We start from the raw sequence: 70123 nt of genomic DNA on the forward strand, positions 1-70123 counted from the left end.
CACCCCTGCTCCCAGCTGCCAACATCCGCTCTGGGGTGTAAGCACCGATCTAGCTCAGTCTTTTTTTTTTCCTGGTCCTGTGTAGTATCAGCTGTCCCCGTTGTTAGACACACTCCCTGCCAGCATCGTGTCACACCCTCCTGGACTGGCATACCTCCCCAGACAGTCACGGCGCGCAGCCCCACCCCCTTTGATATCACCCTGAGTCAGCCCTTTCTCCTTCCTTCCCTCCCTCCCCCAGGTTTCCTCTCCTTTCCTTTCCCTTTCCTCTCTTTCCTCCTTTCTGCCTTCCTTTTTTCCTTCCTTCCTTCCAAAGCAGAGCACAAAATAAAAAAGACACTGCCTGGCCATGTGGAGGGCCTGCAGGTGACAGGGCTGGCTGTGATCACATCTGTTAGACATGATCTCCCCAGGTCCCTTCTCCTCCCATGCTCATGTAATAGACTCCGTATAACATAATATTTGGTACCTTGTATCTATCATGATCTTCTCTCTCTCTCTCTCTCTCTCTCTCTCTCTCTCTCTCTCTCTCTCTCTTTTTTTCCGAGACAGGGTCTCTCTGTATTATTAGCCTTGGCTGTCCTGGACTCACTTTGTAGACCAGGCTGGCCTCAAAGCCACACTACCTTTTCTTTCTCATTCATCCCCAAGATCACACATTAATATAAACATCACAATAGTAAACATTTTATACATTTTGAAAACGTCTCACAATCTTAGGCCAGGCGCGGTGACACACTCCTTTAAAGCCCAGCCAACAACAACAAAAAAATAAACGCCGGGCAGTGGTGGCACACGCCTTTAATCCCAGCACTCAGGAGGCAGAGGCAGGCGGATCACTGTGAGTTCGAGGTCAGCCTGGTCTACAGAGTGGGTCTGGGACAGCCAAGGCTACACAGAGAGACCCTGTCTCGAGCACACCCCCACCCCACTCCCCACCCCCCCCAAAAGCAAAAAACAAACAAATAAACAAAACAGTCCACAAGTCAAGAGTGAGCTCTATTGAGCAGCTTATGGTTGTGCGTCCCCCGTGAGCAGTGTATGTAGCTTGGAGATCCCATGTGTCCCCAGCACCTGGCATAGGACCAGGCCTTCTGGAGACACAGGAAGCCTAGACAGCTGGGCCAGGCCAGTTCACCATCAGACAGCTCCAGTTCCTGGCTAGCCCAGAAACAGGCTGAGATTTCTGGCTGAGAAAGACCTAGTTACAAGGTGACCTGCCTGCGGCTGATAGAGTTTCCAAAGTTGGGCCAGGCCCAGGCCCTGTGGCTGCAGGAGCCAGTGTCTGCTGAACCTCTGTATGCTCATTGAATTGGGCCGCAAAAACAGTAGCACCCCAAAAATCCAGGAATCTGTGAAAGATCCAAAGGCTTGCTATAGTATCATGATAAGCCCCAGATAATTAAGTTCTGGTACATTCTGGTAATAGCAAGACTGGAGTGTATTTTATTTTATTGCTTTTTTTTTTTTTCCTTTTTCAAGACAGATTTTTTTGGCCAGGCACGGTGGCACACATCTGTAATTCAAGTACTCTGGAGGCAGAGGCAGGGGCACCTTCATGAGTTTGAGGCCAGCCTGCTCTACAAAATGAGACCAGGACAGGCAAGGCTACACACAGAGAAATCCTGTCTTGAAAAACAAAAACAAACAAAAATAGCGCACGCTCTTAACCCCAGCACTTGGGAGGCTGAGGCAGGTGGATCTTTGTGAGTTCGAGACCAGCCTGGTCTACAAAGCTAGTCCAGGACAGCCAAGGCTACACAGAGACACCCCGTCTTGAAACACCACCCCCCCACCACAAGAAGAAGAAGAAGAAGAAGAAGAAGAAGAAGAAGAAGAAGAAGAAGAAGAAGAAGAAGAAGAAGAAGAAAACCAAAAATAAACAAATAAACAAACACAGAGTCTTTATATGCTAGGTGAGCACTCTACCCCTGGACAACATCTTCACCACCTTAATTTTTTCTTTCTTTCTCTCTCTCTCTCTCTGGTTTTTCGAGAAAGGGTTTCTCTGTGTAGCCTTGGCTGTCCTGGACTCACTTTGTAGACCAGGCTGGCCTCAAACTCACAGCGATGCACCTGCCTCTGCCTCTCGAGTGCTGGGATTATAGGCGTGCACTACCACGCCCGGCTCTTTTTTTTTTTTTTTTTTTTTTTTTTGAGACAGGGTTTCTCTGTGTAGCTTTGGCTGTCCTGGACTCGATGTCTAGACCAGGCTGGTCTCAAACTCACAGAGACCCGCCTGCCTCTGCCTCCCCAGTGCTGGGATCAAAGGTGTGCACCACCACTCCCGGCCTCCCATGGCACTTTCTGTTACTAACATATTACTTTATTTGAAACAGGACTTCTTGGAACCCAGACTGGCCTGGAACTCTCTATGTAGCTGAAGATGATTTTGTTCCGATCCTCCTGCCTCTGCCTCCTGAGGGCTGAGGTCATAGGCGTGTGCCGCCGCCATGCCTGTTTTACACGAAGTTGAGGAAGGAACCCAGAGCTTGGCGGATATTAGGCAAGCACTCTACCACCTGAGCCACATCCCAGCCCTTGGTTTTTTTTTTTTTTTTTTTGAGAGGTGTCTGCATCTGTAGCCTAGCTTGGCCTGCAACTCACAACACAGCCCCATTGGTCTTTGGGTAATCTGGCCACATCATTCTTCCAAGTGATTGATTTACAGGAAGGAACCAACAGGACTGGTTTACCAGCCCTTTATTTATTTATTTACTTACTTACTTACTTAAGAGTTTTTAGATTTATTGATTTTATTTTATGCGTAGGAGTACTTTGCATGCATATATATTTATGTGTGCCATGCATATGCCTGGTGCACACTGGGTGTGAGGCCCCTGGAACGGAGTTGCAGATGGTTGTGGATTCTGGGAACTGAGCTCTGCTCCTCTCTACGAGATTATCAAATGCTTTTAAACACTGCCCTTCTCTCTGGCGCTTTATTGATTGATTGGTGGGTGGGTTGATTGATTGGCTTTTCAAGACAGGGTTTCTCTGTGTAGCCTTGGCTGTCGTGGACTCGATTTGTAGACCAGGCTGGCCTCCTACTCAACAGAGATCCACCTGCCTCTGCCTCCTTGAATGTTGGGATTACAGGCGTGCGCCACTGCGTCCAGCTAGGTTTTGTTTTGTTGTTGGTTTTTTTTGAGACAAGGTTTCTCTGTGTTAGCCTTGGCTGTCCTGGACTTGCTTTGTAGACCAGGCTGGCCTCGAACTCACGGTGAGCCACCTGCCTCAGCCTCCAAAATGATGGGATTAAAGGCGTGCGCCACCACCACACCCCCCCCCGTCTTGTTATTTGTTTTAATAGAATATATTTTATGCTCCCATGTCCTGCTATGTGCAAGCAACAATGTATTTTGATCATATGTACCCCAACTTCTCCCTCCAAACCTCCTCAGGAGCTCCTTGCTTTTCCCTATCATTTTCCTCAGGTGGCTGAGACATTTACCACCCCGCTCTCTGCCTCGCCTTCCTCCAGCCTCACTCTTGTTTCGGTTCTTGAGACAGAGTCTCATGCAATCCTGGCTGCCTTGCAGCTCACTATTAAGACCACCAGGCTGGCCTGGGATTTACAGAGATCTGCCTGCCTAGGATTCAGGTGCGTGCCACTAAGCAGTGCAGCAGCCTCTTGGAGCAGCTTGTTGGCTGGTCCTGGCCACGTCCCTATCAAGTGAACACAGTCTCCAAGTTGTTTTGTTTTTTTTTTTTTTGCTTTTTCGAGACAGGGTCTCTCTGTGTAGCCTTGGCTGTCCTGGACTCGCTTTGTAGACCAGGCTGGCCTCGAACTCACAGCGATCCGCCTGCCTCTGCCTCCCGAGTGCTGGGATTAAAGGCGTGCGCCACCACGCCCGGCAGTCTCCAAGTTTTAAGAAGGTGGGGAAGGGCGGGGCGTGGTGGAGCACACCTTGAAGCCCAGCACTGGAGGCAGAGGCAGGCGGATCTCTGTGAGTTCGAGGCCAACCTGGTCTACAAATCCAGTCCAGGACAGCCAAGGGCTACACAGAGACGCCCTGTCTCGGAAAAATAAAAAATCAACAAACAAATAAGTAAATAATAGAAATTTGCAGAAGGAAGCTTGATAGTACATCGTTTAGTAAAACAACAGTAGTAGATTTCTCCCTAGGCCTGTGATCTCCAGAGCTTTTGAGGAAGTTTATACTCTAGGCCTAAATTCCTTTCTGGTGTCAAATCCAATCAGAAAGCAGTGGTTACCACAATAGCCTTCAGGCCACTATTGTACCAATATCTTTTTTTGGTCACTGTTGTTGCAGCATCCTGGGTAATACCTTTGTCCCTCACCCCTACGCCGCCCTTGTGGCCTGCTGAGCAACTTCCAGCCCTGTGAAAGCTAAAGCAACAGAAAGGAATTTTTCAGGTCTGTTGCAGCTGAATTTTTCTATGCTCTGCAACCAAAGAAAGGGTTGTGTGTCTTCAGTAATAAGATTTTATTTACCATTCAGTTCTGGCAGACAACCAAGAACAACACCAGCCCTTTTGAAATGTCACTTTGTTTATTTCTTTATTTTGTTTTTTGTTTGTTTTTTTTTTTTGAAACAGGATTTCTCTGTGTGTATCCCTTGCTGTCCTGGACTCACTCTGTAGACCAAGCTGGCCTCAAACTCACAGTGCTGGGATTAAAGGCGTCTGCCACCACACTGGGCATGTTTGTTTTTTTCCTAAGAATTTTTTTTTTTTCTGAGACAGGGTTTCTCTGTGTAGCCTTGGCTGTCCTAGATCACTTTGTAGACCAGGCTAGCCTGGAACTTGAAGCAATCTGCCTGCCTCTGCCTCCAAGGCATGTGCCACGATGCCTGGCATTTATTTATTTTTTAGACAGGGTCTTACTAGGTAACCTTGTCTAGCCTGGAATTCCTTATGTAGGTCAGGCTGGCCTTAACCTCATTGAATCTTGTTGCCTCTGAATGCTGGGACTATAGAAGTGCACCACCATGGCCAGTTAATTTTTTTTTTTTTAAAGATAGTCTAGCCTCAGCGGGCAGTGGTGGCCTTTAATCCCAGCACTCAGGAGGCAGAGGCAGGCGGATCACTGTGAGTTCGAGGCCAGCCTGGTCTACAAAGGGAGTCCAGGACAGCAAAGGCTACACAGAGCAATCCTGTCTCAAAAAAAGAAAAAAAAAGAAAAAGAAAAAGATAGTCTAACCTCCAATTTTCCCAATCATTCTGCCTCAGGCCGTGGAATAGCTGGAGTGATAAAGCTATGGCACCATATTTGGTTTTACACTGTCTCATTTGCTCATCGAAGGATGGGGAGATTCCCTCTGACTGGGTACGGGTGTGGCAGGTGAGGGGTAGTATCCTGGAGGCCCTCTGCAGCCTGGGTTGGTCAGGAGGGAGGCACAGGCTGAGAGCCCCAGGGGTCAGCCTATGAGTCAGCTGTGGCTAGACACACCTACATCTACCCAACTCAGGCTCCCAGTTACACTTCCTCCAAGGCTGGCATCCCCTTCTGTAACTGCGACCTCCCCAACGATGAGGGGCATTTTCAAAACCTGAAATAAAATTTTATTTTATTTTCATGGGTTTTAGAGACAGGAGTCTCACTGTATAGCTCTGGCTCTCCTGGAACAGGCTGGCCTTGAACTCATGGAGATCCTCTTGCCTTTGCCTCCTGAGTGCTGGGATTAAAGGCACAAGGCACCACACTGGTTAGGCAGAATGTTAAAGCTAAGCCCTCTCTACCAGGAAGGGGGCAAGCCCCTCATATTACATGACTCAGCATTGGCATGCCCCTTAGACCTTGGCTTCCTAAACATCCAGTCTGCCTACCTGTTTTAATGTTTATTTGTTTATTGTACTATGGATGGAATCCAGAGTTTTACATGAATTACAGACCACTCTTTTTTGTTTTTGTTTTGTTTTTTTGAGACAGGGTTTCTCTGTGTTAGCCTTGGCTGCCCTGGACTCCCTTTGTAGACCAGGCTGGCCTCGAACTTACAGTGATACACTGGCCTCTGCCTCCCTAGTGCTGGGATTAAAGGCGTGCAACACCATGCCCGGCCTCTTTTTTCTTTCTTACTTTCTTTTCTTTCTTCTTCTCCTTCTTCTTCTTTTACTTTTTTGACAAAGGGTTTCTCTGTATAGTTCTAGCTGTCCAGGAACTCACTTTGTTGGCCAGGCTGGCTTCAAACTCAGATAGTGCTGAGATTAAACAAGTGCACCACAATATCTAATGTGAGTTAGGGACTATGCTTTGCTCAGTCACACTTCTAGCCCCTCACTGGGGGACTCTAGAAAGGTGCTCTACCACTGAACCACACCCCAGCTCCTCACTGGGGGATTCTAGGCAGGGGCTCTACCACTGAGCTGCTCCTCAGTCCCTCACTGGGGAATTCTAGGCAGGTGCTCTACCACTGAACCACACCCCAGCTCCTCACTGGGGGATTCTAGGCAGGGGCTCTACCACTGAGCCACACCCCAGCCCCTCACTGGGGGGATTCTAGGCAGGGGCTCTACCACTGAGCCACACCCCAGCCCCTCACTGGGGGATTCTAGGCAGGGGCTCTACCACTGAGCCACACCCCAGCCCCTCACTGGGGGATTCTAGGCAGGTGCTCTACCACTGAGCCACACCCCAGCCCCTCACTGAGGGATTCTAGGCAGATACTCTACCACTGAGCCACACCTCAGACCCTCACTGGGGGGTTCTAGGCAGGGGCTCTACCACTGAGCCACAACACAGCCCCTCACTGGGGGATTCTAGGCAGGGGTTCTACCACTGAGCCACACCCCAGCCCCTCACTGGGGGATTCTAGGCAGGGGTTCTACCACTGAGCCACACCCCAGCCCCTCACTGGGGGATTCTAGGCAGGGGTTCTACCACTGAGCCACACCCCAGCCCCTCACTGGGGGATTCTAGGCAGGGGCTCTACCACTGAGCCACACCCCAGCCCCTCACTGGGGGATTCTAGGCAGGGGCTCTACCACTGAGCCACACCCCAGCCCCTCACTGGGGGATTCTAGGCAGGGGCTCTACCACTGAGCCACACTCCAGCCCCTCACTGAGGGATTCTAGGCAGGGGCTCTACCACTGAGCCACACCCAAGCCCCTCACTGGGGGATTCTAGGCAGGGGTTCTACCACTGAGCCACACTCCAGCCCCTCACTGGGGGATTCTAGGCAGGGGCTCTACCACTGAGCCACACCCCAGCCCCTCACTGGGGGATTCTAGGCAGGGGCTCTACCACTGAGCCACACCCCAGCCCCTCACTGGGGGATTCTAGGCAGGGGCTCTACCACTGAGCCACACTCCAGCCCCTCACTGAGGGATTCTAGGCAGGGGCTCTACCACTGAGCCACACCCAAGCCCCTCACTGGGGGATTCTAGGCAGGGGTTCTACCACTGAGCCACACTCCAGCCCCTCACTGGGGGATTCTAGGCAGGGGTTCTACCACTGAGCCACACTCCAGCCCCTCACTGGGGGATTCTAGGCAGGGGCTCTACCACTGAGCCACACCCCAGCCCCTCACTGGGGGATTCTAGGCAGGTGTTCTACCACTGAGCTATTCCTCCTCTCTTTGACACAGGTTCTCTATATACCCTTGGCAGGCTTTGAACTGGTGATCATCCTGATTGAGCATCCTTAATAGCTTGCACAATGAGCCAGTGTCACCCCACAGTGCTGCTGGTCTATCTGGATAACCAGAAGAGCCCAAAGTCCCCTAGCCTCTGGCTGACATAGACCTGGCGGGCACCCCCCAGCATGCTTGGATAAGTGGATACTCCAGCCTCCCTCTGTCCCTCTCCACTGATCACTGGGTCGCATTTCTATCCAGAAGCAAGGAACAGGCACCCTGCCTGTCCTAGCACAAGCAGAAAGAGCTCGACTGGTGGGTGCAGGGAAAGACCTGGAAGTTTTTTTTCTGTTTCTGAATAAATCGCTTTGAATTTGCAAGTCTCGGAACTCCCCAGAAGGGCGTGGCGATTTTTCCTGGTGCCCTAGGGGACGAAGACAGAAGGTAGTTTTGAAAAGGATTTTTCAAAACTCTCCCAAGGACTCTAATTAGTTCCCCAATTCCAGGCTGGGGTCAGGGAACCTTCGCCTCATCTCAGAACTGAGTCTGAGGCCCGGCTGGGCTGTGGCACAAGAATTTGCCTTAAAGAAAAACAAACAAGAGGGCTGGAGAGATGGCTCAGAGGTTAAGCACACTGCCTGCTCTTCCAGAGGTCCTGAGTTCAATTCCCAGTAACCACATGGTGGCTCACGACCATCTATAATGAGATCTGGTGCCCCTTTCTGTATACATACAGGCAGAACACTGTATACTTAAGAAATAAATACATCTTTAAAACAAACAAACAAAAGCCGAGTGTGGTGGCGCAAGCCTTTAATCCCAGCACTGGGGAGGCAGAGGCAGGCAGATCTCTGTGAGTTCAAGGCCTACTTGGTCTACAAAGTGAGTCGAGGACATCCAGGGCTACACTGAGGAACCCTGTCTCGAAAAACCAAAATAAAATAAACAACAAAGACTAAAAGGCACCCTCCCCATGTGTGCTTCCCAAGGGAACCTTATTTGGTTGATGGGTCGATTGAGACGGGGTTTCTCTACAAAGCCCTAGCTAGCCTGGAACTCACTCCGGAGACCAAGGCTACCTTGAACTTACAAAGATCCACCTGCTTCCGGCTCCCAAGTGCTGGGATTCAAGGCGTGCGCCACCACTGCCTTGCTTGACGTAGTTTTAATGCGGAGATGGGAGGACAACTTGAGGGAATTGGTTTTCTCCTTCCACTTTGTGGTTTCCGGAGAAGGACCTCAGGTGAGCCTTGGAGGCGAGCACCTTTATCCGCTGAGCTACGTAACCAGTCAGTAAATCTTTAGCTTTTTTTCCTGGTACCAGCAAGTGTGTTTTGGTTTTTTTTTTTTTTTTAAAGAGGGTTGTGTCAAGGCGCCTGCTTGCTTTGTCCCCATTGCTCCACACAGGGCCTGATAAACCACGTCCGTGCCTTTTGCTCCGGGAGCTTCGGAGTAGGCAGCATGTACGTGACCGCGTAAGTCTGCAGCTGCTGCGGAGGAAAGGGCCATCTGCTTTGGCCCCAGGCTGTTCCTTTTCTGGGTCATCTTACCTGGATCACTGGCTCTCTCTGGGCCTGGGGGGGGGGGGTGGTGGTGGTGGTGGGGGACGGGATAGCCTGAAGCTGGCCCCAAAGGCTGAGAAGTTAGACAGCCGGACGAACCCCACATTATTGCACATTCCTCCTGTGTTCTACAAAGCCCCAAGGGTGTCAGGAGCATCCGAGTATGGATGAGGAAGGCGTGCCGCAAGCAGGCGTCTGGTGGATTTTTTTTCCCCAGTGGTACCCTGTGACCGGGGGCCTTTGACTTGCCCTCCCTGAACCTCAGGAGATAGAAATACGTACTAAGGAGGGGGTGGGGCCAGGAATTCCAACTTTGGAGCAGTCCTTGGACCCAATTCCCGGGGACATTCCAGAGGCCACTTTACCCAGGGAGAGGCCCTGTGAGGCAGAGGGCAGGCTGTTAGCTCAGGGGGCCCCTGAGTACAGAAGTCCTATGACTGGATTTTAAGGTCCTGGACACTCTTGTCACGCCCGTCTTCGTTTCCTAACCTGTAAAAGTGAGGGTATGAGTGGGGAGTGGGATGGGCAAAAAAAAAAAAAAAAAAAAAAAAAAGTGAGGGTGTGATTTCTGGAATGTTCCAGGCCCTCCCTCATTCATTCAGTTAGTGCCTTACTGACAACTGACATCCTGCTGTCTGTAGGGACCCACCCTCTTGGACAGAGTCCTTGCCAGTGTAACAGGAAGTTCCCTTCTTCCTCAATTTCTTCCCTAAAAAAATGCACAGCTTAGGGTCTTCCTGGACAGCTGGACTTCAATAACCCCAGTAGAAGGGACATGTGGCTTGGAAGAGAAGGATCAAGGAGTGAGGCCTTGAATTAGGTTGTAAATACTCTCTTGTCCCAAGGCCTTGCAGGGCAGGGGACACTTGGGGGGAAAAATGTGCTAAAGCTACAGGTGTCACCCATCCGCTGTGGCTGCCAGCTGGGTGTCTGACAGTGACAGTGACAGCAACAGCTCTTTGTGAGGGCAAAGTTCTCCAGAGAAGCCCAGCTTCACTTCCTCTGCCTTCCACTTCCTCTTTTCCCCCAACCCCCACCCTGTTTTCTGTACTTACTGCCTCCCCCAAACTCAACAGCTCAGGCCTCCACCTCTGCCGTCCCCCAGGGTCCTCTCCTCCTTCCGGGCTGAGGACACCCAAAGAGGTCTCTTATTCATCTGACAGAACAGAGCCCCTCAGTGTGTGTGTGTGTCTATAGAGGGAGGAAGTCGGGGCGACGGAGCCCCTCAAAGGGCTGGCTTGTTATATGTTGTGGGGGGCTGGAGGGGGCGGTGCTGACTTATTAAGACTGGCCTGAATAGGCGCCATGACTGTCTTCCAAAGCCACTCAGGAAGCTGAGGCAGGAAGATCAGGAGTTTGAAGCCAGCAGCCTGGGCTACATGGGAAGACACTTTCGTGTAAACCAACACAGGCCTGTAATCACAGCACTCAGCAGGGTTGGCTACTTTGTGGCTTCCTTCCTCTCTTCCATCCTGTACTTCTTCCCTTTCAACCCCCTCATACTAAAGAGGACAGAAGAGGATGGAGGGGGGAGGGGGCGTGGCTTTCCTTAGACTACTTCCTGCTGATTAGGGGCTTCGAGTTTGATCTTCAGCTAGCAGGGTATCTTTTTTTTTTTTTTTTTTTTTTTTGGTTTTTCAAGACAAGGTCTCTCTGTGTTAGCCCCGGCTGTCCTAGAGTCACTTTGTAGACCAGGCTGGCCTCGAACTCACAGCAATCTGCTTGCCGCTGCCTCCCGAGTGCTGGGATTACAGGCGTGTGCCACCACGCCCGGCTTTAATTTCTTTCCGTTTCTCTACCCACAACTACTTGACACAGCTCAACAGCACAAACCGACAGCATCCAACTACCAACCAGCCACACACCTGTGGGGGCCCTAGCATTTATAAACCCCCTAAAAAGTCCCCAGAATTCCTAACATTACACACTCTTCAGAAACCATCTGCGCCTGTCAGAACCACATCCCTGCCAGAGCAAGAGACAAATCATCGTCAGCTGCTGTGACGCAGGTCCATATCCCAGTACCTGGGATTAAAACAAAAACATACACTCTGACATTTATGTGTTTTGTTTTTGTTTTTGTTTTTGATCTTTTTTTTTTTTTTCAAGACAGGGTTTCTCTGTGTACCCCTGGCTGTCCTGGACTCACTTTGTAGAACACACAGAGATTCAGTGGCCTCTGCCTCCCAAGTGCTGGGATTACAGGCGTGCGCCACCACGCCCGGCTATTTTTTTTTTTAAAGAAACCAGAATTAACAACACAGAAGCCTAAGCCAATGCGCTAGACTAGAATTGTTTCAGAGGTCGGGTGGAGCCGGAGTGCCTGCCCCTTCATTGGCCCCAGGACCGAGAGGTGACAAAGTGGCAACACAGGTCCTGCCTGGGAATCTGGTCTGCTCCTACCTAGTAAAGCTGTCTAGTGCCACACAAGAGGCTCCCTCCCTCATCTTGCACCCCTGGTGGTAGGTGGCATCTTCTCTCTTGCACCCTACCAGGGTTCCCTTGGGAACACTCCAGGCAGTCCTATTGACAGACAGCATTCACCCTGCCCCACCCCCACCCCCCACCAGTGACTTGCAGGGCTGGCAGGTCCTCAGGCAGCTGGCAAACTGCCTGGCAAACTGCCGGAACAACTGAGAGATACAAGGCCAGGGCCAGGGCAGTCCCGTCCCCCGGAGGCAAGGAGGGGACAGGCTGGGAAAGTTTTCTCAGGGCTAGTAGCTACTACGGAAGACTCTTGTCAAAAATCTCTTTCGTGGGACCGATAAAAAGTAGCTCAGAACCTGGGGGTGGGGGTGGGGGTGGGGGTGGGGAGGTGTGTTTCCAGTATATGCTGGGGTGGTTGGTGGCCACCCTTTCCAGACCGGAGGCCTCTGCAACTTCAAAACACCCAGCCACCAGCTTAGAACAAGGAAGCCTGTCCAGCCTCCCTGTGCAGGGCCACTGCTACAGTCCATATATGGACTCAGCCTTCCTTAGTTTCAACACCTACACTCAGAGAGTGGCTACTATGCCTGGTGCAAAGCCGTGACAGGCCCAGAGCATCTCACCTGAAGGGCCCTTCTTGCCTAAATCCAGCTTTCTGTCACCCTGTCCCAGGAGGTGTTGTGTCCCCTCTAAACTAAGCTGAGAGATCAGGCCTCTCAGTCCTATTTCCTTGTGTCTTGCTTTCTGAGCAGGACTCTTAGGTGCTTAGGTCTTGCCTGAAGTTTGACAAATAGACTCATGTTGAGGAGAGTAGGCGTGGTGGGGGTAGGGGTGAGACTGTCTTCTCAGGAGGATTTGGACCTCTGGTGACCACCAACTCTTTCCTGAGCAGTTTGTCACTCTCGGAGTCCCCACAGCCTGCACAGCACATGGAGTAGAGTACAGTTCAGCTGTGTCTGCTGCACATAACAGCATAGACGGTGGGCCCCAGCCCAACAGTGACTGGCAGTCACCCAGAGCCACTAGCTAACGGCTCAGGCTTAGTCTTGACTGGGTGTGATCAGGCAGCCCTCCAAATGTGCCCGTCTCCATGACAAGTTTTGCTTGTTCTATAGAGCACAGTTCTTTTCTAGGTCTGGGGCAGGGGATAGCTGGGGACGGCTTCCTGCCACACCTCCTGTCACTGGACCACTGGGGCTTGCCCTGTCCTTAGGAGTGTGGCCTTGAGTCCGTAACTGGCCAAGATCCAAGATCCGTTAAGTCCCCTTCGACCACAGTTCTGCTAAGTTGTACCCCAACCCGCCTAGCATACTGGAACCCCACCAGAAGGCCCCCAGATCGGACTCTCTGGCTATTGCTAGCAAGGGGGAGGGACACCTTGCTCATTCAATCCCGGCCCCGCGTGTCCCTCAAACAAGAGGCCACGTCAACAGACCCCGAGTCTCCAAGCTGACCCTTGCCCACCTAGGTGCTCAAAGTTCACGCGACATCCACACCCAGAGGGTCTTGGGGTGGGTAGGTGACCCCAGAATGAAGGCCTGGTAACCGTGACACTGAATCGGGCAGTGTCCACAAGGGCGGAGGCTATTCGTGCATGTCCCGGCCTATGGGGCCAGCACCCAGCACCCATCGCCAAAACTCTTCATCCTTTTCCTCAATCTTGCTTTCTCTCTCTCTCTCTCTCTCTCTCCTTTTTTTTTTTTTTTCAAAAGGATAAAAAGGGTAAAAGCAGCGCTGTGCGGCGAGGCCGGTGAGTGAGCGGCGCGCGGCCAATCAGCATCCGCCGTTCCGAAAGTTGCCTTTTATGGCTCGAGTGGCCGCTGTGGCGTCCTATAAAACCCGGCGGCGCAACGCGCAGCCACTGTCGAGTCCTCCTCCACCCGCGAGTGATCTTCTCGCAGTTTCTCTGTCGCCGGTCCACACCCGCCACTAGGTAAGCAGGGACATCGGGCCCAGCGGGTCTCAAACTCTTTCCCATGGGCGGTCACCTCGCTGCAGGGGCGCGAGGGGCACTCGGGACGGACACCGGGGGAAGGGAGAAGGGTGGCGCCGGGTCGCGGAGAGCACACTTGCAGCGCCAACTTGGCGCCCAGGGTGTAGACCCTCTGCAGCCGCATTGTCGCGGTGTAGACTACTCGTGAACCGGCTCGGGCGGCTTGTTGGACCCGCTAGGGTCCGCGGTGTGGACGCATGGGAGAGCCGATGCGGCTTGCGGGTGTTGAACCTTATCTGCCCACTTTGAAGGGGTCGGGGAGTAACAACAGTGTTGGGAGCCAGACGCTACAGTCAACGCCTTGATGGCCGATGGGTCTTTTGTCCAAACCGGTTTGCCCATTCGGGCTTGCCGGGTTGGCGGGCGCGGCAGGGCCGGCTCGGCCGGGTGGGGGCTGGGAGGCCATCTGCGCGTGCGCGCTCTAACGCTGGGTATTGGGGCGCGTGCGCGCTGGGGAGGGAGCCCTTCCTCTCCTCCCCGCCCCCCCCCCACCGAGTTAAGAGTTGCGCGTGCGCATTGGGGCCGGGCGAGGGCGGGGCCGTTGTACGGAAGGGGCGGGTTCGCGGCGGCTTGGGGCGCCTGCTCGCGCGCTTCCTGCTGGGTGTGGTCGCCTCCCGCGCGCACCACCCGCGGCCCGCCGGCGGGGCGAAGGCGGGGCTTGCCTGCGCCCGTTTGGGGAGGGGGCGGAGGCCTGGCTTCCTGCCGCGGGGCCGCCTCCGGACCAGCGTTTGCCTTTTATGGTAATAACGCGGCCGGCCTGGGCTTCCTTTGTCCCCCGAGCTTGGGCGCGCGCCCCCTAGCGGCCCGCGGCCGCGGCTTGCCGGAAGTGGGCAGGGCGGCAGCGGCTGCGCCTGGCGGCTCCGCGGTGACCACAGCCCTCTTTTGTGCCTTGATAGTTCGACATGGATGACGATATCGCTGCGCTCGTTGTTGACAACGGCTCCGGCATGTGCAAGGCCGGCTTCGCGGGCGACGATGCTCCCCGGGCCGTCTTCCCCTCCATCGTGGGCCGCCCTAGGCACCAGGTAAGGTGACCCTTCACTTTGCGGGGGGTCGGTCCTCGGGTACTCCTGAGTCCGGGGGGCCGTGCCGGTGCTGAGAAACGCCGCCGTTTCCCTCTGCAGGGCGTGATGGTGGGTATGGGTCAGAAGGACTCCTACGTGGGCGACGAGGCCCAGAGCAAGAGAGGCATCCTGACCCTGAAGTACCCCATTGAACACGGCATCGTCACTAACTGGGACGATATGGAGAAGATCTGGCACCACACCTTCTACAACGAGCTGCGTGTGGCTCCCGAGGAGCACCCTGTGCTGCTCACCGAGGCCCCCCTGAACCCCAAGGCCAACCGTGAAAAGATGACCCAGGTCAGCACCCCGGGTGGCCATCTCCATCTTTGGCCAACTTCTCAGCCACGCCCTTTTCTCAATTGTCTTTCTTCTGCCATTCTCCCATAGGATTCTCTTCTTCTATGAGCTGAGTCTCCTTTGGAACTTTGCAGTTTCTGCTTTTTCCCAGATGAGGTCTTTTTTTTCTCTCGATTGCCTTTCTGACTAGGTGTTTAAAACCCTACAGTGCTGTGGGTGTAGGTACTAACAATGGCTCGTGTGACAAAGCTAATGAGGCTGGTGATAAGTGGCCTTGGAGTGTGTATTCAGTAGATGCACAGTAGGTCTTAAATGGAGCCCCTGCCCTGAGACTCCCAGCACACTTAACTTAGCTGTGTTCTTGCACTCTTTGCATGTCCCAAATCTGTCCTTACAGTCTCACCTGCCCTTGGCTATGCCTTGTGGCTTTAGGGGTTTGACCACGCCCCATTTTTCTCTACAGATCATGTTTGAGACCTTCAACACCCCAGCCATGTACGTAGCCATCCAGGCTGTGCTGTCCCTGTATGCCTCTGGTCGTACCACTGGCATTGTGATGGACTCCGGAGACGGGGTCACCCACACTGTGCCCATCTATGAGGGCTACGCTCTCCCTCACGCCATCCTGCGTCTGGACCTGGCTGGCCGGGACCTGACAGACTACCTCATGAAGATCCTGACCGAGCGTGGCTACAGCTTCACCACCACAGCTGAGAGGGAAATCGTGCGTGACATCAAAGAGAAGCTGTGCTATGTTGCCCTGGACTTCGAGCAAGAGATGGCCACTGCCGCATCCTCTTCCTCCCTGGAGAAGAGCTATGAGCTGCCTGACGGCCAGGTCATCACAATTGGCAATGAGCGGTTCCGCTGCCCCGAGGCTCTTTTCCAGCCTTCCTTCCTGGGTGAGTTGAAGTGATCTAGTCAGTCACCTTCTGCATCTAAAGGTGACCAACGCTTGACACCACACTATAAGTTAAGTCTGATCTCTCCCACCTTCCTCTCAGGTATGGAATCCTGTGGCATCCATGAAACTACATTCAATTCCATCATGAAGTGTGACGTTGACATCCGCAAAGACCTCTATGCCAACACGGTGCTGTCTGGTGGCACCACCATGTACCCAGGCATTGCTGACCGGATGCAGAAGGAGATCACTGCTCTGGCTCCTAGCACCATGAAGATCAAGGTGAGCTAAGCATCTCTAGGTGTGGACTCATGGTGGGGGTTGGGCCCTGTGGTTGCCACAGCAACCATCTTGGCATCCTGAATGCTCACGTTCCTGTCTTGCTTCCTTCAGATCATTGCTCCTCCTGAGCGCAAGTACTCTGTGTGGATCGGTGGCTCCATCTTGGCCTCACTGTCCACCTTCCAGCAGATGTGGATCAGCAAGCAGGAATACGATGAGTCCGGCCCCTCCATCGTTCACCGCAAATGCTTCTAGGCGGACTGTTACTAAGCTGCGTTTTACACCCTTTCTTTTGACAAAACCTAACTTGCGCAGAAAAAAAAAAACGAAACAACATTGGCATGGCTTTATTTTTTTTGTTTTGGTTTTTTTTTTAATTTTTAATTTTTTTTCTAAAGTTTTTGTTTTTTGTTTTTTTGTTTTGGCGCTTTTGACTCAGGATTTAAAAACTGGAACGGTGAAGGCGACAGCAGTCGGTTGGAGCAAGCATCCCCCAAAGTTCTACAATGTGGCTGAGGACTTTGATTGTACATTTTTTGTTTTTTGTTTCGTTTTAAATAGTCATTCCAAGTATCCATGAGATGGCTACAGGAAGTCCCTCACCCTCCCAAAAGCCACCCCTACTCCTGAGAGGAGGATGGCCAAGTCCACGCCCTGAGTCCACACTGGGGAGGTGACAGCATTGCTTCTATGTAAATTATGTACTGCAAAAATTTTTTAAAATCTTCCGCCTTAATACTACTTTACTTTTTTTTATTTTTGAATGGTCAGCCATCTGTGGCACACCCCGCCCTTTTTTTTTTTTTTTTTTTTTTGTCCCCTCAACTTGATGTATGAAGGCTTTGGTCTCCCTGGGAGTGGGCTGAGGTGTTGAGGCAGCCAGGGCTTGCCTGTACACTGACTTGAGACCATTTAATAAAAGTGCACACCTTACAAACAGTGCTTGTGGCTCCATGGCTCTGCTGGGTGTGGGTAGTGGGTGGGGTGGGGTGGGGGAGGGAATCTAGGGTGGGCTGGGGTTTGCCTGGTAGTTTTCAGTGGGAGAGCATAAGATAAGGATCATGACCTTTTGGGGCTGAAGAGATGGCTCAGAGGTTTAAGAGCACTGACTGCTCTTCCAAAGGTCATGAGTTCAATTCCTAGCAACCACATGTTGGCTCACAACCATCTATAACGAGATTTGTATACATAATAAGTAAATCTTTTTTAAAAAAGAGATCATGACCTTTAGTCAGACCCCCCCCCCACACACACACACCCATCTTGAGTTACTGAGTTAAGCCTTACAGTTCTTGAGGGTGGGGAGTTCCAAAGGTGACTTCTGAATTTGGAGTGCTAACACCCAGGGACAAGTTGGGCTCCTGTAGTATCGACCCTGCTCTCTGGCTGCATCTACAGTGTTCTTAGGGAGAGAATCCCTGGGAGGAGGTTGGGGAGGGACAGTGGGGGCAGGGCAACCCCTGGGAAGTGGAATTGTCTACTGACTGGAGGGGAGCTGTGCTATTTGCAGCCTCTCCTGGATAGCCCTGAATGCTGTCAGCCTTCTGGGTTCTGCAAGACAGAAGTGAAAGCAATCTTAGCAGCCCCTCCCTTTTCCAGGGCTGTGATAGAAAGTTGAAGGGTTAAGGCTCTGCAGGATGGAGATCATTTTCCCTCATGCTTGGCTTAAGGATCGCCTAGGACAAGCTGCTGCTAAAGATGGAGGAGGTGGCTTCTCTGAAAACAGGTTCCTTTGGAATAGGGAGTCTTAAGGAAGTGACCTGGTACACGGTTCCAGCTCCTGAAAGTGTGATCTATGGGGCTTGAATGCTACAAGTCACTTGTACATGGACCACTTGTTAACTACTGTAGTTGGTCAAGAGTCCTATCGATCTGCCCACCTATTTACCCACTCAGCTGTACACCTGCCAGCCCATCCATCCATCACCCACACAGCTAGGCCATTCACCCACCCCACCCATCATTCACCAAGCAACCAAACCAGATGTGCACCCTGCCTTTAGGAGGTATCTGGTACAGTGAACATCATAAGCTCATTAAGTGAAGGCAGATGTACGCACAAGGTTCTGGACTGGGGAGATGGCTTAGCTGCTAAAGGGTAAATTGGTGACCTTAGCATAATAAGGGGAGCAGGGACCACACTAAAAAACACTAGGTCATAGTCAGATGTGATCTCATTAGTGGAGATTACAAAATTCAGATGGCCAGGTGTGGCTACCTGTCGTCCAGTCTGGTATCGCAAGAGGATGAGTGCAAGGCCATTCCTCATCTACATAGCAAGTTTGGGACCAGCCTGCGATACATGAGACACTGCCTCAAACGACAGCTCTTATATCAACCCTAAGACAATAATAAACAAATAAATGTAATAGGTGAGTAAGTAATTTTGTTCTCGGGAATAAAACCTAAGATTTGATTCTTTGTTTTTGGTTGCTTTTTTTTGTTTTGTTTTTTGAGACAGGATTTCTCTGTGTAGCCTTGGATGTCCTGGATTTGCATTTGTAGACCAGGCTGGCCTGGAACTCACAGCGATCCACCTGCTGGGATCAAAAGACAGCCTCGCACCCCACTGCCCAGCTTTAAGTTTGTTTTTGTTGTTGTTTGGTTTTGTTTTTCAGCCAGGCTGGGCATGATGCACACCTTTAATTCCAGTACTCTGGAATCAGAGGCAGGCGGATGTATGAGTTCAAGGTCAGCCTGGTTACACAGCGAGTTCCAGGACAGCCAGGGGCACATAGTGAGACCTTGACACAAAAGGGACAAAAGGAAAGGTAATAGAGGCCCATACACAGACCAGGGCAGACAGAGTGTAGCCTCGGCTGGAATGTAGGGTTGACTGGGGACAAAGCTGGGAGACAAAACACTACCTACCCTCAGGACAGAACAGGACACAGGTTGGTTGCCAAGTCACCATTTGAGAAATGGGCACACCGGGGAGCAGCAGGTGCTCCTTGAATCTTTGTCATTGAAGGATCCCATGTGTAGCCTCTGGCCCCGCCCCCTTTCCTCCTGGCTCCAGCAGGCAAACTGGCTATTCAAGACGGGGCTCCAACAAAGCCAGTCACTGTGCAGGGTTTTTGTTTTGTTTTTTCTTTCTCCCCAGGACTAGAGGTCGTACCAGGGCCGTACACAGCCCAGAGAAGTCTACCTCCAACCCTTTTCTGATCCTCCTGCTTCCAGCCCCTGAATGCTTTGCCCAAGCCCTCAGGACTGTAGCAACAATAGTGTTTGCCTAGCATACACAAAGCCCTGGGTTTGGTCCCCAGAAGCAGGATCAGCAGTCTGAGGTCATCCTTCCCTATATAGTGAATTAGAGGCCAGCCTGGGCTACAGGGAGACCCTGTATGAAGAAGAAGAAGAAGAAGAAGAAGAAGAAGAAGAAGAAGGAGGAGGAGGAGGAGGAGGAGGAGGAGGAGGAGGAGGAGGAGGAGGAGGAGAAGGAGAAGGAGAAGGAGAAGGAGAAGGAGAAGGAGAAGGAGAAGGAGAAGGAGAAGGAGAAGGAGAAGGAGAACCCCACACACACACACACACACAAAGAAAAAAACAAAATAGAGGTGAGTGGTCTAATAGGCAAAAGTTAGCTGGGTGTGGTGGCGCATCCCAGCACTAGGGAGGCAGAGGCAGGCCGATTGCTGTGAGTTCAAAGTCAGCCTGGTCTACAAAGAGAGTCCAGGACAGACAAGGCTACACAGAGAAACCCTGTCTCGAAAAACCAAAACCCAAAAAAACAAAAAACCTAATAGGCAAAAGTCTCCCGACCCTTGACTCTGCTTCCCAGAAATGTGAAAATTTTGCTGTACAACAGACAGATTCTGCTCTCTGCTCCCTCCCCCCTCTGCAACAGGTCAATTTCACCTCTGTAGACTCCACCCCCCCCCCCCCAAGTAGGCTCTGGCCTCCTCAGGTCACTGGCTCCTCTGGTGAGGCAGCTCTGACCCTGATACTCACCTTTGCAGACTTGAATCCCACCCTCCTCCCACAGGTCACCCAGGTCCTGTCCCAACACAGGTGGGGGTGGGGGTGGCATTCCGGGTCTTCCTTCAGGGAGTCCCATGAAGGGGACAGACGGAGACTGCTCATGATCACACTACTGTCTGCAGGGTGGCCCATCTCCCTTGTGGAGAAACTGAGGCAGCCTCTAGGGAGGTGGTGGCAGGATTCGAACCCATTGCCAGGCTGGGGAGGGAGGGAAGGCTGGCAGAGCATCCATCATCCTAGCACAAGAAGAAGGGCAGAGTGGAAGGGTGGCCTTCCCAGAGCACACTGCATTTGACCAGCTGGGAGTCACCCAACAGACAGGGAGGGACAAGAAACCTTCATGGCCCGCCCACACCACTAACTAGGTCCTCTATTCAGTCACTTATAGCCCAGCATAATCTGTGTGTGTGTGTGTGTGTGTGTGTGTGTGTGTGTGTGTGTTAGTCTCTTGTAGCACAAGCTGATAGTAAATCCAGCATACAGCTGCTAAGAATGATTTGGGCAGGATGGTACAGAGTTGCGATTTCCACTTGTGGGAGGTAGGAAACAGGATCACAAGTTCAAATCCAGAAATCAGCCTTGGATACTTGAGAATCTGTCTCAAAAGGGCAAAAGAAACCAACCAAAAAAAAAAAGAGAGGCAAAGTGTCGTGCTGGATGCCTAGAATTATGTAAACAGGGGGGGCTCCTCACTAGAGGGTTCTAGGTGAGCATTCTGCCACTAAGTCACACTCACATCGCACCCCCCACCCCCTCAGTGATGGTTACTCTTGGTGCTCAGCTCAGTTCTGTGTGGGACTTGAATCTATTCCTTTTTTTTTTTTTAATAAAGATTTTATGTATACAGTGCTCTGCCTGCATATACACCCACAGGCCAGAAAAGGGCATCAGATTACATTATAGGTTGTGAGGCACCATGTGGTTGCTGGGAATTGAACTCAGGACCTCTGGAGGGGAAGACAGTGAGTGTTCTTAACCTCTGAGCCATCTCTCCAGCCCTCTATTTCAATTTCAACTTAGTACAATAAAGATCTCTGCCGGGCGTGGTGGTGCATGCCTGTAATCCCAGCACTCAAGAGGTAGAGGCAGGTGGATCACTGTGAGTTCGAGGCCAATTTGGTCTACAAAATGAGTCCAGGACAGCCAAGGCTACACAGAGAAACTTCGTCTTAGAAAAAAAAAAACTCTGTGTAGCCTTGGCTGTCCTGGACTCACTTTGTAGACCAGGCTGGCCTCGAACTCACAGTGATCAGTCAGCCTCTGCCTCCCAAGTGCTGGGATTAAATGCGTGCACCACCAAACTCGGTTTAAGAATTCACTTCTTTAGTCCCACTGGCTGCACTGCAAGTGTGCCATAGTTGGCATCTGGAGGGCTGGGAAAACAGCTTAGTGGGTAAAGTGTTCACTGTGCAGCCGTGAGAGACTGACCTTGGATGTCTGTCAAGCACACCTGTGATCCCAGCATTCCCACAGCAGGATGGGAGGTAGAGGCAGGAGAATCCCTCAAGCTTCAGGCCAACTGTCAAGAGTTCACAGAGAGGCACACTTCCCACAACAAGGTGGAAAGTGAGGACATCTGAGGTGATTCCCTGACCTCCATATGTGAACTCATGTATGTACACACACATACCCCAATAGCCCCATAAAACGCCCCCCCCCTTTTTTTTTTGAGGCAGATAGAACAGGCTGGTCTCGAACTCACAGAGATCTGCCTTCTTCTGGCTCCCGAGTGCTGGGATTAAAGGTGTGTGCTACCATCCCCAGTAAAAAGTTCCATTTTTAGCCTGGCATGGTAGGGCATGCCTGTAATCCCAGCACTCAGGGAGGCAGAGGCAGGCAGATCTCTGTGAGTTCAAGGCCAGCCTGGTCTACACAGTGAATCAAGGACAGCCCGGGCTACACAGAGAAACCCTGTCTCAACAAAACAAAACAAAACAAAACCAAAACAACAACAACAACAACAAAAAACTCCTGGTTTTTAAAACCTGTTTTCATTTATTTCATGTATAGGGACTCATGCACCAAGGTGTGTGTGTGTGTGTGTGTGTGTGTGTGTGTGTGTGTGTGTGTGTGTGTGTATGTGTGATCAGAGGACTTGTGGGGGTCCATTCTCTCCTTCACCGTGTGGGTCCTGGGATGGAACTCAGGCCATCAGACTTGGCAGCAAGCACTTTCCCCTTCTGGACCCCGGCACCTATGCTCCCCTCAGATTAAAAAAACCCAGAAAGTCCAGTAACTAACTGTGCATGTGGCCCAGTGGCAAAGCCCTTCCCCAGCATTTACAGCTCTGGAGTCTGTACCCAGGACTGGGGTCGGGGTGTGGGGGAGGAATCGATATTTTTTAGAGCAGTTTGTAGGCTCACAGTGAGCTCTGAGGGAAAGCACTGAGAGTTCCCGTGGCATGCCTGTCCTCATCCGCCTACAGGCGCCCCCGCTGCCAACATGGGGGAGCTGGGCGCTCTATTTGTTACAAATGATGAGTCTACATCAAAGACGTCTCTCTCTCTCTCTCTCTCTCTCTCTCTCTCTCTCTCTCTCTCTCTCTGTCTTGGTTTTTCGAGACAGGGTTTCTCTATATAGCCTCTTTGAGTGCTGGGACTACAGGGGTGTGCCACCACTCCTGGCTTTTTATATGTGTGTGTGTGTGTGTATGTATGTGTATATATATTCATTTATTTAATTGTTATTTATTCACTTTACATCCTGACTGTTACCCCCTCCTTCCCCCCCTCCTAACCCCCCCAGCCCCCACTTCTTTTCTTACTGGCAGTGCAGACGCTTCCGTGTGCACTGGGGTTCCCTCTTGATGGTGTACCCTGGAGGTCTGCACTCTTCTAGTGACCTAAATGGATCACTGTAGTCACTGACAGCGCACTAGGCATGGGAGTGAAATCCCCCCCTGGGCTTTGGGCTGGAAGAGATGGCTCAGCAGTTAGGAGCACTTTGCTTTTTGCGCGGGACGCAGGTTTGAGTCCCACCACCGGCATGTTGGTTCACAACTCTCTGTACACTCCAGTTCCAGGGGATTTGACATCTTCTTCTGGCCTCTTAGGTACCTGCACATGCATGTGACAAACACTGTGACATAGCTATGGATGTCTTGCCTGTATGTATGTGCCCAGGGAGGTCAGAAGAGGCCATCAGATCCTCTGGAGCTGGAGTTACACCTGGTTGTTGGTGCTTGGGAACTGAACTCAGGTCCTCTGGAAGATCAGCATACACTCTTTTTTATGTTTTGGCTTGGGTTTTTGTTTTGTTTTTGAGACAAGGTTTCTCTGTGTAGCCCTGGCTATCCTGGAACTCTCTCTGTAGACCAGGCTGGTTTTGAACACAGAGATCCGCCTGCCTCTGCCTCCTGAGTGCTGGGATTAAAGGTGTGCGCCACCACATGATACCAGCCTACACTTTTAACTACTGAGCAATCTCTTTAGCATCCTGAAAGTAATTTTAAAAACTATATTTTGGCTGGGCGTGGTGGCACACACACCTTTAATCCCAGCACTCGGGAGGCAGAGGCAGGTGGATCACTGCGAGTTCGAGGCCAGCCTGGTCTACAAAGTGAGTTCAGGACAGCCAGGGCTACACAGAGAAACCCTGTCTGGGGTTGGGGGTGGGGCGGGAAGCTACTCCAAGAAGAGCTCTGTGTTACTGGTCTCCATCCAGGCTGGAGATATCTTTGGACTGTACTAGACACTTGGCTTCTTTTATCAGAATGTCCTTGAGCCGGGATGCCACAATTGGAGCCTTTTCAGATTGGCTTCCTTTATTGAATACTGTGCATCCAAGTTTGCTGGCACCCACCTGTGACCCCAGCACTTGGGAAGCAGAGGCAGGACGGCAGGGGTTTGAGGCCAGCCTGAACCACATAGGAAGTTTCAGGCCAGTCTAAGCTTTATGATAGCCTAGTTGAAAAAAAATCTGGAAAGGGCTTGCAAGATCGCTCAGTGGAGGGAATAAGGCATTTGGCATGCAAGCTGAGTGACATGACTTCAATCTCTGAAAACCATGGTCGGAGGAGAGAACCAACTACCACAGGTGTGGCCTCTAACTGTGGATGTGCTTCTTGGCACGTACACCCACACATGTATCGCACACACACATTCTCTCTCATACACACACACACACACACTAAATAAAATAATAAATGTAATTTTAAATATTAAAAAGAAATAGTTGTGTGTCAATGGCTGTGGTGAGCCACAGCTCATGGATACTGTGGGCCCCCTTAAAAATCTTTTGTGGCCAGGCATGGTGGCGCACGCCTTTGATCCCAGCACTCGGGAGGCAGAGGCAGGCGGATCGCTATGAGTTCGAGGCCAGCCTGGTCTACAAAGTGAGTCCAGGGCAGCCAAGGCTACACAGAGAGACCCTGTCTTGCAAAAACGAAAAAAGAAAACAAAAATCTTTTGTGGATGGACAAGTTTCTTTTGAAAAATGGAGACAGAAGCTACGCTTGTGGCAGTCTTTATCTGGCATAGGGAGAAGCAGCTGAAGCCGAGTGATCAGGCGCTCTTTGGGGACTCCGCCTAAGCCCAGCTCCAGGCCCCGCCCAGGCCTTTCTGTGTTTTCCCAGGGCTCATAGGATTTCTCCTCTCTGTGCTAAAGGACAATACTGAACTGGAGTTTGACCAGGGGCTAGAAACCCAGCTTTTCCACTGTGATCATAATAGCATAAGATTATTAATTTTCACAACTATTACTTTAATTGTGTATCTCAAAGAGGTAAGAAGGGTGTATTGGCTCACCTGTAGCCTTGGTTGTCCTGAAACACACTATGTAGACCAGGCTGGCCTCAAACTCACTATGTAGCCTAGGATAACCCTGAACTGCTTGTCCTCCTGGCTCCACCTCTTGAGTCCTGAGATGGCCTCCATTCGGTTTGGTTCTTATAATGCTGGGGACAGAATCCAGCGGTAGATGCTTGCTAGGCAAGCACTCAACAGAACTACATCCACGGCTCCTTCTAAACTCTTCTTTTTGTTGTTGTTGTTGTTTTTTTGTTTTTGTTTTTGTTTTTTGAGACAGGGTTTCTCTGTGTAGCCTTGGCTGTCCTGGACTCCCTTTGTAGACCAGGCTGGCTTCGAACTCACAGCAATCCGTCTGCCTCTGCCTCCCGAGTGCTGGGATTAAAGGCATGCGCCACCACCGCCCGGCTCTTCTTTTTATTTTTTGTAGACAGGATCTCTCTGTGTAGCCCTGACTGTCCTAGACTCACTTTGTAGAGACCAGGTTGGCCTCGAACTTACAGAAATCCGCTTGTCTCTGCCTCCCGAGTGCTGGGATTAAAGGCATGCGCCACCACTGCCCAACATGTTTTTTTTGGTTTTTTGAGACAGGGTTTCTCTGTGTAGCCTTGGCTGTCCTGGACTCACTTTGTGACCAGGCTGGCCTCGAACTCACAGAGATCCACCTGCCTCTGCCTCTGCCTACCACACCCAGCTTGCTTCTGAACTCTTATCTTTTATTTATTTATATATTTATTTATTCATACAGTGCTCTGTCTGCATGTATGTCTACAGCCAGAACAGGGCACCAGATCTCATTATAGACAGTTGTGAGGCATCATGTGGTTGCTGGGAATTGAACTCAGGACCTTTGGAAGAACAGCCAGTGCTCTTAACCTCTGAGCCATCTTTCCAGCCCCATTTCTGACCTCTTATCTTTTTTTTTTTAATATTTCTATTTATTTTTTAAATTTATGTGCATTGGTGTGAGGGTGTCAGATCTTGGAGTTACAGACAGTTGTGAGCTGCCATGTGGGTGCTGGGAATTGAACCTGGGTCCTTTGGAAGAGCGGGCAGTGCGCTTAAGCATTGAGCCATTTCTCCAGCCCTTAAACTCTTATCTTAATTTTTAAAAAGTTGCCCTTCCTTCCCTTCTCTTTTTCTCTGTGCACTTGGGCAAGGGCATGTGTGCATGGCAAGGTGCAAACGCAGAGGTCAAAGGACAGTTTTCTCCTTCCAGGATGTGGGTCCTGGGGATCCAACTAATTTCAGGTGGTCAGATAGGGTGAAGGCCCCTTCCCCGAGGAGCCATTTCCCCAGCTCTAGTAAACCATTTTTAACTAGAAATGCTATGGAGAAAGTCATTATTCATTTATTTAACAAAAATTTATTCAGATTAATGACATACAAAGACAAGTACTGGGTAGAGTCTTTGCTTAGTTATAGGGGTACAGGTACTGGCAGAGAGTTTCTTAGTAGTGTTGAAAAAGAAAAGGAGGAAGAGGAAGAGGAAGAAGAAGAAGAAGAAGAAGAAGAAGAAGAAGAAGAAGAAGAAGAAGAAGAAGAAGAAAGAAGAAAGAAGATACAGGGGCTGGAGAGATGGCTCAGAGGTTAAGAGCACTGACTGCTCTTCCAGAGCTCCTGAGTTCAACTCCCACCAACCACTTGGCTTACAAACATCTATAATGTGATCTGATGGCGTCTTCTGGCATGCAGCCTTAATGCAGGCAGAGCACTGTATAAATGATAAATAAATAAATCTTTAGAAAGAAAGAAAGGAAGAGGGCTGGAGAGATGGCTCAGTCGTTAAGAGCACTTGCTGCTCTTCCAGAGGTCCTGAGTTCAACTCCCAGCAACCACATGGTGGCTCACAACCATCTATACTGGGATCTGTTGCCTTCTTCTGGTGTGCGTGAAGACAGTGTACTCATAAACATAAAATAAATAAGTCTTTAAAAAAAAAAAAAAGAAAGAAAGAACGAAAGAAGATTCAGTGGCCTAGGCACTGATGGGAGGCAGAAGCAAGCGGATCTCTGCGACTTCGAGGCCAGCCTGGTTTACATAGGTAATTCCAAGATAGTCAGAGCTACACAGTGAGACCTCGTCCTAAAACAAACAAAAAAGGCATAGTAAGTCAGACCGTGCAAAGAGCTATAGAGAGTTATGAGGCAAGACAGGGCAAAGTGCACATGAAAGTTTTATGGTTATTATGTAGGATACCTGAGTTCTGTGACAGGTGACTTGGAGCGCGGCTGCAGCGCGAAGGGCTGGGAGCTGTAAGCACGCTGGACTTTCAGCAGAAGACTGCTGAGGTAACTTAGAGACCAGTCGTTTGTGACCTTCTGAACACCTCTGAGGCTTGATAGTACTTTTATGCCACACTCAATATGGCGGCGGCGCCCGGTCCATCCGGGCGCAAGCGGAAGTACGTATGGACGGGCGCCGAAAGTGAGGCACAGCCACGCCCCTTACCGGGTCTCTGTGGAGCTGTGGCCGCGCTGGCTTCGAGCATCACTACCCTGGCAGGCTGGGGGACTGCGAGGCTGCAGCTCGGGCGGGCAGCTCCGGAGAGGTACGACCTGCGCCTCTCCCGCCCCAGCGGCTGGGGTCCCCTCGGTGCCTCTCTTCCGACCCTGGCCTTTCTCCGAGGTCCATCCTTGCCCTCTCCTACCCTTCTCCCAGGCCTTCTCCTCTGTTCCCAGGCTCACAATCCTGATGGTCAAAAGGGACCTTTTCACGTGGCTTGCTGAATTTCCCGGCCTTTCCCCCCATCTCCTTGTGGGTTGGCCCAGCTCTCGCATCTCTGGGACGTTGTCTCTTCTGCTTCTGTTTTGTTTGTTTTACTCTGAAGCCCAGACTGGCCTGGAACTCAGTGGGTAGCCCAGGCTGGTCTTGAACCTTCAGCAATTCTCCTGTTTTAGCCTTTGTCATACTGGGATTACTTATAGGTGTGCATCATCATGCGGGCTTTTATGCGTAGCTTGAGGGTGGAACCCAGGACGTCATGCATGCTAGGCAAGCACTCTACCAACTGAGTCACATTCCCAGCCCCCCCCCACCCCCCGCCGCCATTTATTTATTTATTTATTCCTCATGTCAATTTAAGTGCCGCCCACTTCTTTCTGAAGCCTGCTTGTGGTGTGCGGGTGTGTGATGGGGCTTTGGACTGACCCCGAAGATCCATGATCTAGGTCAGCTGGAGGTCCTTTTATGGGTGTACATGCAGACAGCAGTATGGGGGTATGGTGGAGGGTGGGCGGGGTGTGTGTGTGTGTGTGGTGGTGGGGTGTCTGGCTGCTTCCTTCCTAACTGTCTGAGTTATATTTCTTTCCTAGGACTCCCACCTGTGGGCACACTTTATTTATTATGTTAGTGTGTATATATGTGTGAGTGCTGGAATGTGCTTGCCGTGACATACATGCGGAGCTCGGAGGACCACTTTCAGGAGTTGCATCTTCCCTTGGTTGGATTATTTATTTTTAATTATGTGTGTGTATGTATGTGTAACTGTGTGTGAGTATATGCAGAGGGGTCACATGCACCTGGTGCCGATGGTTGTCAGCCTCCCTGATGTGGGTGCTGGGAACCGAACACAGCTCCTCAGAGTTAACTTTTTAGCTGTTAACCATTGAGCCATTTCTCCAGCGTCTGCCTTCCTCCTTATTGAACACAATCTCTCTTGTTTCCACTGTGGTGCACACTGCATAGTAACTGGGTTCTGAGCTTCCGGCTGATGCTCCTGTCTCCTCCTCCCATCTCGATGTAGCAGTGCTGGGATGGCAGATGTGTCCCAGCATCTTATGTAGGTCCCAGGGTTTGAACTTGGGTCATCAGGTTTGCATGGCAAGCTCCTTTGCTCACTTAGCCATTTTGCTGGTCTCTGGGAACACTTTTAAGTCTTAGAGGTTTCCTTGTATATGTTTTTTTGTTTGTTTTTGGTTTTTTTGAGATGGGGTTTCTCTGTGTATCCTTGGCTGTCCTTGAACACACGCTGTAGACTAGGCTGGCCTCGAACTCACAGCGATCCACCATAGTCTGGAGTTCCCTTACCTTTATCCAGTGAGACTTTGAATTAGCTTTCCTTCATTGGAAGGAAGTTGGACTAAGAAGTGTCTCCTTGACTGATGGGGAAGAGTGTGTGGTCCAGCTGTAGACTAATGAGAGAGCAGGTTTTGTCTCCAGCAAGAGGAGTTCCACTGTAGCATTGCTGAATTAGCAGCTCTCCATGAGGTGTGTGTGTGTGTGTGTGTGTGTGTGTGTGTGTGTGTGTGTGTGTCTGCATGTGTGCTATGGATTAGGCATATCTGCTCATGTGGTCCTATGGAGTCCTGACTCAAAAGCCCCGCCCTTTCTTGAGTGAGCAACATAGCTAGCCAATAAGGTTTGAGCCTTTGAGATTAGGTCTTGCTATGCTGTCAAACCTACAGGTTCAAGCTATCTTCCTGCCTCAGCCTCCTAAGTATAAGGGAGCGTAGCTCCACACTGCTGTGCCTAGCGTATTTGTGTGTGTGTGTGTGTGCGCGCACACTGCAGGGGTGCATGTAGAGGTCCCAAATCAATGTTGGGTGTCACCCACAATCACTTTCTACCTTAGGAGATTTAAAATTTTTTTATTTTATTTATTTAGTTATTTTTAGTTTTTCTAGACAGGGTTTCTCTGTGTTATCTTGGCTGTCCTGGACTTGCTTTGTAGACCAGGCTGGCCTCGAACTCACAGTGATCTGCCTGCCTCTGCCTCCTGAGTGCTGGGATTACAGGCACGCACCACCCTGCCCAGCTTAAGGATTTTTTTATGAGTGTTTCCTTGCATGTATGTCTGTGTACCATGGGTGTGCAGTGCCCACAGGGGCCAGGAGAGTTGAATCTCCTGGAACTGTAGTTAAAGGTGGTTGTGAGCCATCTGTGGGTGCTGAGAACTGAGTCTGCCTGCCTCTGCCTCCCAGCGTGTTGGGATAACAGGCGTGTGCCACCACACCCTGCGAAACAAGTGTTCTGAACAGCTGAGCTGTCATCTCTCACAGCCCTTCTGCCTTATATTTTGAGACAAGTTCTCTGTGACCCTCACTGATCCTGTTAGGCTGGCCATCCAGGTACCTTCAGGGATCCTTCTGTGTCTCTCTCTCTATTGCTTGTACTACAGCTGCAAGCTGCTGTTCTGGGTTTTGTTTTGTTTTTAATAATTTTAATTTTATTTTATGTGTAGTGGTGTAAGGGTGTCAGATCCTCTGGAACTGAAGTTACAGACAGTTGTGAGTTGCCATGTGGGTGATAGGAATTGAATCTCGGCCCCTCTGGAAGAGCAGGCAGTGCTCTTAACCACTGGGCCATCTTTCCAGCCCATCCACTTTGTTTGCTTGCTTGCTTTTTTGTTTTTCGAGACAGGGTTTCTCTGTGTAGCCTTGGCTGTTCTGGACTCACTTTGTACACCAGGCTGGCCTCGAACTCACATCGATCCTCCTGTCTCTGCCTCCCGAGTGCTGGGATAAAAGGCATGTGCCACCATGCCCGGCCCACTCTGGGTTTTTAAGAAGGGTGCTGGGGATCCAAACTCAGGTGCTCATGCTTGCGCGGCAAGCTCCTCACTCGTCAGCCGTCTCCCCAAAGAACAAGAGAGACTGCAGTTCAAGGTCATGCTGACAAACCTAGTGCAGAAATCCAAGCTAAGAACTGCCTGGCGGTTGGTGGGAGGGAGGATCAGGAGAGAGCTGGTTGTTGGACACCTTCAAGGTAGTTAGTTCCTTTTCCTTGTTGGTTTTTGTTGGGATGGGTGTAGCCCAAGCTGACGTTTACTTTGCAATCCTCCTGCCTCATCCACTTAGGTGCTAGGATTACAGATGTGTGCTGCTACACAGGTACATGGGTCATTCTCAATTGATGGCCACGATTTTTTTTTGGTTTTATTTTGTTTTATTTTTGTTTTTGTTTTTTGCTCTGAAACAATTCGGGGTCTAATGAAGAAGAGAGTAGCTGGGGCTGGTGATGAAAACAGAGCTTCGGGCTCAGAGGGAGAGGGAATCGCTTGGAGGAACAGAGTCAGTGTGTCCCAAGGGCAGTGCTTGAGTCAGCTGGTGAACCATGAGGCCACTTATTGGCATCCAAGCCCTTTTTAATTTTTTCCCCCTTCCTTCCTTCCTTCCTTCCTTCCTTTCTTTTTTTTTTTTAAAGATTTATTTATTTTATTTATTGCATATGAGTGCTTTATCTGCAGAAGAGGGCATCAGATTACATTAGATGGTTGTGAGCCACCATGTGGTTGCTGGGAATTGAACTCAGGACCTCTGGAAGAGCAGGTGGCACTCTTAACCACTGAGCCATCTCTCCAGCCCTCTTTCTTTCTTTCTTTCTCTCTTATTTGTCTGTGTTTGCATGTGTGCACATAGGCCTTTGGGATTACAAGAGCGTGCGACCATGCTTGGCTTTTCAAATTCTTTAGCCAGCTTTGGAGTGTCATAGTTCTAAGCTGATTACCGTCCAGTTAAGTTGCCACACGTAAACCCCAGCAGGAGCCTGTTGTGCGCAGGGAGAGTGGGTATGGCCCACAGCGGCTGGGATTTGGAGGCAAGTTGGCCTGGTTCTGTGCTTTTTTTTCCCCTCTTAGGCAATAACAACAACAACAACAACAATAATAATTCTTAGTCTGGGGGGATGGCTCAGGAAAGTGCCACTTAAAGCAAAGCAGGGTGCTGCGTGTCTGCGAGTCTAGTCCCGTGCTAGTGGAGCAGAGACAGGTGGGTCCTGGGGCTTCCCTGTCCAGATGAGCTCCAGAAAAATAGAATAGAGACTTAGGGAGACAGTCCCTGTCTACCCTGGCTTCCATACACACCCACGCCTTCACATGTGTGTGGATACATACAACACACACACACACACACACACACACACACACACACACACGTAAAGCCTTTTGCAAGATAGGAGTAATAGGGTACACCTATAATCCTAGCTGCCCCCCCCCCCCAGACAAGGTCTGGTTATGTAGCTTTGGCTAGCCTGGAACTCACCGTGTAGACCAGGCTGGTGTCTTTTGCCTGGGATGCAGCACATAGGAGGGGTGATCTGAGGACCCGCTGAGCCGAGTGGAGGATGAACCTCAGGTCCTGGGGTTGTTGCTGTTTGTAAGGAGCTGGGGTGGAGCTCCAGCTTAGAGCTCCAGGAGGTCCCACTTCCATCCCCAGCACGGCAGATACAAAACCAACCAACCCTTGGGCAAGGGAGGCAGGAGCACCAGCCACTGAGCTCATCACTGGCTACGTGAGACCCTGACAAAGCAGGCCGGGTGAGATGGCACAGTGGGTCAAGATGCCAAGCCTGACAACATGAATCCTATTTTTTTTTTTTTTAAAACAGGGTTTCTCTGTGTAACAGTTCTGGCTGTCCTGGAACTAGCTCTGTAGGCTTGGCTGGCCTCGAACTCACGGAATTCCACCAGCTTCTGCCTTCCAAGTGCTGGGATTAAAGGCGTGCACCACCATGCCCAGCCTTACTTGAATCTTATTTTTATTTTTTACTTAAATTTTTTTTTTCATTCAAGGCCAGCCTGGTCTACAAAGCAAGTCCAGGACAGTCAAGGCTACACAGAGAATCCCTGTCTCAAAAAACCAAAAAACCAAAAAAAAAAAAAAAATAAAAAAAAAAAAATAAATAAATAAACTTTTCTTTTTAAAGATTTATTTACTTATTTTTGTGTTTTGTTTTGTTTTGAGACAAGGTTTCTCTGTATAACAGCTCTGGCTGTCCTGGAACTCACTCTGTAGTCCAGGCTGGACTCGAACTCATGGAGATCCATCTGCTTCTGCCTCCCAAATGCTAGCATTAAAGGTGTGCACCACTACTGCCCGGCCTCCTGGCCTATTTATTTTTATTATTATTATGTACAGTGCTCTGCTTGCATGTAAACCTGCAGCCATCAGATCACATTATAGATGGTTTGTGAGCCACCATGTGGTTGCTGGGAATTGAATTCAGGACCTCTGGAGGAGCAGTCAGTGCTCTTTTTTGGTTTTTTGATACAGGGTTTCCCTGTGTAGCCTTGACTATCCTGGACTTACTTTGTAGACCAGACTGGCCTCAAACTCACAGCAATCCACCTGCCTCTGCCTCCTGAGTGCTGGGATTAAAGGCGTGCGCCACCACATCCGGCCCTCCTTTTTTTTTTTTTTTTTTATTTCGAGACAGGGTTTCTCTGTGTAGCCTTGACTGTCCTGGACTCACTTTGTAGACCAGGTTGGCCTTAAACTCACAGCAATCCGCCTGCCTCTGCCTCCCGAGTGCTGGGATTAAAGGCGTGCGCCACCATGCCCGGCTCTGGCCCTCCTTTTTTTGTTTTCAAGACAAGGTTTCTCTGAGTAACCCTGGCTGTCCTGGAACTTACTCTGTAGACCAGGCTGAACTTTAACTCACAGCAATCCACCTGCCTGTGCCTCCTGAGTGCAAGGATTATAGGTGTGTACCACTGTGCCCGGCAATTTTGTATTTTGTGTGTGTGTGTGTATGTGTGTGTTTTGGGGGTACATGCATGTGACTAGTTGCCCACAGAAACCAGAAGAGACCATCAGGTCCCCTGAAACTGAAGTTACAGGCAGTCAGGTGCCACTCAACGTGGGTGCTGGGAACTGAACTCTGGTCCTCTGCGAGAGCAATGCGCACCCTGAGCCACCTCTCCAGCCTTGACAACCTTAGGACCCAGGACCTGCATAGTGGACGAGAGAACTGACGTCTATAACCTAAGTTGTCTTCTGACTTCCACAGGCATGTGTGCACTGACACGCACGCGCGCACACACACACACACACACACACACACACACACACACACACAGATGTGAAAAAACAGAAATAAGAGGAAGGATTCAGTATAGCCTGTATCTGTAGAGACAGTCTCTTGTGTAAAGTTTTGCTGCTCCCCGGGTAAATGTGCCTGGGAAGCCGAGTGGCAGAAGGGCGGGGCTGAAGTTCCAGGGCCTGTGTGCACTGTGTACTGTCACTGGAAAAGGCTGTAGAGGGCTGGGATGCGGCTCAGCTACAGTGCTCGCCTGGCAATTCCTGCAGCCCTGGGTTCCGTTCCCAGCACTGGGTAAACTGGGCCTGGCAGTGCATTCCTGTGACCCCAGCAGTCTGGAGTCCAAGGTCATCTTTGGCTAGTTTGTGGTCAGTTTGGGCTCCATGAGACACCGTCAATAAGGAAGGAAGGAGAAGAGAGTAGAAGTGTTTGTGGGGGGCCACGGGTGGTGGCACATGCATGTACCCCAGCACCATGTCCAAGCTCAGGCTGGGCTGCATGGCCAGCACTGTCTTTTTTATTTATTTATTTATTTATTTATTTATTTATTTATTTATTTATTTATTTTTTCCCCTTGAGACATGGTTTCTCTGTAGCCCTGGCTGTCCTGGACTCGCTTTAAGGACCAGGCTGTCCTTGAACTCACAGTGATCTGCCTGCCTCTGCTTCCTGAGTGCTAGGATTAAAGGTGTGCGCCGCTGCACCCCCCCCCCCCCACTACACCCGAGCTTTTTATGTGGGTGCTGGGGATCCAAGGTCTCAGGACCTTCTGCTTGTCTAGCTTAGCACCTAAAGACTGATCTACCGTTCTCCCTCTGCTGTCCCCCACTTCCAGGACATGTCCACCGATGACGATGCCGCCCCCACAGTGGCAGAGGCAGCGGGTGACACCCACCTGCTGGGCTTCTCGGATGAGATCCTCCTGCATATCCTGAGCCATGTCCCCAGCACAGACCTAGTTCTCAACGTGCGGCGTACCTGCCGGAAGCTTGCGGCCCTGTGCCTGGACAAGAGCCTGGTGCACACCGTGCTGCTGCAGAAGGACTACCAGGTGAGGCGGCTGCGGCAGGGAGCGCAGCACCAGCCAGGTGCCAGCCTGCGGGGCCCAGCGGCAGGCACTGTCGCTTGTGCAGAGGACTGTGTGGCTGGGAATAGTGGTCAGGACACACCGGATGACAGAGCCAGGGTGGCGTGCCTCATGGCACTGGGGTGGGGGTGGGGGGTGGGGGAGCATAGTGCGTGTGGATGTACTTCTGGGAGGGAGGCGGCCTGGGCCTTAGATACAGGGGTCAGCAGGAGGCCTTCTTCCCCCTAGGCTCCCCCAGGAGAATTGCTGCACCACAGGATAGCTTGTAGAAGGTGAAGTGGCAACAGTGGGTGGCACAGTTGATGTAGCTGCAGAAGGGCTGCCTGCCAGTTGCTCAGGGCTGAGGTCTCTGATGAGCTTGAGGCATGAGCCTGCCGCAGTAGGATACACGTGCAGCCCTGGCACTCAGGAGCGCCACGGAGGACCTATCAATTCAAGGCCAGCCAAGGCTACACAGTGAGACCTTGTCTGTGAAAATTATAATGGCAGCCGGGCATGGTGGCACACGCCTTTAATCACAGCACTTGGGAGGCAGAGGCAGGTGGATTGCTGTGAGTTCCAGGCCAGCCTGGTCTACAAAGCAAGTCCAGGACAGCCAAGGCCACACAGAGAAACCCTGTCTTGAAAAACCAACCCCCCTAAAAAAAACAAACAAACCCCAACTCCCCCCAAAAAGCAAGCAAACAAACAAAAAACACATACACACACAAAGAAGAAATAAAAGTATAGCTTTAAAAAATCAGAGTTTTTATTGTTTTTTGGTTTTTGTTTGTTTTGTTTTGTTTTATAGACCAGGCTGGCCGCAAACTCACTGCAATCCACTTGCCTCCAAATTAGTTTGTGTTTGTTTGTTTGTTTTTGTTTTTCGAGACATGGTTTCTCAAAACCTGGCTATCCTGGATTCACTTTGTAGACCAGGCTGGCCTCGAACTCACAGCGATCCACCTGCCTCTGCCTCCCAAGTGCTGGGATTAAAGGCGTGTGCCACCACACTGGCTAAATTAGTTATTTTTAAGTGTATGTATGCACCTGTGTGAGCTCTTATACGTCCACAGAAGCCAGAGGCATCCAGTTCCCCTGGAGCTGGAGTTACAGGCAGTTGGGAACCACCTGGTGTGGGTGCTGGATTTAGGTCCTTTGGAAGAGCAGTGCGCGCCACCCAGCCATCTCTCAGCCATCTCTCCGTCCCCAGTTACAGCGTTTAGTAAGCAGCTGCTTTTCTTTTTGAAACAAGAGTCCTGCTATGTACCCCAAGCTGTGCTGGAATGCTGTCGCACAGAGAGTTTTTAAATTTGTAATGCTCCTGCCTCAGCCTCCCAAGTCCTGGGATGACAGGCATGAGCCCCCAGGCCTGGCTAGTGGACATCTTTCTTACACCTTCCTGGGAGCGAGGCTCTCTAGACTGCTGGCAGTGATAGTGCGTGGACGGGAAGGACAGGACACTCTCGTCTGAGCAGCAGTGGGGAGCAGCTAGGGACGCCTGTCTCTCCTGCCCTGTCCCCCATTCTGCAGGCCAGCGAAGCCAAGGTGAAGCAGCTGGTGAAGGAGATTGGCAGGGAGATCCAGCAGCTCAACATGGCGGGCTGCTATTGGTTGTCCGGCTCCACCATCGAGCACGTGGCCCGCTGTCACAGCCTGGTGAAGGTGAACCTGTCGGGCTGCCACCTCACCTCCCTGCGGCTGTCCAAGGTGCTCTCAGCCCTGCAGCACCTGCGCTCGCTGGCCATTGACGTGAGCCCCGGCTTCGATGCCAGCCAGCTGAGCAGCGAGTGCAAGGCCACGCTGAGCCGCGTGCGGGAGCTGAAGCAGACGCTCTTCACGCCCTCGTACGGTGTGGTGCCCTGCTGCGCCAGCCTGCAGAAGCTGCTGCTCTACTTCGAGATCCTGGACCGCACCCGCGAGGGCGCCGTCCTCTCGGGCCAGCTCATGGTGGGCCAGAGCAATGTGCCCCACTACCAGAACCTGCGTGTCTTCTATGCACGCCTGGCCCCCGGCTACATCAACCAGGAGGTGGTGCGACTCTACCTTGCCGTGCTCAGCGACCGCACGCCTGAGAACCTGCACGCCTTCCTCATCTCCGTCCCTGGCAGCTTCGCCGAGAGCGGCGCCACCAGGAACCTGCTGGACTCCATGGCGCGCAATGTGGCCCTGGACGCCCTGCAGCTGCCCAAGTCCTGGCTGAACGGCTCCACCCTCCTCCAGCATATGAAATTCAACAACCCCTTCTACTTCAGCTTCAGCCGCTGCACGCTGTCAGGCGGGCACCTCATCCAGCGGGTCATCAACGGGGGGAAGGACCTGCGCAGCCTGGCCAGCCTCAACCTCAGCGGCTGCGTGCATTGCCTGTCCGCGGACTCGTTGCTCCGGAAGGCGGAGGACGACATTGACAGCAGCATCCTGGAGACGCTGGTGGAGTCCTGCTGCAACCTCCACCACCTCAATCTCTCAGCAGCCCACCACCACAGCTCCAACGGCCTGGGCCGCCACCTCTGCCAGCTGCTGGCCCGCCTGTGCCACCTCCGTTCCCTCTCCCTGCCCGTCTGCTCTGTGGCTGACTCAGCACCCAGGCCTGACCGGGCCCCCGCCCCGCCGGCCATGCACGCCGTGCCCCGTGGCTTTGGCAAGAAGGTGCGCATTGGGGTGCAGACCTGTCCCAACCCCTTCGTGGGCCAGTCGGGCCCGCAGCCTGCCTCTGTGTTCTGGTCTCTGCTGAAGAAGCTCCCGTTTCTGGAGCACCTGGAACTGATCGGGTCCAATTTCTCCTCAGCCATGCCCCGCAATGAGCCTGCCATCCGCAACTCCCTCCCCCCCTGCAGTCGGGCGCAGAACGTCGGGGACTCCGAAGTAGCCGCCATCGGCCAGCTGGCTTTCCTGAGGCACCTGACACTAGCTCAGCTGCCAGGCATGCTGACAGGCTCTGGACTAGTGAGCATTGGCCTCCAGTGCCAACAGTTACAGTCTCTGTCGTTAGCCAACCTGGGCATGATGGGGAAGGTGGTGTACATGCCTGCTCTTGCCGACATGCTGAAGCACTGCAAGCGGCTCAAAGACCTGAGGTGAGGGCCTGAGGGGCCAAGGTGAGGGGCTGGGAGCCCGAGGTGAGGGGCTGAGGTGAGGGGCTGAGGGGCTGAGGTGAGGGGCCGAGGTGAGGGGCTGGGGACCTGAGGTGAGGGGCTGAGGTGAGGGGCCGAGGTGAGGGGCTGGGGACCTGAGGTGAGGGGCCGAGGTGAGGGGCTGGGAGCCCGAGGTGAGGGGCTGGGAGCCTGAGGTGAGGGGCTGAGGTGAGGGGCTGAGGGGCCGAGGTGAGGGGCTGGGGACCTGAGGTGAGGGGCTGAGGGGCCGAGGTGAGGGGCTGAGGGGCCGGGGTGAGGGGCTGGGGACCTGAGGTGAGGGGCTGAGGTGAGGGGCTGAGGGGCTGAGGTGAGGGGCTGAGGGGCTGAGGTGAGAAGAGCAAAGGCCTCAGATTGCTCTGGGCCTTCTGGGGTTTGCAGATGCAATCTGTCTGTCAAGGTGGAGCTTAGAGCCAACCTAGGCCTGTCCTGGAGATCAGAGGCGGGAGAGACTTAGTGTCCACAGGGCGTGGCTTCAGGACACTGGAGTCATGGCAATAGGCAGAGCCGCGGGAGGCAGGGAGGCAGGGCTCCTGATTAGCATCTGGCTTCCTTACACGTATGGGAGCCCTTGCTCCATTTATTCCATGTACTTCTGCTTCGTTACAACCTTATGGTCTTAAAAACGTTTCTTCTTTAGATTTATTTACTTTTATTTTTATATGTGTGTGTTTTGCCTGTATGCATGTCTGTGGCACCACATATGTGCAGTGCCTGTGGAGGCCAGAAAAGGATATTAGCTCACCTGGAACTGGGGTGCAGAAGGTTGTGAGCCACCCTATGGGTGCTGGCAACCACACCTGGGTCCTCTAGAACAGCAGCCAGGGCCCCTAACCACTGAGCCATCTCTCCAGGGCCGTGTCTCCTTTCCCCGAGCTCCCCACCCCCTGTTTTTTGAGACAAGGCCTCACTATGTCGCCCTGGCTGGCCTGGAACTTACTATATAGACCAGGCTGGCCTTCAACTCACAGATTACCCTGTTTATGCCTCCTGAGTGCTGGGATTAAAGGTGTGCTCCACTATGCCCAGCCCCAAATTTTATTACTGTTATTTGTATGGGGGGGGGAGGGGGGTGCTATAGTGCACATGTGGAGGACAGGAGACAAGTTTGTGGGGTTGGTTCTGTCGTCCGCCTTCATGTGGGTTCTGAGGGTCCAACGTAGACCATTAGACTTCCCCCACATGTGCTCTTACCCTCTGAGCCATTCCACTGCTCCACACCTTATATTTCCTCAGACAGGGTGCCCCGCTGGGCCTGAAGCTGATCACGTGGCTGGCCAGTGAGATACCTGGGTTATAGACATGTGTGGCCTGCCTGAGTTTTACATGGTTGCCGGGGATTTGAACTCAGTTGCTAGTATTTGCTAGCAAGCACTCTTGCCCACTGAGCATTACCGGGACCTTCATAGGGATTGTTGGGGGGCATGAGGCAGTTGGCTCGGGGCTTCAGGACTGAGGTATGGGAGCATCTGATAGCACATGGCAAGGGTTCCAGGGCAGCTTGGGTGGCATCAGCAAGACCCTTCCTCAAAGCCACAAGCACAGAGCAGATGACACTGTACTCGAACTTCCTTGACACAGAGCAGCCAGGGCCCTGCAGGCAGGAGGGGAGAGAGAGATGGGGCAAGAGGGGCTGGCAGGGCTTCAGCTGGGAGCTGCTGCTGGTACCCTGTGGGGGACAAGAGCAGGCAGGGTGGGGAAGCATCATCTCAGGGGGGAACTCTGACTTCTGGGAGTGGTGACCTTGAGGAGGGTGGCAGGACCCATCCTGGGAAGAGGGAGGACCCTGCAATGGGCCGTTGTCCTTGAGGAGCATCACAGGTTCAAGAACTGCCTGGGCAACTCAGCAAGACCCTGTCTTGAAATAAAATCTTTGTTGGGTGTGGTGGCGCACGCCTTTAATCCCAGCACTCAGGAGGCAGAGGCAGGCGGATCGCTGTGAGTTCGAGGCCAGCCTGGTCTACAAAGTGAGTCCAGGATAGCCAAGGCAGAGACAGAGAGACCCTGTCTCGAAAAACAAAAACAAAACAAACAAACAAAAAAATCTTTCAGAAAGGCTTGAGGATGTAGACTCTGGATTTAACTCCTAGTACAAAACTTCCTGGTGTTTCCAGAGACAAGCATGGGAAACATTCCCACTGAACATCCTGTAAGGTGAAGGGTATTTTAGTCATCTCCCAACATTTATTTGTTTTTGTTTTTGGCTTATCACCCAACATTTAAAGGATAAGAGTTCTGTTGTGTCCCAGCACTACTTGGGGGGCAGAGATAGGTGGAGCTCAGTGTGTTTGAGGCCAGCCTGATTTTATAGTAAGTGCCAAGCTAACCAGGGCTACATAGTAAGACTGTATCAAAAAGGAAAAAAAAAAAGTAGGTGGGGATTTTTTTTGTAGTGCTGAGAATGGAACATGGAACACAGGTGTTCCTCTACCACTGAGCCTTACCCCAGCCTCTCACTGGGGGATTCTAGGCAGGTGCTCTACCACTGAGTCACACCCCCAGCCCCTCACTGGGAGATTCTAGGCAGGTGTTCTATCACTGAGCCACACCCCCAACCCCTCACTGGGGGATTCTAGGCAGGGGCTCTACCACTGAGCCACATCTCACAGTCTTTGGATTTTTGAGATACGTTCTATGTGGCCCAAGATGATCTCTAACTAATCATCTTCCTACCTCATCTGGGCATGCACCCCGCAAACAGGGCCTTGCGTGTTCTAAAGAAGCCTTCTACCACTGAGCTCTGTCTCCAGCCTTTCTACTTGAAGCAAGTTGCTACGGTTTGTCTTGAACTCACTGTCATCTAGGAATGCCCTGAACTGGTGATCCTCTTACCTTAACCCCCAGAGCATCCGGGATCCCAGGTCCGTCCCCCCCCTCCCCCGCCACCATGCCTCAGTTGTTAACATTCCCTCTTTCCTCCTGGGACAGGCTCTCGTGTGTCCTCAGCTGGCCTCACGCTTCCTGTGTAGCTGAGGACGACTGGAGCTCCTCATTGTCCTGCCTCTGCCTGGCGTTGCTGGCACTGTGGTGTGCTTCAGCAGTCCGCAGGGCTCAAGGACTCTGCCTGTCCGTAGCTGCTGGTGGGTGGAGGCAACAGTGGGGCCATGAAGTCATGTCCTAGCCCTAAAGGGACTCGTACGTGGCTGTCACTTTAGTCACTTTAGTACAGCTATTGCTGTGATGAAACACCATGGCCAAAAGCAACGTGAAGAGGAAAGGGCTTATTTGGCTTGTGTCTGTGTGTTTTTAGTGATCTCTTTATTCTCATTTTGTGTACCTTGGTTTTGTGTGAGGGTGCCAGATCCTCTGCACTGGAGTTGCAGACAGTCGTGAGCCGCCATGTGGGTGCCAGGAGTTGAACCCAGGTCGCTGTTGAAGTGCTCTTAACCACTGAGCCGCCTCTCCAGCCCCTGGCTTACGCTTTTAAATTCTTGTTCATCACTGAAGGAAAACGAGACACAAGGAAGTCAGGGCAGGACCCTGGAGGGCAGGAGCCGATGCGGAAGCCATGCAGGGGCACTGCTGACGGGGGCCTGCTCAGCCCGCTTTCTTATAGAAAGGACCATCAGGCCAGTGCGACCACCCACAATGGGCTGGGCCCTCCCACATCAATTACTACTTTAAAAAAATACCCTACAGAGTCATCTGCTTACAGCTGGATTTTCTGGAGGCATTTTCTCAATTGAGATTTCTTCCTCTCGGCTGACTAGCAAGCACAGGGCCTGTGCTAAGGGGCAGGCACAGAGCTCACCTTCCCCCGCCCCCCTCGCCTCCCCCCTACAACATCCACGGATGCTGGAGCGGGAATCCTCTCATCTGTCAGTCCAAGCCAGAGCTTCACTTTGGCTTCAGGACCCACAAGGGAGGACAGGGCTTGCATCCTTTGTGTGCCCCACCCACCGCAGTAGAACAGGAAGTCAACAGGTCCTGCGCTGCTTATTTCTGTAGCTGCTTGGCTATGCTGTGAGCTCTGCTCTCTCTCTCCTTGGAGCATAGCAATGCTGAGGCTGTCTGTGCCCTCTGCCCTGCTGCTCCCTGCTGCTCCCTCCTGCTCCTTGCTGCTCGGCCGAGCAGACCCACAACCCAGGCAGGGCTGGTGTCCATCCCCGGGTGTCCATGTGCGGAGGTCCTGTGCCTTCCCACTATGCTTGCTTTAGGAACCTGCCTTGAGTCCTCCAACACAGGAGGCTAAGGCGGGAGGATTGCCTTGAGCTCAAGATCAGGCCTGGGCTAGAGTGAAACCCTGTCTTCAAAAGCAACAACACTGCTCCCCATGTACCCCCCTCAAAAAGAAAAACCAACCAACCAAAGACTCAACCAGCTGGGCTGTGGTGGTGCACGCCTTTAATCCCCGCACTCAGGAGGCAGAGGCAGGTGGATCCCTGTGAGTTCAAAGCCAGCCTGGTCTACAAAGCGAGTCCAGGACCGCCAGGGCTACACACAGAAACCCTGTCTCGGGAAAAAAAAAAAGACTCAAGCAGATGTGGTGGCTGCATGCTGGCCTTACATCCCAGCACTCCCGAGGTGGAGGCAGGAGTTCAGGGCCGCCCCTCTCCCATCTCTCTCACACCTGCCTTCCGCATTTCCCAGGCGCACAGATGGATGCCTTCCTCCTTGCCTGCAGCTGTGTCTCCCTGTAGTCACCAGGCCTCCATTTCCTTTCTGCTTCCTCTGTGATGTCGCTCACACTTGTGTCTTCCTGTGCCTGTCCCGTCACACCCCTGGCCTTTCCTGAAGCCACAGTTAGTGCATGCATGGTCATTGTTTGCCAGAACGGCAAATGTATCGCAGGCATGGGCCGGGCACGCAGCTCAGTCAATAGAGGGCTTGCCTAGCTCGACACACAGTTTGGGTTCCATCCTCAGTACTGCATAAATTGGGTTTGGTGACACCTATAAAACCAGCTTTGGGGGGTGGGCAAACAGAGGAGCATAAGAAAGTCAAGGTCATCTTTAGCTACCTAGTTTGGGCCAGCCTGGGCTACATGAGACCATCTCAAGAAAAGAAAAGGTGGATCAGAGACTAAACTTGGTAGATGACTCCTCTGCTGGGCCATTGCTGTGGCCTACTTCCTGTGATTAAGATCATTTCATAAATTCAAGGAGCCCAGATAAACCTTTGAATCTTTCAGAGTCTAGATCTTGCTGTCTTGCTTGCCTGTGTTGTTTGTTTCTTTGTTTTGTTTTGTTTTTTGTCACCAGTCCATCAAGCCTTGGGTTTCTGCAGTAGATGTGGTGATGCACACCTGTAACCCCAGCTCCTGGGAGGCTGAACTGGGAGGGTTGTGAGTTCCGGGCCAGCCTGGGCTATATATTGGTTTGTCCCTGCGACCTGGCATCTTCTCCAGGGACAGGACTGGGTGCACATTCATCATATAGGTCTCCCCAAGAGCTTGATCACTGTTCACAGCAGCATCCCTGGCCCAGGCTCAGCCTGCGCCCGCAGCCACGAAACCGTGTGCTGTGTAAGGCACTGCCTGTTCTGAACAAACAGAGGCTTCCAGAACACAGCCAAATGGCCCCATTCCTCTGGACCGCTGCCTTCTGAGGCAGGCGAGCTCAGAGATGCTGCGGCAGGTGGCAGGAGCTAGCTGTAGGCGCAGGAGGTTTTGCTTGCTCTAGAGCGGCTTCCTCAGGTTATGGGGCCTGCAGGGGCACCTGCATTTTCTGGGCGAGTGATCTGCTGGCAGCCTGGGAATCCCAGGCCCACCTGCTGCCACCTCCGGTGCAGCCTGCCATGAATCTGAGCTTGTCTCAGCCAGGCTCTCTGTGGGGCGGAGGTGCCACAGGGACAGGTTGTTCTGGCTGTGGGTTTGGGGCGTACCCCTGTGTTGAGAGGATCACGTGTCAGGCAGAAAAGGGTGCCACCTTTCCCACGGCTGGAGGCGGGGTATTACCCTGAGTCACCCCAGGCTGCCTGGGCGGAAGCAAGAGAGCCACTCGAGCCAGGCCTGGCACAGTCTCAGGAATACCTTTGAACTGTGGTTCTCCCTCATCCTGCCTGGCTCAGAGCGTAGCAGCAGCCCCTTTAGCCAGAGGGGAGAAGTAGAGTCACTCCAGAGAGCAGCTTGAGGGGAGGTCCGATCCTGGCAGGTTGGTAGTTTGAGCCAGCTGGGAAGGGTCAAAGTGGAGTGAGGTCCAATCTGAGTGGATCTCATTTCATTGTTCCCTGCCCACCTTCAGTTGCCTCAGATGGCACACACCCACATTAGGTCAGTTCCCCAGCCATACTGGGTGCTGTGACCCAATCACCCCGTGGGTGTTCACGAGGGAGGTAGTAAGGCCTCACTGGCCCCACAGTTGGAGGGTGAGAGCAGACAGGGTATTCACACCAGCTTGAACTCAGTGACAGATGACATCTTTCAGGGCAAGCTTCTGTAAGTGGCTATCTAGTTGGGAAAAGGTTTAAAAGTATGCACAGGACATTACATAACATTGCATGGCCCGGGGACACTGGGTCTTAGTGCAAGTCCATACTGCCATCTAGTGGTGGAGGTGGCAGCTGCTGCCTGGCACTGGGATTCCATCCCCTGCTGTGGAGGGCATTGGGGATAGGGCACACTGAAGCCAGAGGGCCATTAAGTTCAAGGTTAGCCCTGGCAACAGAGTGAGACCCTGTCTCAAAATAAAAATGGAGAGGTGAAGATGACTAATATATATTATGTACACATGCAAAATTCTGAAAAGTTAAAAACTAAAGGGCTGGGAGTATGCGTCAGCGGTGGAGTGCTTGTCTAGCATGTGTGTGGCCTAAGTTCAACTCCCAGCACTGCAACGAACAAACAAACAGCTGGGTGTGGTGGCACATGCCTTTAATGCCAGCACTTGAGAGGCAGAGGCAGATGGCTGTCTAAAATCGAGGCCAGCCTTGTCTACAGATCGAGTTCTGAGCCAGTCAAGGCTATACAGAGAAACCCTGTCTAGGGCTGGAGAGATGGCTCAGAGGTTAAGGACACTGACTGCCCCTCCAAAGGTCCTGAGTTCAATTCCCAGCAACCACATGGTGGCTCACAACCATCTATAATGTGATCTGATGCCCTCTTCTGGCCTGCAGAGCACTGTATACATAATAAATAAATATTTTAAAAAACCCAACCTGTCAGGAGGGGGGAAATCACTTAAAAATAGAGAGGGGGAAAAAGCCAATTGGTGGTGGTGCATACCTTTAATTGGGAGGCAGGGGCAGGAGGAACTCTGTGAGTTCAAGGCCAGCCTGGTCTAGAAAGCGAGTCCAGGACAGCCAAGGCTACACAGAGAAACCCTGTCTGGAAAAAACAAAAAGAAAGCTAATGTAAATGAGTGTCATTTGGGTTCTTCAGGTGATGTAGGTGACTGGTATCCTTGGTTAAGAAGAAGAAGCCACATGGCCACGTCTGTGGGCTAACGAGGCTCTTCCCTGTATCTAATGGGTCCTCCTTACATGAAGCCTCTGTGGTGGGGCTTGCACTCGGGGCTCATGACAAGGTGCTGGCCTCAAAGCAGCCCTAAGGGGCTCCCTTCCCTTTCTGTCCCTTTCCCGCCCACTCTGGCCTGCTGGGGTCCCACTTTCTTCTGTCTTTGTTGGCTGGTCTGTCTCTGCCATCACACTGGCACCCCAGATAGCACAACAGGTGAATCCTCCCAAGGGCAGCACATGTGACAGTGTAGGCCAGGTGGCATGCTGAGGATGGACAGGGGATGGTCTTGAGCCAGTGCATGCTAACAGGGTCTGCAGACAGCGGCTAGCCACATCTCACCCTTGGAGTGAAGATCTTGGGAGATCCAAGCCCTCAGCACCCACGGCCTTCTCTCCGCAGGCTGGAGCAGCCCTATTTCAATGCCAACGCACAGTTCTTCCAAGCGCTGGGCCAGTGCTCTTCTCTGCAGCGCCTGTGCCTGGTGTCTCGCAGCGGCACCCTGCAGCCAGATGCCGTGCTGGCCTTTATGGCCCGTTGCCTGCAGGTCGTCGTGTGTCACATGTTCACAGGAGAATCCCTCACCACCTGCAAGAGCCTGCAGCAGTCTCTCCTCCGGAGGTGAGTAGCATGGCCTGGCACGGTCCGTTAGTGGCGGGGAGACCTGAGACAGTACCAGTGTCCCCAGGACCCAGCGTCCTCAGCCCAGTAGCGGCTTTGGGGAGCTGTGATGACACCAGATCCCAGCAGCATGGCCAGAGGGCTTGGCCTCCTACAGGGGACAAGTTCCCATAGACAGTCTCTGGTCTCAGCCACATAGACGGCTGGGGCAGAAGGATCCTGGAGGTTTAAGACTAACCTCAGCTACAGAGTTTATCCTGGAGATTCTGGAAGCTGAAGGTTTAGTTCCCTGTGTCTGATGAGGGCCCACTCCGTCTTCAGCTCTCCCAGGGCTCCACCTTCGCTTATTGAGACAGGGTCTCTGTGTCCCAGGCTAACCTGAACTCACTGTGTAGACCAAGTCGCCTAGAGCTTGTGGCCCCTCCCACCTCTGCTTCTGGAGTGCTGGGACCTCATGCTGCACGCCACTGAGACCAGCTCACCCCTTTTTCTGCTCTCAGCATTGTCTAGGGTTTCCCGGACCTTGGGGGTACAAGCATCCAGCCGCTGCTCACTGCCATGCTATGCCTGATGTTTTTCTGTTTCCTATCTTCATCTTATTCCAGTCTGTTCCTGGCTCCCCCCATTTATCCCTGGTTTTGACCACTTTCTAAGGTGCCAGAATGGGCTTACAGTGTTTACATTGTGTATTCCATTTGTACATTTGTTTGTGGCGTGTTGTTTGCAGGATGGGCGCATATGCTACAGCATGTGTGTAGCGGTCAGAGGACAGCTTTCAGGGGCCAGTTCATTTCCCAGCATAGGTACCCTTGAGAGAGGAGTGTACTGCCCACACTCATAGATGAGGGAACTGGGGCAGTTGGCAGCAGGCAGGACGGCCCTGGAACTGCGCATTAGAAGGGAGGGAGAAGCTAGGCTTGATGTACAGACCAGAATCCAGAGACTCACGGGGCTGAGGCAGAATTGGGAGTTTGGGTCAACCTGGGCTACATAGTAAATTCAAGGCCAGCTTGACCGATACAAGAGCCTGGGAGTTTAGCTTGGTTGGTAGAGTGCTTGTCTGGCAGGCACCAAGCCCTGGGTTCAGTTCTTACAGCATGAGGCTACAGAGATGACTCAATAGTTCAGTTAACGGCAGCCAGGTGCCGCATGCCTGTGATCCCAGCACTCCAGGAGGCTGAGGCAGGCCAACTTTGAGAGTTCGAGGCCAGCCTAGTCTACAGAGTGAGTCCAGGACAGCCAAGGCTATATAGAGAAACCCTGCCTTGAAAAACAAACAAACAAAAACATGTAAATCAAGAGAGAGGGAGCTGTGTGGCTGGCATGAGAAGCCCTTCAGGGTAGGTGCACAGTCCTGACCCAGGCCCGCACAAAGCCTTCCTCTCCCGTAATGCTGGGAGCCTTGGGCCAGGCCAAAGCCCTGGAGACTGGCAGAAGAGTCAGTCACAGCTGTGCTGTGGAGGCCTCTGCTGCGGCCTTGCCATCTGCAGAGTGGTGGCTCTGCTGCACACACAACACAGAGACAGACACACAGACATACAGACACACAGACACATATAGATACACACGCTGAGACACACACACACACACACACACACACAGACAGACAGACAGACACATATAGACACACACACTGAGACACACACACACAGACAGACATAGACATACACACACAGACAGGCAGACACACACAGACACATATAGACACACACTCTGAGACACACACACAGACAGACATAGACATACACACACAGACAGGCAGACACACACAGACACATATAGACACACACTCTGAGACACACACAGAGACACATATAGACACACACAGACAGACAGACATAGATACACACACACACACACACACACACACACACACACACACACACACACACACTCACTTTTCCCGGAGGCTGCCGGGTTCCTCCTGTGGGTTCCCGCAGGGCTCCAGCAGGTGGCAGTAATGCTCTCAGCAGCCACCCACCCAGTGTTTGTAAAAAGTAAAAAGGGCATCTGTCTGTCCCCTTTTCTGATGCTTTTTTGTTTGGTTAGTTTAAGAACTGCGGGGTTTGTTTTTGGTTGTTTGTTTGTTTTTAGACACAGATCTCTTATCTCAGCCCGGCCTTGAGCCACTGTGTAACTGACCCCTCATTGTCCTGCCTCTACCTCAGGGCTGGGATCGTAGGCATATAACACCACTCATGGGATAGGCCAAGCTGGCCTTACATTTGTGGCAATCCTCCTGCCTCAGCCACACAGGGCTGCCCCCAATGCTCTGAAACGCTGAAGTCCACGGGGCCTGGATTTGGAATGTCCCCACCTTACAGGAAGTGTCTGGGTTTAGGCTGCCTGTGTCTAACGCCACATACAGTGCCACGGACTGCGCTTCATGCTCTGTGTCCACGGACTGCGCTTCTTCATGGTCTGTGTCCACGGACTGCGCTTCATGCTCTGTGTCCACGGACTGCGCTTCTTCATGGTCTGTGTCCACGGACTGCGCTTCATGCTCTGTGTCCACGGACTGCGCTTCATGCTCTGTGTCCACGGACTGCGCTTCATGCTCTATGTCCATGGACTGCACTTCATGCTCTGTGTCCACGGACTGCGCTTCATGCTCTGTGTCCATGGACTGCACTTCATGCTCTGTGTCCACGGACTGCGCTTCTTCATGGTCTGTGTCCACGGACTGCGCTTCATGCTCTGTGTCCACGGACTGCGCTTCTTCATGGTCTGTGTCCACGGACTGCGCTTCATGCTCTGTGTCCACGGACTGCGCTTCTTCATGGTCTGTGTCCACGGACTGCGCTTCATGCTCTGTGTCCACGGACTGCGCTTCATGCTCTGTGTCCACGGACTGCGCTTCATGCTCTGTGTCCACGGACTGCGCTTCATGCTCTGTGTCCACGGACTGCGCTTCATGCTCTGTGTCCATGGACTGCACTTCATGCTCTGTGTCCACGGACTGCACTTCTTCATGCTCTGTGTCCATGGACTGCGCTTCTTCATGCTCTGTGTCCATGGACTGCGCTTCTTCATGCTCTGTGTCCACGGACTGCACTTCATGCTCTGTGTCCATGGACTGCGCTTCTTCATGCTCTGTGTCCACGGACTGCACTTCATGTTCTGTGTCCACGGACTGCGCTTCTTCTTCATGTTCTGTGTCTCATGTCTTTTTTTTTTTTAAGATAAGGTCTCAGGTAGCCTAGGCTAGCCTGTAATACAGTGAAGGATAACCTTAACCTTCTGATACAGCCCCCCCCCCCTTTTTGAGACAGGGTCTCTCTGTGTAGCCTTGGCTGCCCTTAACTCGCTTTGTAGACCAGGCTGACCTCGAACTCACAGAGATCTGCCTGCCTCTGCCTCCCAAGTGCTAGGATTAAAGCCTTGAGCCACCACGCCCGGCTCTGACACTCCCCTTTCTACCTGTCAAGTTTTGGCCCTCCAGGCATTTGCTGCCATGTTAGGTCTGTGCTGTGCTGGGCCTGTGCATTGGCAGACACTCTCCCAACTGAGCCGTGTCCCCGCCTGGGGATCTCATGCTTCTTGCTGCCGTTCTGGACATTGACACCTCAGCCCCCCCAGTGCTGGGATGACAGGCATGACCACTGTGCCATCTCTTCCTCTCGCCTCTTGCACCACGCAGCCCATGGGTGTTGGCTGACATTCTTCTGCATGTCCCTCCCCTACCGGGGCCTCTTTGGTCCCATACACGGTCTGGGGACTAGACTTGGTGACAGAGATTCCTGGGGGACCCTGGGAGTTGGTGGCCAATCTTCCACGTTCCTCCTGATTTCAGGCACCGCCCAGCACCGCCCCTGGCTCTGCTCACATTCTCATCTGTCCTAGAAACCGGTACTGAGCAACCTCATGCATGGCTGCCTTGTGTAATGGTGTCTGCCGACAGCACCGTGGCATCAGGGTCTGGGCCCTGGCATGTGGCCATCTGCTGAGCCGACCCTGGACTTCTGTTTCTCACCTTTACTTCTCAGACCCAGCAGGCAAGGAGGCCTCTTAAGTCCCCACTTCCATGGGCTCTCCCACTTTGACCTGTTTCTTGCCAGGCCTTGTAATAGCAGGGGGTGGGGGGGTGGGCCCTGCGGACCCTGTATCATCTGGTCTCATGATTTCCGGTGAGAGCTGGTCACTGTGGCACTGTGGAGCTGTGGAGGTCTAACCTGCACCATGTCTCACCAGACCCAAGACCCTAAGTCTCTTCCTGACTTTGTCTCTGGGGAGCAGCCCCATCTTCCAGGCACAACTGGGACCTTTCAGTGATGGACCCGCTCCCTATCCACCCTGGTAAGCTGTGCCATGGGTCCTATTTATTGTAGGAACTTGAGCATCAGTGTTTACTATTAATCCATAGGTTATTACTGCAGCTATTTTTTTTTTTAACCCGCTGTCCTATCAATAAACGACATAGACACCTGTTAGATTTTTACTGTGCCCTACACTCTGGGTCTGGGCAGATATAAACCCTCCCAGCCACACCTCCCATGCTCTTGCTTCAGTCATCATCCCTGTCTGGGCTGCTTCCCAGCCGTAATTCCAGTAGCACTTGCGCAAGCTTTTCGTCCGGATAGCCTCCTCCATCACTGATCCTCAGAGCCAGCTCCTCCAGCCATGCGGTTCTTAACGCTAACCCATGGCGGTCTCTGCTTCTCTCCTCTCCTCCCTCTCCTCCTTCCTTTCTCCTCTGTCCTCCCAGCCCACGAACCTCAGCTCCACCTACCTCACTTCTGCCCAACTCAGGTATGCGGGCAACTTTATTCAGCCAGTCAGGGGTGATTTGGGAGGCAGAGTCACACAGCATCACTTTGATATGTTTGCTTGTAGGAACAGTAAGAATCTGGGGGGAGGAGCAATTAACATCTGAGTACATGGTGGCTCTAGATCAACACAGCTATTGCCAACCACCCCACCTAGCACCATCTTCCCGGAGGGGTGAGATGGCTTCCTGGATCTCCTCCTCCTGTTCCGTCCGCGTTAGCCTCTTCAGGGCACCTCCACATGGCCCGGGCATGCCAGCTTATGTCCTGTGTAGAATTTTCCAGGTCCTGTCTTCCTCCCTGCAGCCAGGCCCAAGCCCAGGAGCATTCATGATAGCCCCTGGCACAACCCCAGGCAGCAGCAAAGCCAGGGAAGGTGAGGGCAGTGCCCTGCTTTCCAGGAGCAGTTACAGACCTCACAGCTGTGAGCCAGGGGCCTGTGTTAGTGCCATGCAGCCTGAACACTCTCAGAGATCCCAAATCTGTTTTGTTTTGTTTTGTTTTTTCAAGACAGGGTTACTCTGGGTAGCCTTGGCTCTCCTGGACTCGCTTTGTAGACCAGGCTGGCCTCGAACTCAAAGCAATCCCCCTGCCTCTGCCTCCTGAATGCTGGGATTAAAGGCGTGCGCCACCATGCCCAGCTCTGAGATCCCAAATCTGAATGTGATGCGCTGTCCTCCACTGAGGTGACCATGCTACTCTCTCTTGAGGCCCAGTTGGCACTGCCTTCCCACATAAGCTCTTACAGTGTGTCTGTGGCCTGACGCTGTACGTTGGGGCATATGGCCCTAGGAGGCCGACTAGCTGTCCCAGCCCCTGTTGTGTTCCGTGTAATCACAGGGGCATTGTTTCTATAAATTCCCAGCTTGTCAGAACCATAGTTAGCAGCTCTCCCGAGGCTGCTAACAGGAGCCCTGTGGACAGAGAGGAGGGAACTTGGACATCAGGCTAAGCCGAGCATTTTCCTTCCCTGCTCCTCATCTTGCTCCAAGTGTGCTCTGCTCCTGTCTAAGTTTTTGATTTGTTTTTCAAGACAGGGTTTCTCTGTGTATTCCTGGCTGTCTTGGAACTTGCTCTGTAGACCAGGCTGGTCTCAAACTCATAGAGATCCGCCTGCCTCTGCCTCCAGAGTGCTGGGTTTACAGGCATGCACCACTGCCCGGCTTTTCTTTTTTCTTTTCTTTTCTTTTCTTTTCTTTTCTTTTTTTTTTTTTTAAGATTTTATTTATTTATTATTTATACAGTACTCTCTCCCCATGGTATACCCCCATGTATACCAGAAGAGGGCACCAGATCTCATTATAGATGGTTATGAGCCACCATGTGGTTGCTGGGAATTGAACTCAGGACCTTTGGAAGAACAGACAGTGCTCTTAACCTCTGAGCCATCTCTCCAGCCCCCCGGCTTTTCTTTTTAAAAGATTTATTTATTATTATGTATACAGTGTTCTATCTGTATGTACACCTGTAGGGCAGAAGAGGGCATCAGATCACATTACAGATGGTTGTGAGCCACCATGTGGTCACCATGTAGTTCCTGGGAATTGAACTCAGGACCTTGCTCTTAACCACTGAGCCATCTCTTCAGCCGAAGGGGGAGTGGGGTGGGTGGGAAGGCTGTATTTTCAATGGTATACTCAGCATTCTGTTCTTGAATCCTTCAAGCTCCATGTGTGCTAAACACTGACTTTCCAGCCCACCCCATCCACCACCCCCGGCTCCTGTGGCTCACAGAGCACTGGATCTGTGTCCTCAGCCCCCACGTCCCCTGTTAATGGCTGGTCTCTGGTTTAGTTTCCAGGCTGAGAGGCCTGCGTTGAACGTCGTCATCTTCCCCCTGCTCCATGAGGGCCTGACAGACGTCATCCGAGATGTCCCCATGGTGCACCTGGACGAGATCACCTTATTTAAAAGCAGAGTGGCTGAGGAGCCACCAAACCTGTGGTGGTGAGAGGGCTGCCCTGCCTGCCACTCCCGCAGCAGAGCCCAGCCGCTTTCTGTCCTGAGTCTCCACAAGGGTCCAAGGAGCCATCGGACAGTGGGCCTTGTTTTGTGAGAGGAAAAAAGAGTCTCCAGTTGTCCTGAGACATTCACCCCAGCCCCCTGCCCCCCGCCCCCCACTGGGCCTCTCTCCCTTACTCTTATGAGCACTTGGGCTTGGTGACAAGAGATCAAGTGGGCTATGGATGGGATGACAATGGCTAAGACAGGCTGGCCCTCAGGGCTGGGCCATGCTCTGGGGACTTTGTGGGCTGTGGGTCCCTCATCCACTCACTTGCTTCAGCCTGGGGACTGTCTCTCTGCCCCTTTGTCAACTACAGTTGAGCTCAGTAATGTGATTGTACCCACACAGGGTCAGGGTGGGCTGGGCTCTCACTGTGACTTACACAAACGATCTATGTGAGCCCGTAGCTCCTTTTCCTGTTGAGATGTGTTTAGGGCGTGGTCCAAAGGTAGAGCATTGGCCAGGTGTGTGAGGCCTCAGGTTCCATCCCCTCTGCAAAGAAAAAGAAACTGTTTTAACCTAATGATGTCTCTGGGATGTTTTCAGCTAAAGGCTACCTGTGCCAGAGGGTCCCCTGGGACAGGGACTCATGGAGTGGCATCATCCCCAAGCTCAGCCTGTGTCTCACAAGTGGTCCCTCCTCCCCACAGCCTATGGGCTTCCACTTAGAAACTGTAGGTGCCGGGGTAGTCAGAAGGCTTCCTAGGAGCTCCCAGGCACTGGGCTCCTTAGGCTAGCTGAAAGTGGTCAAAGCCAGGGTGGGCTTAGGAGGCTGGAGCAGGCTACACATACCTGCTTAGTCCTTATAAGAATTGACAGAGTTCTGGGTGCTGCTTTAGTTAGTAGCGTGTGCTCAGGGACCCCAGGTTCCACCCCTAACAGTGCACACACCTGTGTGGTAGCTCACACCTGTAATCCTAGCACTCGTGATGTCAGGGCATGCGCTTGGGCCATCCTCAGCTACCTAATTGAGGTAGAAGCTAACCTGGACTACATAAGACCCTGTTCAATCTCAACAAACCAAAAAGGAAAAAAACAAAAAAGTTGTGGGAGGACCCGGTGTCTGTGGCCTCACTCTGTCCCTCACACTAGTGAGACTAAGTCAGTAGCCACTAGAGAGGACTTGGGAGAGCCTGTGGTTGGCTCGGTCCAGCTGGACTCCTATCTGGTCCTCTCTTGGTGATGGGTTCTAGTTCGCTGTGGACACTGATCCAGGTAGCATCCAGTCTAGATATCTCGGTCCATGCAGGCCCACCAGGCCTCACTCACTGCCGCTGACCTCCACAGACCGAGCCTGCCGTCATCTTCTGTCTCCTTGGCAACAGGTGCAGTCTCCTCAGCATCCTTTGCTAGTGAGGACCTGGCTCTGGGGACAGTGTTAAGGGGGCTCAGGCCCAGGCCCCATGAAATGTACTCCTGCCTGGCCCCTTGCTATTCTAGCTCAGTATTTCTGTGAGGCCACTCCTCCCTCAGCCCGTCTTCTGCCTGAGGGACTCTGCCATTCTCTCTAGAGCCCACCTGTACCTCCCTGCCTGTTGCTGAGTCATCTTTACTCCTAGCCAGAGGGATTGGTCTGTCTATAGGCTGATCCCAGGGGACACCCACCCCACACCCGGAGCCCATACCCATCACAGGTCTAAGGAAGATTCTGAGAGCTCTAAGCCTGTCCTGTCCCTTTCTGGCATTGTAGGCCATGGGATCGGCTGCCAAAGGTCCCTGGGGCAGGCTGAGGTCCCATACAGCTGTAGACAAGGGACCCAAAGGTGGTGGAAGTCCCTTCCAGCTTCTGGGCATCTCTTAGAGCATTGAACTGTCACCCTGCAGGCCACCATGTAGGCTCTCCAGGAGCAACCGCTGCTTTTCCACAAAATGAGGATAAGGCTGGTCACAGCATGTGGTGGAAGCAGGTGGCTTGGAGGTATCAAGTCCCAAGAATCCTTGTGACTTCTTCCTTTAAAGGTGGTCCTACTCAGCTGAGTGTGGTGTCGCAGGCTTGAATCCCAGCACTTGGGAGGCAGATACAGAGGAATCTCTGTGAGTTTGAGGCCAGCCTGCTCTACATAGTGAGTTCTAGACCAGCCAGGGCTATGTATAGAGACCCTGTCTCAAAAAAACAACAAAACCCCCAAACAAATGGCAACTCCGTTCAGGCAGGAAATCACCTTTCTCCTGAGATTTTATTCAAAAGGCCAGAGCTACCCTGTCAATCCTGCAGGTGGGTGGTTCTTAGGAGCCAGAGGCATTTATCCCCGCCCTCCCAAACTGGGCTGAGAAGGAGAGGCCTGGACACAGGAGGCTGTGGGTGCAGACTGCCTGAGGAAGCACCCCCAACTACAAGGCCTTGTATTCTTAGCGTCGCCTGCAACAGTCCTTTTGACTTCAAGCGAGAATTTTCTCTCCTCCTCCACTGGGGACAGGATCCACCAGATGTCAGTAGCCTGCTTATTTTCGTTAAGTGCTATTTTGGCACCGGTGTTAATCGAAATTTATAGCCTGCAGCATTTGACGCTGGGAAAAGAACCCACCCTAATGGTCCCCAATTGGCAGGATTCGGCTGTTAAGTGGCAGACCATATGCTGCCTGCCGAGAGCACAGTGAGTGCTTGTGCCTGTGCCTGCACGTGTGTGTGTGTGTGTGTGTGTGTGTGTGTGTGTGTGTGTGTGTGTGTTTGCACCTGCATGTGTGTACACATATACATATGTGTGCCTGTGTGCATGCATATGAGCCTGAATCTTCTGGTGTGTGTTCTCTGTGTTCTAGAAGGAGATGAGTGACTTCACACTGGGTAAACAGAAGTCCGTGACCTCCGTGGCTGCCAGTATTTCTGTCTCAGCCCAGGCCTGCCTGCTCTTGCCTCCGCCTTCTCCAGATTCGTGGGGCCGGGGAGGGGTTCAGGGGGAGGGGTTGGTATTTCAAGACAGGGGTTTCTCTGTAGCTCTGGTTGTCCTGAATCTCCTCCCTCTATAGACCAGGCTGGCCTTGAACTCAGAGATCTGCCTGCCTCTGCCTTCTGAGTGCTGGGGTTAAAGCCATGTGCCACCGTCATTGCCTGGCCAGACCTTGTGTCTGTTTTATGCCCTCTCTTGGATGCCATATCTCCTAACCCCATGGCTTGACACTTACCAGCAAGCCATACTAGGCTCACTGAGTGGCTTCCTTATTTCTTTCTTTCTTTCTTTCTTTCTTTTTTTTTTTCGGTTTTTCGAGCCAGGGTTTCTCTGTGTAGCCTTGGCTGTCCTGGACTCACTTTGTAGACCAGGCTGGCCTCGAACTCACAGCGATCCACCTGTCTCTGCCTCCCTAGTGCTGGGACTAAAGGTGTGCATCACCACGCCCGGCTCATTTTCTTCTTAAATTTCTGTATGTGCCAAGGCACATGTATAGAGGGCAGAGGACAATCTTGAGTGTCTTTTACCACCTTGTTTGGGGCAGAATCTCTTCCTTAATGTTGTATACACTAGGCTAGCTGGCCCATGAAGTGCCAGGGATCCCCCTGTCTCCGCCTCCCATCTCTCACCGGGCATTTTGTGAGGACAGATGTCTCCTAGCTACCATGTCTGGCTTCATGTAGGCTCTGAACTCAGGTTCTCACGAAACAAGTACTTTACCCACCGAGTCATCTCCCCAGTCCGCTTTCCTGATTTTCATAGGGATTTTCCTGGCCATGGTGAGGGGTGCTTTGCTTTCAAATGACAAGGACAGGCTCTGTCCTACCAGTGGCCCTTGAATGCCCCATAATAAAGCCATGAAATCCAGACCCAGGCTGTGGCCACTGGGTGCCTCACATTTGGGCATCCAGGGCAGATCCATCTACAATATCAGACCCAGAGCTAAAAGCTAAGTATTGGGCTAGAGAGATGGCTCAGCAGATAAGAACACTGTCTACTCTCCCAGAGGTCCTGAGTTGAATTCCCAGCAACCACATGGTGCCTCACAACCATCTATACTGGAATCTGACCCCTTCTTTTGGCATACAGGTATATATGCAGATAAAGCACTCATATATAAAATAAATAAATAAAATATATTTTCAAAAAGAGCTAAGTACTTAGCAGGATGATAGGAGCTGGGCGAGTCTAGGCCCATGGGGGTCGGGGAAAGATGGGCCTAAGCAGTTGGGCTGTAGGTGCCCAGGGCAAGGCCAAACCCTCAGGAAGGAGGGATGGCTGCCCTCCCACCCCTTCCAAGAGGTAGAAGCATGCTGCCGCTTGCTCTCGCCTTCCCTGCGACCCGTCCCTTTGAAGAGTTGGAAACTGCTAAATTCTTCTAAGGGAAAATAAGAAAAACCAAATGTGATGAGGTATACCTGTCATCCCAGCCCGCAGGAGGTAGAAGCAGGGGTCAGGGGTTCAAGGCCAGCTTCGGCTATATAACGGGTTTGAAGCCAGCTTGAACCTGGGCTACTTTGAGACCCTGTATCAATAGATATGGAGGAGATTTTGAATGGGGTATGAAGAAACAAGAAATTTTGAATGGGGTATGAGGTGTGACTGCAGGCAGCGGGTCTTAGACTGTGACCTCTTCCTGTGGGTGTGGCCAATTCTTTGGTACTTGCGCTCATTAGTAGCATCCACTGCACTGTTGTGGGGATTTTGTGACTGATTTCTTCTGCATTTGGGGCTGCAGGATACAATAGAAGTTTCCAGGCTCTGTGTTAATACTGCATGAGAGTCTAGACCAGGCATGGGTCCTTCGTTATCTGCCTAATGGTAGCGCCTACATCTCTGTGGAGGACCATGGGTGAATGGGCCTTTCTTTGACATCATCAGACCAGAAGCTTGGCTGTACCTGCCTCACACACACACTCAAACACACACACACCAGCCAGACCTGGCAGGCTGCCATAGGGCTGCCAACAGCAGCGCTCTTCAGGGAGGCCAGGGTCCCTGAAGCTGCCGCTGCTAATGCTGACCCAGGATCTGCTTCAGAACCTTGGCGGTGGGGCACAACACCAACAAAGCCCTGACCTCTGTGCTGACAAGGTGACCTCAGGCTGTTGTGTGCAAGGAATGTGTGTGTGGACAAGGGTCTCCACAGCAGGAGGAGTGTGCATGCATCTGTAGGCGTGTCTGTGTGAGCACACAAAAGCACCTGTCTAGGTAACAGTCAATGCCTCTTCTAAGCCACTTATTGCCGTGATATATTGTGTGTGGCTTCCCGGGTACTGTCTGAGCTGAGTGTTTGGTTTTGGGGCGTGGGCAAGGCCTTGTGACCAGGTGCTAAGTGACCATCCCCTCCCTTTTGATGACTGACGGCCCTGACTCCTGCCCAGCTGGGAGGACTGCCTGTGGTTGGTGTCTGGCAGTGACACCCACCCAGATGCCACTATGGTGCTGACAAACTACATTCAGAACAGGTGTTTTTATGTAAATCTGTGGCATGTGGAAAATCTCAAATAAACTGAACTTGATTTAGAAACCAGGCAGCTGTGTGGTCCTTCCAGCAGGGGACTCTTGACTGTCCATATGTGGCCTGCCTCATAGGTTCAACTGGGGAGGTTCTTTCATTCTTTTCTTTTTGTTTTTGTCTTTGGGTTGTTTTTTTGTTTGTTTTTGTTTTTTGAGACATGGTTTCTTTATGTTATCTTGGCTGTCCTAGACTCGCTTTGTAGACCAGGCTGGCCTCAAACTCACAGAGATCTACCTGCCTCTGCCTCCCAAGTGCTGGGATTAAAGGCGTGTGGCTTCTTCATTCTCTTCTGAGACAGAATCTCTTGTAGTTTAGGCTGGCTTCAAGTCTGAATTGTAGACAAGGCTGGCCTTGAACTCCTAATCCTGCTCCTGCCTCCCAAATACTGGATTACAAGCATTTGAGACATGCCTATCTGGTTGTGGATATCAGTGTTGACCTCAGTGGGGCCTGTGGCAAAAACATCCACACGTGGCCCCCTGTGGGCTAGGTGGGCTTCCTTACAGCATGGCTGCCAGATTGAAGCACCAGCATTCGCAAAAAAACCTGCATGATGTGTTGAGTTTTGTACCTCCTCATTGTCAACTCCACTCTTTCTTTCTTTCTTTTTTTTTTTTTTCTTTTGGTTTTTTGAGACAGGTCTCTCTGTGTAGCCTTGGCTGTCTTGGACTTGCTTTGTAGACCAGGCTGGCCTCAAACTCACAGTGATCCACCTGCCTCTGCCTCCCGAGTGCTGGGATTAAAGGCGTGTGCCGCTGCCGCCACCACCTGGCTGTCACCTCCACTCTTAGCAGACAGTCACAGAGGCCCATAGTCTCAGTGGAAGTGGACACAGGGTGTCTCAGGGTCGCATGTGAGACCTGGTGGGGTGGGAGGCAGTACTGCGCCCATTAGGAGGGTCATCTGTGTGCACCCGGGGCTTTCCAGCCTAAGCAAGGCAGGGGCTGTGGCACGGCTGTGGCATGTATGTGTGGAGGGCTTGCCTCCCTAGCCAGTGTCTATTTGTGGGCACACTACCTGGCAGCCATGGGACCGTGGGCTGGTGCAGCACTCCAGGAGGCCAACTACCTTTGGAATTGGCTGGGAGGGTGAAGCTGCCTGGCCTTTGTCAAAAAGGAGAAAAAAAATGTTGGAGCTGGGCTGTGGTGGTGCACGCTTTTAATCTCAGCACTTGCAGAAGCAGGTAGATCTCTGTGAGTTAGAGGCTAGCCTGGTCTACAAAGCAAGTCTAGGACAACCAAGGCTACATGAAGAAACCCTGTCTCAAAACCAAAACCAAACCAAACCTGGGTGTTATAGCGCACGCCTTTAATCCTAGCGCTCGGAAGGGAGAGGCAGGAGGATCTCTGTGAGTTTGAGGCCAGCCAGGTCTACAAAGAGAGTTCCAAGACAGCCAGGGCTATTAGCTACTACAAAGAGAAACCCTGTCTCAAAAAACAAACAAGCAAACAAAACAAACAAACAAACAAACAACAAAATCTGAAAAACAAAAAAAATTGGAGAGGTGGCCCAGTGGTTAAGAGTGCTGACTGCTATTCCAGGAGACCTGGGTTCAATTCCCAGCACCTACAGGACAGATCACAACTGTCTGTAACTCCAGTTCCAGGGGATCTGTCACCCTCACACTGACATACAGGCAGGCAAAACACCAGTGTACATTTAAAAATCATTAAAAAAAAAAAAAAAGCACTCGGGAGGTCAGCAGATCTCTGAGTTCAAGCGCCTGATCTACAGAGTGCGTTCCCAGACAGCCAGGGCTACATAGAGAAACTCCATCTCAGAGAGAGGGAGGGAGAGGTGGGGGAGGAAGTTAGCTGAGCAGAAGCAAGCAAGAAAGGATGCAGTTATCCTCTCTTTGCTCTTGACCACTGCTGTGGTGTGATTAGCACTTCAGGTTCTGCCTTGAATCCCAACCAAGCCAAGTCAAGCCTCCCCCCTTCTAGGCAACTTGGCCAGGGCGTTTCATCACAGCAACAAGGTGAAACTGTTCCGGTGCTGCACGCTGCTTGTGGCCCCTGCACTTGGGAGGTAGATGAAAGGGGATCAGGAGCCCACGGAGAGTGACTTGGGGGCTAGCCTGTACTATACAAACTCCAAATAACAAAACAAGGAAGCTGCTTTCTTTCTCTCTCTCTCTCTCTCTCTCTCTCTCTCTCTCTCTCTCTCTCTCTCTCTCTCTCTCATACACCCGCAGTTCCTATGATGTGGTTCCTATGACGCGTGCATTCCACAGCAATCTTCCTGCTTACTCGCAGGTGAACACTGCCGCTTCGTTCTTGAGTGTCTGTGTGTGGTTCTGGGGTGCAAACCAACCAGGCTCTTGCATATGTTATGCAGTTTTGTTGCCCTGCCCCAGCCCCTTACTGGGGGCGCTGAGCAAGAATCTTAACCTGAGTGCACCCCAGCCTTGGCCTGAGAGTCTTAGGTTTTTCCTTCCTTCCTTTCTTCCATTCATTCATTTGTTTTTTTGTTTTTTTTTTTGAGACAGGGTTTCTCTGTAACAGCCCTGGCTGTGTCCTAAACTCACTTTGTAGACCAGGCTGGCCTCGAACACACAGAGATCTACCTCACTAGTGCTGGGATTAAAGGCATGAGCCCCCACAGCCATTCTCAACTCCTGGCTTCTAATGCACACACATATATGTGCATGCACATATATGAACACACACACACACACACACACACACACACACACACACACACACACACCCCTTCGGAGACATACAAAAGGAAGGCCTCTGTTGGCAAGACTCTGAGGGGGTAGGGGCTCCTGTGTACTGGGGGGACAGGAGTGTCAGTGGGCTCTGCTAAGTCTGGCGGAGGACACTTTGGGCTGCAGCCACTGAGATTATGAACTCATGTATGTTTGCCCCAGCAATTCCACTTTGGGGAATTATTTCACAGCTCATTGCCCAGGTGCAAAGCGACAGATATATAATGTTCATTATCAACACAACATGTAATTGACAAGAGTCTGAAAGTATTCTAAATGCCTAATCACAGGGGATGGATTAAATGGATCACCACGCATCCAGCCACTCAGTGACAAAGTAGGACTGAAGGGGCCGTGAATGCGAAGGAGGAAAACGGCAGGACCCAGAATCTCCCTCCGAGGGCCTGGGCTGGGCGCAGGAGAAAACCACAGGCTCTGGGTTTTACCCCCAACACCAGCAAAAAAGAAAATTAAGTCTTAGAAATTCACTCGCAGGGCGCTTGAGACAACTCAGAGTAAAGACACTTAGTGCCAAGGCTGACAACCTGAGCTCAGTCCCTACCTATATGGAGAGAACTAGTTCCACACAGGTGTTGGCCTCGGAACCCCAACACACACACGCCACAGGGTAAGTTCAAGGCCAACTCAGGATACAGTAAAGTCCTGTCAACAAACCAAACCATAAGAAAGAAAAGAAAGAAAGAAAGAGAAAGAAAGAAAGAAAGAAAGAAAAGAAGAGCAGGCATGGGGGTTTGGTGGTGCACATCTTTAATCCCAGCACTCTGGAGGCAGAGGCAGGTGGATCTCTGTGAGTTCAAGGCCAGCCTGGTCTACAAAGGAATCCAGGACAGCCAAGGCTACACAGAGAAATCCTGTCTAAAAAAAACTAATAAAAAAACAAAACAAAAACAATAAAAAACTAGACACAGTGGAACATATCTGTAATCCCTAGCAGAGCCAGGAGATTCAGTACTCAAGGGCATCCTCGGCTACATTTCCAATTTGAGGTCAGCCTGGGCTCCATAAGATCCCGTCCTCCCAGCCTTTGCGAAATAAATAAAAATAAGCAATTTTTAAAAACCATTCCTCCATAAAAGTCACAAAGAAAAAACTGCCAAAATTTCTTAAAAGCAACTTTTTTTTTTTTTTTTTTTGTGGCCAGGCATGGTGGTGCACGCCTTTAATCCCAGTGCTGGAGAAGGAGAGGCAGGCGGATCTCCGTGAGTTCAAGGCCAGCCTGGTCTACAAAGTGAATCTAGGACAGCCAAGGCTACACAGAGAAACCCTTTCTTGAAAAACCAGAGAAAGGAGAGAGAGAGAGAGAGGGAGGGAGGGAGAGAAGCAACTTTTTTCAGAATTCTGGCAATGCTCTAGAGGCTGTCGGGACGCTGAATATTTTTGGGGGGTGGGCTGGAACAGCCGACTCTCTGCAAACAGACCACTTTCGGGTGCTTTCCCCTTTTGTGCTATTCTGTCCCCTTTTCTCCAGCTCAATGAAACCCACATTCCTGCCTCTCAAAGGAAATGACAGCTCCGGAGTTCTGACACCTCATTCCCAAAACCAGACACGACAGGACATGCTTGGTGGATCCCCGAAAGCCACCTTTTTTTCTAAATAAACCCAACCTTTCAGCACGGCAAACCTCTCCCCAGACACCCCCCCTCCCCCTTGCATCAAAACTATTTACAACCAGGTGTTTTCTGCTGTAGCCGCCCGAGGCAATCAATAGCAGTTAGCAGACAAACTAACAGACAGTCCCCGCCCCCATAGACTCAAGTCATAGATAAATAATAAAGAAGCCACGAAACCAGCACTCAGGAGGACGAGACCCTGGGGCAGGGGAGATGACGCAGTGGGTAAAATGGCTTCAGGTCCAAGCCCCATGACCAGGGTTCCGTCTTCCAGTACCAAGTAAAAAGCTAGATTTGGCGGTGTTCGTCTCCAATCCCAGCCCCGCTACAGCGAGGTGAGAGGTCAGACTGAAGAGTTAACAGGTTTATAGAAGCTGAACTGGGTTTGGTGGGGCGTGTCGTGGCGCAGGCCTTGAATCCCAGTTGGCGGGTCTCTGAGTTTGAGGCTAGCCTGGTCTACATAGCGAGTTCCAGAACAGCCAGGGCTGTGTATAAAGAGCCTGTCTGGGGAGAGGATGGGGGGGGGGGGAAGGGAGGGAGAGACCCATGAACGCCTGAGTGGTGGATGGGGTTGCTGTGTGGCCTCCTCACCCTCCATTTGTGAACAATGAGCCTTGTTCTAAAGAGCCCTGGGTTCTGAAAGTTTTACCCTTTATCTACAACAGCAACAAACAGTTTGGTGGTGGCAGCTGTTTCCTTAACAACTGAGCCTGGGGAGACAATGCATTCCGAAGAGTGGCCTTGTCTTTCACTAAGCGGGAACGAGTCACCCACTCACTCACTCAGCTCTGCACGGGGGTGGGGGTGATGCTGGAGGACTTTGCACATGTGGCTTTTTTGGGGGGGTACATCTCAAAACTAAAAAAAAAAAGGGGGAAATTTTTTTCATGGTGGCGCATGCCTGTAATCCCAGCACTCGGGAGGCAGAGGCAGGTGGACCGCTATGAGTTTGAGGCCAGCCTGGTCTACAAAGTGAGTCCAAGACAGCCAGGGATACACAGAGAAACCCTGTCTTGAAAACATCCCTCCCCCCGCCCCCAAAAAAGATGGCAAGGACAGTTTCTTTCCTTCATTATTTATGTATGTATTTTGTTTGTTTTGTTTTTTGAGACAGGGCTTTTCTGTGTGGCCCTGGCTGTCCTGGAAATTGCTCTGTAGACCAGGCTGACCTCAAACTCAGAGAGATCTGCCTGCCTCTGCCTCCCAAGCGCTGGGGTTAAAGGCGTGCGCCGGCTTTTCTGCAGTGCTTTTCAGCCCATTGAAGGTCTTGATTCTGATGTACAAAGATAAATTGTCCTGTCCTCCATAGACGCACTGTACCACACACTTGTACATTCCATATACACAGTTACAATAAATGTTTAAAAAAAAAAGACACAGGTATAGAGACATGGCTCAGCCGTTAAGGGCACTGACTGTTCTTCCAGAAGACCTGGGTTCAAATCCCAGCACCCACGTGGCAGCTCACAACTGTCTGTAACTCCAAGATCTGACACGCTCACATAGACATGCATGCAGACAAACACCATGTACATAAAGGAAACAAATGTAAAAAAACAAGAAAGGAAGGAAGGAAAAAAGAAAGAAAAGAAAGGCTGGAGAGCTGGCTTAGGGGTTAAGAGTAGCTGCTGTTTGCTCTTCAGGAGGACCTGGGTTCAGTTTCCAACAACCACACTGGGCAGCTCAGAACTGCCTGTAACAACAGTTCTAGGGGATCGGACACCCTCGTCTACAATGTGTGTGTGTGTGTGTGTGTGTGTGTGTGTGTGTAAACCACACTGTCAGTCACTTGACATACTTAGAAAGACTCCTGCGCCCCCCTCTCCACTGTGTAGCTCTGGCTATCCTGGAAGTCAAAGCGATCCCCCTGGCTTTGCTTCCCAAGTGCTGGGATTAAGGGACCACCACCATGCCTTCCTCTTCGTTTTTAGCTGAGTGAAGATAGGTTTACAATAAAGTGAGAAATCTAAGAGTAGGAGACGCTCCACCGTCTTCCCACACGCAAGCTCTTCTCTTGGACCTCAGACACCACTGTGAGCAACACCCCACGGGGAGGGGAAAGGCCCCGGGGATGCTGTCTTCCTCCTGCGTCCTTGTGTGTCAGAGGACGCAAGGAATCGAGGGTCCTTCTCCCCACAACGCTCCTTGCTCCGTTGCTCTGGCAACCAGCGTCTCCTTATCGAGCTGCGGAGAAATCCTGAAGGCCCCACCTGTTTTTCAGCTGGTGATTTAGAGCTCTGGGTGTTTTTAATTGTAGGCAGTGAAATGAACAGTGCTTGCTCCCTCTGCATGGGAAAGATAAAGCCTCAATCCGCCAGAGCTGTCTGCTGGAAAGAAATCTCTTTCAACTTGTGGGCGATTTTCCAGCGAGGCTTTAGGTAGTGAGAGAGCTGCCAGTATGTGCTGGTGAGGGGCTCAGGTGGAGGCTCTGTCATTGTGGTGGGGGGTGGGGGTGGGGGGGGTGGGATGGGGGCGGGAGAGTTCCTCTCCCATTTGGGGAAGGCTGGGTCCTGGCCAGCCAGGTACAACTTCTGGGCTGGCGTTCTACCAGGCTGGGGACTCCACTCCCAGCACGCTCTGGTTTGGCTTGGCTTGGCTTTTTGAGACAGGGCTTCTCTGTGTAGGCTTGGCTATCCTGGAACTCTCTCTGCAGACTATGCTGGCCTCCATCTCATAGAGATCAGCCTGCCTCTGCCTCCCGAGTGCTGGGATTGAAGGTGTGTGCCACCACCACCCAGCTCTCCATGCACATTTTGTGGCAGGCGTGCACCCACATATGGACAGACATATCCCCCCCCCCACACACACACATACACACTAAACATAATAATAAAAACTTAAAATACAGTTCTCCCGTCTGTGACACTGGTCCCCTGGCTCCCTTCCATCTGGAAACTGTCCCATCTGGCTCCTGGGGGACTCTGCTTGTTGTTTGGAGTCTTTGCCTCAACTCCTGTCCCCCGCCTCAGGATATATTTGTTAGCAAAATACAAAAAGCCTAGCTCAAAGTTTTGGTACCAAGCTCAGTTGGTCCAGTGCTTGTCCAACCACCTGTAACCGCAGTTCCAAGGGATCCAGCGCCCTCTCCTGGCCTCCACAGGAAACTACACTCATGTGAAGAAGTTACAAGCACTGACCGCACTTCCAGGGGATCTTGGTTCAGTTCCCACATGGTGGCTGATCACCGGCTATAGCTCCAGTGCCCTCTTCTGGCCTCCATGGACACTGCATGCACATGGTATACATACATGCAGGCAAAACGTGCATACACATAAAATAAGAATATTTAAATCTGGCTGGTCATGATGGTGTACACCCTTAATTCCAGCACACAGGAACAGAGTCAGGGGGATCTTTAAGAGTCCAAGGATAGGCTGAGCGTGGTGGTGCATGCCTTTGATCCCAGCACAGAGGCAGAGGCAGAGGCAGGTGGATTGCTGTGAGTTTGAGGCCAGCCTGGTCTACAAAGTGACTCCAGGACAGCCAAGGCCACACAGAGAAACCATGTCTCAGGGGGAAAAAAAAAGAGTTCAAGGCTAGCCTGGTCTACATAGTTCCAGACCAGCTAAGGCTACATAGTGAAACCCTGTCACAAACAAAACAAAACCAAAAACAAAATGAAATCTTTAAAAAAGAAGAAGAAATTAAAAATCATTAGAAAAGCCGGGTGTGGTGGCGCAGGCCTTTAATCCCAGCACTCGGGAGGCAGAGGCAGGCGGATCTCTGTGAGTTCAAGGCCAGCCTGGTCTACAAAGTGAGTCCAGGACAGCCAAGACTACACAGAGAAACCCTGTCTCAAAAAACAAACAAAACAAACAAACAAAATCATTAGAAAAATAAAAATGAAGGTGGTGCACACCTTTAATCCCAGCACTTGGGAGGCAGAAATAGGTGGATCACTGTGAGTTTGAGGCCAGCCTGGTCTGCAAAGTAAGTCCAGGACAGCCAAGGCTACACAGAGAAATCATGTCTCAAAAACTCAAAAACAAACAAACGACACACACACATACAAAAGAAAGAAAAGAAAAGAAAAAGAAAAATGAAACAAACAAACAAACATAAATGCCCCAAACTGTATGGACTTTAACCCCGGCACTCTAGTGGCAGAGGCAAGTGGATCTCTGAGTTCCAGGACAGCCAGGGCTGCTACATAGAGAAACCCTGTCTCAAAAAAAAATTTTTTTAAAGCCCCAAACTTATAGATTGTTTGTTTGTAAGAGTTCCATCTAATACTTTCCGGCTGAGCCTGACTCCAGGCACCTGGAGTTACATCACAGAAGCCAGTGAAGGGAGGAGCCATTGACGTGGCTCCCTCTCTGCACAGAAGATCCCAGGCTCCCTCACCTTCACATCCCCCCTCACTCTTAGGGGTTCAGAGAAGCTGCCTACCACCGGCCTGCCCCGCACTGCTCTTTAGATCTTCCACCGTCCCAGAGTTATGTATACAGCACTGGGCTCTCATGCCAGAAGGGGGCGCCAGATCCCTTTATAGATGGTCGTGCGCCACCATGTGGTTGCTGGGAATTGAACTCAGGACCTCTGGAAGAGCAGCTGGTGTTCCTACCCACTGAGCCATTCTCCAGCCCCTCCCCCCTGTTTTTGTTTTTCATGTGTCTATATGTATGGTGTGCACATGTGTTTGTGTCTTTGTGTGTGGATGTGTGCGTCAGATGTGGGTAGGCATGCGGGTGGAAGCCCAAGCGACAGTAGCAGTCGACCTCCATCGCTCTGTCTTATGCCTTATCCATTGAGGTACGGCCTGTCAATCAAAGCTGTATCACTGATATGGCTGGTCTTGTGAGCCAGCTTACTCTGGAGAGCCCTGCCTCTGCCTTTTGAAGCTGGCACTGCAGGTAGGCTGTCATCCCTACCCAACACCAACATGGGCTCTGGGGATTTGAACTCTGGTCCTTATGCTTGAATGTTTGGTGCCCGAAGCATGGAGGCATCTTCCCAGCTCTGCGGGTGACTGTTAAGATTGATTTGTTTTTTATGTGTGTGGGCGTTTCACCTCAGTATAGGTCTGTGTACCATGTGTGTGCAGTACCCACAGAGGCCAGAAGAGGGCACTAGATCCTTAGGGACTGCAGGTACAAGACTACTGTGAGCCACCATGTGGGTGCTGGAATTTGAACCTGGGTCCTCTGGGAAAGCAGTCAGTGCGCAACCATTGAGCAGTCTCTCCAGCCCCATGCCAGGCAGTTTTGACAGGTGACGTTCCTGGGGCTTTGACTTTTCCCACGGCGTCTTGCCACCCTCTACGAGAGCCACTCGGAAGTCCTGCACCCTGGGGGAGTGACTGGGTCAGAGGAGACTTGGTGTAAACAGAGGTGTGTTGGAGAGGCCTATCTCAAGAGCAAATACCCCAGGCCTGGGTGGCAGGCTCGGGGTAAGCAGGTTGCTCTGGCAACAGAATAGGGGACAAGCTGTCCACCTGGGGGTTTTCAGGGCTGCAAATGCTGAGACAGGTAGAACCCCCAAGATGACGATTTGGGTGTGGGGTGGGGCCCTAGGTGGCTACATGTAGAACCTGAAGGACTGAGGGAAGACAGGGGCTGTGGGACACCAGAAACGGTGGCCCTGGGTAGGCAAGTTCAGGACAGCATGTCCCTGCTTGGGTGATGCACTGTTCTGATCCAGCAGAGGGTGGGGCTGGGAAAGACTCCTTCTGATGCCAGAAGTGCTAGTAGCATGCAGGGACTGGGGTGAGTGCTCCCTAGACCTGAACGCCTCCGCCCCTTATCCAAGAGTACTGCCAACAGTGTTCCCAACGGTACCTGAGTGCTCCCCTTGCGGACGCTGAGAGCGCTTCCCAGCAGTAGTGTGTATTCCTCAAGATTGCACCCCAATAGTATGAGTGCCCTTCATGAGTAGCAGAACGTGGGCCGGGCGTTGGTGGCGCACGCCTTTAATCCCAGCACTCAGGAGTCAGAGGCAGGTGGATCTCTGTGAGTTCGAGGCCAGCCTCGTCTACAAAAGTGAGTCCAGGAGGACCAAGGCTACACAGAGAAATCCTGTCTTGAAAAACAAACAAACAAAAGAAAAAAAAAAAAAGAAAGAGTACCAGACCATGTACTGTACCCTAAAAGTAACCCCAGTAGTTCTAGAGTATATTTTCCAAAAAAGCTCCCAAGTAACCCTAGACTTTACTCCCAGAGAGTGCTCCTCTGCAGCACCAGGAGGGTTCCCCAGTAGTACTGAAGTATACTCCCCAAGAGTGCTCCCTAAGAATGCTCTCAAAGTCGGACATGATGGCGCACACCTCTAATGTCAGCCTGGTCTACAAAGTGAGTCTAGGACAGCCAAGGCTACACAGAGAAACCCCGTCTTGAAAAACAAAACAAAACAAAACAACAATGCTCTCCAAGCTGGTGGTGTTCCTCCCCAAGCTGGCAGTAGTGCTCCCCAAAAGACATCTCAAACAGCTGATCTCTGAGAGTGCTCCTCAGCTGTACTTGGTAGTTAGTGCCTTCCAGTAGAACCTCTGTCCCTCCCTCAGTGTGCTTCCCGAAAGGATTCCAGAGTGTTCCCCACCAGTACCCGAGAGTGCTCCCTATGAGTGCTCCCCGCGAAAAGTGTGTCCTGTCATAGTCCCCGGTGGGGAACCTACTGCCATTGTGTTGCTGTAGGGACACGACGCACCCATCTAATTGCCTTCTATAAATTAGGTATATTCTCATAGTTGACACCTGGTGTCAGCTGTGGTCAGAGAAGCGGGCAGTAGAAACTGGGGAGACCCATCCGTAAGTGATCCACTCAACAGTTTTCAGCTCTAAATGAGACATTTATATCATCGCCGCCCCCACAAAGGCCTGAGGAACAGCGTAGCTAGGGTGGGGCTGAAAGAATGTAAGGGCCAGAGGATGGGGAAGGGCGTTGTGGGATGCTGACTTCCGCTGTGGCTCCTGTTCCTCTAGAGAATCCTTACTAGTATAGATACCAAGCACACAGTAGGGGCCCACAACACAATACATTCACAGTATATAGTAGATTCTGAGGCGGGCATGGTGGCGCACGCCTTTAATCCCAGCACTCAGGAGGCAGAGGCAGGCGGATCATTGTGAGTTCGAGGCCAGCCTGGTCTACAAAGTGAGTTCAGGACAGCCAAGGCTACACAGAGAGACCCTGTCTCGAAAAACCAAAAACCCAAACAAAATAAAATAGTAGATTCTGTGTGCACAGCAAGCCGTGGTACTCCCCCTCACCCCTAGTGGGATGTGAGTTCTCCTGGGAAGAGGGCCAGTCAGGCAGAGGCACCGTGTCCCTCTTGGACTGCCCTGGGTCGTGGAGGTCAGCGGCTAAGTGGCTCTGAAGATGAGCAGACCTAATCCTCACGCGATGGGCGGGCGAGTGGCTTAAGAAGATTGGAGCAAAAACCTAGACCCACAAACTCCATATCAGATTAGAGATGAGAATCTCCCGCATGGGCGGGGCTGGGGACCCGCATGGGCGGGGCTGGGGACCCGCATGGGCGGGGCTGGGGACCCGCATGGGCGGGGCTGGGGAGACCTCAGGGCTGACACCGCCCCACAGGACCACAGCGTTGCTTCATCCTTGCTGCACAGATGGCCAAACTCCTGTTCTATTGAAAGTGACAAGAAAGGTCTGGAAGGGCCAAGCGAAGTGAGTGCAGACCTGTGATCCCAGCACCCAGGAGGTGGAGACAGGAGGATTAGAAGTTCAAGGTCATCTTCAGCTACAGCGTGAGGTTAGCCTGGACTAAACCAGACCCTCAAAACAAAACAAACAAAAACAAAAACAAAAACAAAAACAAAAACAAAAAAGCACAAAACCAAAGCGAAACAAAAAGAGCTGCCTGAACCCATGAGGTCACTC

General features: G+C 51.9%; 2 protein-coding genes across 2 annotated transcripts; both read left to right on the plus strand.

Moving 5' to 3' along the window:
- The first annotated feature begins 13326 nt into the window (after positions 1–13326).
- ACTB (actin beta) lies at positions 13327–17010 on the plus strand. Its single transcript, XM_084762530.1, has 6 exons — positions 13327–13461; positions 14418–14546; positions 14646–14885; positions 15349–15787; positions 15890–16071; positions 16183–17010. Exons 2-6 carry the CDS (start codon positions 14424–14426, stop codon positions 16324–16326), a joined length of 1128 nt encoding a protein of 375 aa, XP_084618656.1. The 5' UTR covers positions 13327–13461; positions 14418–14423; the 3' UTR covers positions 16327–17010.
- Positions 17011–27231: 10221 nt separating this feature from the next.
- FBXL18 (F-box and leucine rich repeat protein 18) lies at positions 27232–53056 on the plus strand. The gene is made up of 5 exons (XM_084763910.1): positions 27232–27345; positions 34387–34602; positions 36151–37694; positions 45544–45762; positions 52323–53056. Exons 2-5 carry the CDS (start codon positions 34390–34392, stop codon positions 52477–52479), a joined length of 2133 nt encoding a protein of 710 aa, XP_084620036.1. The 5' UTR covers positions 27232–27345; positions 34387–34389; the 3' UTR covers positions 52480–53056.
- Positions 53057–70123: the final 17067 nt, after the last annotated feature.

The sequence above is a fragment of the Acomys minous genome, assembly GCF_964271855.1.
Source record: "Acomys minous genome assembly, chromosome: 16".
In the NCBI taxonomy this organism is placed as follows: domain Eukaryota; kingdom Metazoa; phylum Chordata; class Mammalia; order Rodentia; family Muridae; genus Acomys; species Acomys minous.

Coding starts and splice junctions, on each gene's coding strand:
- ACTB (XM_084762530.1), top strand. CDS start 14,424: ATGGATGACGATATCGCTGCGCTCGTTGTTGACAACGGCTCCGGCATG. Junction 15,788..15,889: donor TTTCCAGCCTTCCTTCCTGG/GTGAGTTGAAGT, acceptor CCTTCCTCTCAG/GTATGGAATCCTGTGGCATC. Junction 16,072..16,182: donor CTAGCACCATGAAGATCAAG/GTGAGCTAAGCA, acceptor TGCTTCCTTCAG/ATCATTGCTCCTCCTGAGCG.
- FBXL18 (XM_084763910.1), top strand. CDS start 34,390: ATGTCCACCGATGACGATGCCGCCCCCACAGTGGCAGAGGCAGCGGGT. Junction 37,695..45,543: donor AAGCGGCTCAAAGACCTGAG/GTGAGGGCCTGA, acceptor TTCTCTCCGCAG/GCTGGAGCAGCCCTATTTCA. Junction 45,763..52,322: donor CAGCAGTCTCTCCTCCGGAG/GTGAGTAGCATG, acceptor TCTCTGGTTTAG/TTTCCAGGCTGAGAGGCCTG.